General features: G+C 36.8%; 1 pseudogene; it reads right to left on the bottom strand.

Annotated features, from left to right (window-relative positions):
• Window positions 1–48,444: 48,444 nt before the first annotated feature.
• On the bottom strand, window positions 48,445–48,803 carry LOC109679484 (small ribosomal subunit protein uS10-like; annotated as a pseudogene).
• Between the last annotated feature and the right edge of the window lie 23,286 nt (window positions 48,804–72,089).

Below are 72,089 nucleotides of genomic sequence, written 5' to 3'. Positions count from 1 at the left end.
GTTTCAAGAACACTAATGTTAATTTTCTTACTTGGCTCCTATAAACAACTGTGCTGTTATTGTACATGTGTGTGCAGACATGACTTTGACAAGATTGCTTTCTATCCCTTGGACATGTGCTCATTAGTGGATGTGTGGGAGCTATAGTGATGGTATTTTTTTCTTTTGTAAACATTTTATTAGCATATGTAAATTCTATATGGTATTTTATTGTGGTAAAATGTATCATGGTTAGGTTCATCCACATAATCATTCTCTCCTCTCCTCCCTCTACTTAAAATGATTACCACATGTTCACTGCTCTCTTATCATGCAACAATATAAACTGTCTCAATTATATTAGCCTTACTTTTACCTCTACATTCACCCTTGCCTTTTCCTAGTACTCAGCCCCCATAAAGACCTGTTTTACATTCCTGTTATATTTCTACTTGCATAGTCATTGTTAAAAGGTGTATTTCATCTGTGACTATCTTGTGTTTTAATGAGATTAACCCCTCTATTACTCTTTCTTACCCCATCCACCCTACCTAGCCTCAGTGAGTTTCATTCTAACTTCACAAACATGGATGTAATGTATTTTTAAATATCGCTGTGATTTTAATTTGCAATTCCCTCATGGTTAGAGAATTTGAAAATTGTTCATGTGTGAATTACTCAGGTGAATGTGAAGTATCCATTTAAATCTGTTAAATAGATGTTTAATTTATTTAATTTTGTTTTCTTGCTCTTAAATAGTTAGGGGTTCTTGATATATTTAGCCAGAAAGTCCCAATTGGGAGAATGTTTTTCAATAATTTCCTCCCAATATGCGGGTGGTCTTCACTTTGTAATCCCTCCCTGTATGGTGAAGAACATCAGTAACATGATGAAATCTCATTTGTCTGTTTTCTCTTTGGTTCCTATGCATTTGGGGGTCTGACATTTCTTGCCAGTGCTGAAGGCTAGAAAATCTCAGGGAGAGAGAGAGCAGAGAGACTTTCACAGAAAGTTCCCAGATTCCTGTCACTAGCAAAGAAATCAGAGATTACACAAAATGAGAAAATATGGGGCAGTAACTTCACAGAGGACAGTACACCCTTGCAAGAGAATGAGGGCTTCTAAAGGGAGAGCCACATGTTATGACTTTGCTTCATAGAATTTTATATTAAGATGGGGGATATGGTACAATATTATATAGATTATTTTATGACTAACACAATAGGAAAAGAATTATTATTTCGTTGACATTTCAGAGTTTGTGTTAGAAAGACAAACAAGAGGTTTACCGATGAAACTAGTTTCAAATTGAATAAGTTCTACAAATCTAGGAATTCAGAATGGTCTGTATACGTATGTGTGTGAGTGTCTCTGTGTGACTGATTATAGGTGTGGTGAGTCCATATATCTATCCAGAATCAGCATCTTCAGCACATTTATTTCCTGGCCAATCAAGACCCTGGGGATGATGAAGCTGACAGGAAAGGGCTAGCCTCCCTGAGAGATCAGCCAGCAGCCTCTTCCCATGGGAGACAGATGACAGGGATTTGGCCATCCCTCTTATGTATTAACATGCAGGATACATCCGACATGCAAATACCCAATTACGTCATCAGATTAAGCTGCAAATTTACTTAAATTCAGGCTCTTCTAAATGTGCGTATATTCTCTTGGAGTCACAGACGTTATTCATAAGAACACAGAACACATGTGGATCTGTTTTTTTTTTCCTGCTGGTGGCTCCCAGATGTGAGTGTCTCAGGTATTGTGAAGGATGACATAGCGATGCTGCATTTGAGGTCATGACTTACTGTTTTATTCTGTCCCCAAATGTCCTCTCCCAGGTGCAGCTGCAGGACTCAGGACCGAGCCTGATAAACCCTTCAAAGACCCTGCCCTCACCTGTGCTGTATCAGGCTACTCCATTAACAGTGGTTACTACTGGACTTGGTTACACCAGCCCCCAAGGAAGGGCCTGGAATTGTTGGGGCAAATAGAATATGATGATAACATTTACTACAGCCTATCCCTCAAGAGCCGCATCTCCATCTCCAGAGACACTTCCAAGAAACAGTTCTCCCTGCACCTGAGCTCTGTGATTGCAGAGAACACAGCCATGTATTACTGTGCTGAACACAGTGAGGGGATTTCAGTGTGTGCCCAGACACAAACCTGCCTTTAGGGGTGCTCAGGACCAGCAGGGTATCTTCATGACATGCAGAGAGTAATAGGCACATCAGTGCACAGATTTAGCCCCAAGAGCAGGAGCAATTTCTTTATCATGATTATGAATGTATATCAGTATTATCATCTAGTTTTTTGGAGAACATTGATGCTGTCAAACATTCCACAGAGAACAGCAACAAGAAACTGTATGATCCCATACATGAATAGGGCTAGGCTAAGAAACTCTGTAATAAAACCAAAAATTGATGAAAAAGCATAGAAATGTGTATTTCAGAATTGTGATCTATGTGAGCTGTGTTACACAAACACTGAAACACACTCCTTCATACACATACTCACAAACACATACTCTTACACACATACACTCCTACATGCACCATTAGACACACAACCATTCAGGCAAACACACTTCTTACAGACAGACAGATAGACACATACACACTCACACATTCACTCACACATGTATACTTTCACACATTCTTACTCACACTCCCTCATTCATACAACATCACACACAAGCACATATTCTCCTTCTCTCTCTCACAAATACATTCACACACACATACACAATGCTATCACACACAAACACACTCATATACACTCACTCACACACATATTCAAACACACCATTTTGCATGCATTCACACACAAATACGTTCATTCTCACTCACACGTTCTTCTAAATACATTCACACGCCATCACACACAAGCACATTCTTTCTCACATACACACACAGATACCACGTACACACACTCATACACACATTTATACACACACCTTCTAATGCAAACCTTATACACTCACACAAACACTGTCACACATTCTTACACATTCTTCTACATATGTTTATACAACATCACGTAAAAACACATTCTCTCTTTCTCTTTCTCTTTCACACACAAATACTGGAGGACATTAGGGTAAAGTTGTCCACTCCTTGTGCAGTTGTTTTTCAGTGTGGGGAGAGTGGGAACTTGAGCATAGACAGAAAGTGGCACCTTTGCCAAAAAAAAGAACGAAGCAACTTTATATTGCCTCTACATATTTTAAATATTAGAAACTTATGCAAATGATGTTGACTTTCATTTCAATTTATCTTTTCTCTCCATTATAATAAATGAAATTCTCTCCTTAGTTGTGTCTGTCTGATGAGCTTTCAAATACCATATTAATACTGAGACATTTTACAATTTATTGTTTTTAGTGATCACAATTATGTCACTTCTGTGAAACTGAGATTCTTCCCCAATACTTCAGTTTACACTTCTACATGTAATTATATAAATTTTATTTATTTTTTACTGGTTCCTCTTTTTTATCTCTATAATTATTGTTGTTCTGGGGTAAATTGTGACATTTACTGAAGTTAATATATCATAGTTTAATTCACTCCCTCCATCCTCCTCCTTTATCCTCTTACCCCCATTCCTGGAATAGTTTCAACAGATCTTATTTTTCCATTCTCATACATGAGTACATAATATTTCTACCATATTCACCCTCCAACACACCTTCCCTAAATCTTCCCCTCTTTGACTGTTTCAAGTCCCAAAACAGGACCTGGCTTACCTGCCTATTTTCCAATTTTTAAAAAAAATTTGTTTTAAATAAGATGTTATTATATGTTATAACTGGAATTGGATCATCCCCTCAAATTTTCCTCTTTCTCTCTTGGTCCCATTATTTTTTAATATTTCTTTTACTCATGTGTGCATAAAATGTTTGGGTCATTTCTCCTCCCTTCCCCCTGCCCCACCCTTCCCCCCCACCCCCTCCCTAGCCACTCCATCCCCTCACTACCAGATAGAAACTATTTTGTCTTTATCTCTAATTTTGGTACCATTCTTATGGTGACAATTTCATAAGATAAAGTATGGATGCATTTTTGTTACCTGCATAAAATGCTTTGTATTTATTGTGTTGAGCCTTCATATGAATGACAATTATTATTACATTTCTTGGAATGGTGACACCTATATCAGACACTTAGGTAGGTCTGCCATTGTCTTTTCAAGATTTTTAATTCACATATAATGACTATGAGAAAGACCATAATAATTAGATGCATGTATGTGATGTGTGGTAGTAAAACCCAGGTAGGTGTCACATCTGTATATGCAAACATTTTCATATGTCTTTGGTAGGAAACCTACAAATTATTCCACTCTTGTTATTTTGAGTTATATAATATCTTTCTACATGCTACAGTTACTTTATGATTCTTCAAAAAACTAGAGCACATTCCTGCTTACTCTTTTATTACACAATTATCTCCTCCCTCCCTGCTCTCTCTCCCCCTTTCCCAGTTCTAATGAGCACTGCTCCACTTTCTCATTCTATGTGATTCATATTTTACTGTCTGCATTATAAGTGAGGTTATGTTGTATTTGTCTTTCCCTGCAGTAGCCCTAACTTGAACCCTACCCCTAACTCCACCCTAAAACTAAACCTAGTCTGAGCCCAAGACTTGGTCCTAACCCTAACACAAACTTTAACTCTAACCCACACCCTAACCCTACATTAACTCTAGACATATCTCTAACCTTAATACTACCAATAGCCATAGCCAAAGCACAAAGCCTATCCCATCCCTAGTCCTAGCCTTAACTTTAGCTCTAGACATAGCCCTCACTCTAACCCTAATGGAAGCCATAGTCTTAGCCCAAGCCATAGCCCTAGGCCAATCCCTAACTCTAAGCTTAACCCTAACTTAATCTTAACCAAAATCCAATCTGTAATCATTACCCTAACCCTAAAGATAACACTAACCTAATCTAAACCTAAATATAACTCTAACCCTAACCATAGCAGTAACTCTAGCTTACCTCTACCCCTAGCTCTAATCCTAACTCTGGCCTCAGGTCTACCCTAAGCCTAACTAAACCTAGCCCTAGCCCTAGACCATCCACAATCCTAACCATAACCTTAACTCAAACCCTAACTTTAACCCTTATCTTAACCCTCCCATTCAGTAAATATAACCAATACCCTAACCCTAACTCTACTGTAAACATATGCCCAGCCCTAGACCTAGACTGAGTGATAACTTAATCACAACACAAACCCTACCCCTTACCTTAAACTTACCCAACCCTAAACATATCCCTAACCCCAACCCTTACCTTAACCCTACCTTAGTCCTAAACATAACCCTAACCCTGACCCCATACCTAACCCTAGCCATAGCCCTAGCCCTAACCCTAACTCAAACAGAGACCCTAACCATAACTCTTACCCTAATCCTTCCCAAATCCTCAATGTAATCCTAATCCTAACCATAACCCTAAACATAGCCTTAGCCCTAAAACTAACCCTAACGCTAATCCTAGTCCTAGCCCTAGTCTTATCCCTCACCCTAACACTAATAATAACTGTAGCCATAGCCCTAGCCCTAACACCAACTCTAAAACAGAACAAAAATAATAATAATAAAAATCTAACATCCTTTCATGATAAAAGCTCTGAAGAATCTAGGAGGAGAAGGAAGGTTCCTCAACATAATAAAAATTATGTACGACAAAACTAGAGCCAACATCATACTAAATGGAGAAAACTGAAACTATTCCCCTTAAAGTGAGGAACAAGTCAAGGCTGTCTTCTTTCACCACTCCTATTCAACATAGTTTTGAAATTCCTATCCCGTTCAATAAGACATGAGGAGGAAATAAAATGGATCCAAATAAGGAAGGAAGAAGAGAAACTATACCTATTTGCAGAAGATGGGATCCTCTTCCTAAGAAACCCCAAAAACTACCAAAAAATATCTAGTAGAAATCATAAACTCTTTTGGCAAAGTAGCAGGATACAAAATTAACATACAGGAGCTTCTCAACATACCAAAAATGCACAGACCGAGAAAGAAATCAGAGAAAAAAATCACATTTACCATAGCTTCAAAAACAATATAGTACCTAGGAATAAGTGTAACAAAATAAATCAAAGACCTATTTAATTAAAACAATAGACCACCGAAGAAAGAAATTGAAGAGGACATCAAAAGATAGAAAGACCTTCCACGTTTGTGGATTGGTAGAATTGACACTGTGAAAAAGGCCATACACCAAAAGCAATCTACATGTTCAGTGAAATCACTATCAACATTTCAATGATATTTTGCAGAGAAATAGAAAATTCAATCATGAAATCCATATGGAAACAGAAAAGACCTCAAATAGCCAAAGCAATTCTGAGAAAAAAGTTCAATGCTGCAGTCATCACAATACCTGACTTCAAACTATGCTACAGACCCATAAAAATAAAAACAGCATGGTATTGGGCACAGAAACTGATAGGAATACCAATGGATGCCAATTGACATTCCAGACATGAACCTACCCATCTATAGAAAAGGAGTACAAGACACATGATGGAGTTAAGACAGCTCTTCAACAAATGTTGCTGGGAAAACTGTATATCCACATGCCGAAATTTGAGACTATATCCCTTTCTCTCACCCTGTACCAAAATGAACTCAAAGCAGATCAAACACCTTAATATAATGCTCAAAACTTTGCAACAACTCCAAGAAGCAGTAGAATATACACTGGAACAGATATGTGTAGGGAACAACTTCCTCAAAAGAACTCAATAGGCTCAGCATCTAAGAGAAATAATGAACAAATGTTACTGCATCAAACTGAAGAATTTCTGCACATCAAAGAAAACAGTCACCAGACTCAAGTGACAGCCTATAGAATGGGAGAAAAATTTTTTCCAGATACTCATACAACAAGGGATTAATATCCAAAATCTACAGGGCACTCAAAAAACACAACCCCCAAAGAATCAACACCCCAATGAAGAAATAAGCACATGACTTACATAAGGAATTCTCAAAGGAAGAGGTACAAATGACCAGCAAATACATGAAGAAGTGTTCAAGTTCCCTGGTTATAAAAGATAAAAATCAAAACATCACTTATATTTCCTCTCACCCAAGTTAGAATTGCCATGAACTAGCAACAAAAAATGCTGGCAAGGATGTGGAGAAACAAGAATGTTTTTACACTGCAGTGGCAATGCAAACTAGCGCAACCTGTACGGAAAACTGTATGTAGATTCCTCAAAAAATTAGAGGTAGAACTGCCATACAATGCTGTGATATAGCTCCTGGGCACATAACCAAAAAAACATAAAACATGATATAGCAGAGACACCTGTACACTCGTGTTCATTGCAGCACTATTTACAATAGCCAAGCTCTGGAAACAAACTTGATGCCCTAAAACTGATGACTAGATCATGCAATATTTTGTATATATAAACATTGGAGTATTACTCAGCCACAAAGTATGATGACATGGGATATTAAGGTAAATGGATGCAATTGGAGCTCATCATGTTAGGTGGAGTTAGCCAGGATAAGAATCACAAAAGATGAATGTTTCCTCTCATACATAGAAGATTGGTCCAAAGATCAATATGATACAAAACAAACATGATCATATAGAAACTCAGTTGTAGAACATTTTGTAACAGTGGAACTTGGGGAAAGAAAGAAAGGAAAAGAAAATAATAGAACATTAGTAATATTGTAAAGCATAAGATGTGAAGGTAGAGGAACAAGGATGTGTATTGAAAGCTGCTGAAAAATGAGGGTGGGTGTAAGGGTGTAAGGGAGAGTATTCGAAGGGATTGAACAGGCCAATGTAAAGTGCACCTACAGTGTTCATTCATTTTTACATCCTTTTGAACTTTAACTAAAATATTAAGTATGAAAACCAGGACTGTAAAATAGGCCAGCTTGTGTGGCTGGAATGGTGGAGTAGGTGCTAGTGGTAGGGTGGTGGATGGAGGAAGGAGATTAAGTTGATGACATATGGTTGATAAACTTCATATAACGATATGAAAGAAAACTAAAAAAACCTCTTGCAATTGCTTCAATTGGGGTGTGGGGTGGGATGAGAGGGAGAGATGATGGGTGCAATGTAAATAATGTACAATATAAGGCTAATCAGAATGGTCAATATGAATCCCCCCTGTATAATGAATATATCTGAATAAAGAAAAAAATGAGAATTGAAAAAATCCATACTATGGATTTCTAAGTCATATATGGGTTAAATTCAAGTTACAACTCATCTTGAGGCAAGTTTCCTCAAGCCATTGACACAGAAAATTATGTAAAATAACTACTTACAAATTACAATGTTGGCAGTTACATCAAGTATGAATTCCCTCTCCTAACACTGGAAATGAAAGAGAGAGAAATTGGGTACCCGGTTCAAGAAAGTGCAAGATTAGACAGTATAAGCAACATGAAAACATAGACTTAAGTATGATACCCACTGTCTCCAGGTCTCAAGTACACTGGGCAGGGGTGTGACTCAAGGGCTCAGACATCCCAGTTCTTTGGCTTTTCTCAAGCAAGCCCATGCTGAGCTCAAACAGGTTGGAGTACCACACCTGCTTCTCTTCCAGTCAGGCTATGCAAACTGACAGACTTAGATTTTTCTGGGGTCTTGGGAAAGGCCTTGCTCCCTTGGCTGCACAAGATGCTGAGTCTTAGTGTTGGCTCCTCACTATGACAACCCTCTGTCTAAACACCAGGGCTATTCATGGCAACCATTGTAGTCTTGGTGAAGGAAAACATTCCTCTATAGTTCTTCCACATGTTGTCCTTGCAGAATTAGAACCATGTGGATTCTGCAAATGTTGGACACTTCCCTCTCACAGAGCAGTGGGTGAAGCTTCACATGCACTGGCTTTCATATTATCTTGAGAGCAGACAAGTGCTGATCCATACACAGAGAGCAGAGGCAGGCATCAGAGCTGGACAATGAAGGCTAAGGATCCATGGGCCTTCTGGGCTTCTCACTCAAGGTTTTTTGCCTAGAAGAGCCTAACACCCTAAGCCTGTGTTGGGAGGGACAACTTTGCCCATCACCAAAATTTATTTGGCTTCATTCTTCCATTGACCAATAGTACCTGGCTTTCTTTTTTAGATGCAGGTCTCTCCCTCAAGTCATTGCTTGGAGACACTCTTAGTTCTTCTTGGCTTCATTCCCAAGAATGAGAGACCAATAGAAAAGAAGTTGATGAACAAATATTCTGCCAATTGTCTAGAGAAGGCTTGCACTTCAGTGTTTTACAGTACATTGTTCTAGGAAGAAATATAATCAGTAAATCAAAACTAAAATATGTTGTGAGGATGCTGTGGCATCTATGATACTGTTTGTGCCTCCTATCAATGGCTATTTAAAGACTCTTTTCCTTGCTCTCATGAGAACTTTAGTCTACAACATCTGATAAAAGGAATTTTATTCCTTTCTCCACCATCATATAGGCTTTGATGACTGACAGTATTGGGTTCTCATGGTTCCAGATTCCACAATTGTTTCATGGTGGTGATGTTTGCACAGGTGGACATGTATTTCATTATGTATGCAGTGTAATGTTAAAATAGGTAAATTTATTATTAAGACTATTGCAAATAAAGACAGTTGCAGAGGTTGAAAGAACACCCATAGATGTAAACAGTGGTGTGGACAGGACAGACTGTAGTGATGCAACTTCATCATAGGACCTTACACCTTCCAGAGTCAAGTCCTGGAATGAAACAATAAAGGCTATGTCCTCATTCTAAAAATGGGTTGTGCCAGCCAAAGTAGGCTGGTGAGGCTCTGTCCTAGGGCTGGATCACAGGAGAACTAGGTCCCAGTGATAAGAATCACAGGTCATCACTCTGGGCTCAATCATACCAAAGTGAAATCTTGGACACAGTGCATACTACTCCATGCTTTTGAGACTATGGATGCATCTCTAAGTGCTACAGACTCTCCAGGACATTCACATCTACTCTGGACACTAATCTGTCTGTGACTTCTAACTAGAGCTTACTATGTAGCAGGGGGATATGCAAATAAGACTTCTTTCTGATCATGAAAACCACACAAACCCTGACCCTGCAGCTGTGGGACAGGAGCCCAAGCCTGGTTTCGCAGCTGATCCCATTCTGTGATCAGCACTGAACACAGACCACTCACCACGGAGTTGGGACTGAACTGGATTTTCCTTGTGCTACTTTTAAAGGTGATTTATGCAGAACATGAGATACTGAGTGTGTGAGTGGACATGAATGAGAGGACCAGTGGATATATGTGCCTGTTCCTGATCAGAACTATCTGTATTTCCAGGTGTCTAGTATGAGGTGCAGTTGGTGGAGTCTGGGGGATGCTTTGTGAAGCCTGGTGGGACCCTGAGACTCCTCTGCAGGCTCTGATTCACATTCAGTGGTCACAGGATGCACTGGTTGTGCCAGATTTCAGGGGAGTGGCTGGAGTAGCTTGGAATTATTAACCCTGATGGTGAGAATACAAACTATGCAGACTCTGTCAAGGCAGATTCACCATTTCCTGAAAATATTCCAAGGATCAACTGTGACTGCACATGAACAGCCTGAGAGATGAGGACACAGCCATGTATTACTCTGTAAAGGACACAGCAGTGGGACCTCAGTAAGAGCCCAGACATAAATCTCACTGCAGGGGTGACCAGGACTTGCAGGGGGCACAGAGGTCCAGCTGGAGTGTTCAGTAGCACAGATCTCAGGGTCAGCCTGTGAGCAGGTGCAAAGGGAGTTTGAGAGCTGCTTTTCTGTCAGGCTCAGACAGTTAACCTAGGGATATTATGATTCAATAATCTGTGTTTTGCTACAAAGCCTCTTTTAAATTTTTTTATTGTACTTTGTGGCATTTACAAAAGATCTGCTAGATGTGAGGATAAAACTGAATTCAACAATATTCACATATAAAGCCAAAATTTTTATCAATATGAAAAGAATATTGGGCCATCTGTTTAAAATCCAACATGACCAACAAGAGCAAGGTACATCTGGATGGGTGTGCAGCTGAGAAGAAAAATATTCTGATTCCAAGTAAGTCAGGGAAAAATATTTGCGTGATCCAAAGTCAACAGAAAATGGCTGTTCATGTTGACAGTGCCTGTCATCCAAGCAACAATAAGAAGTTTAAAATTGGAGGATCAAGGTCCAGGACAGATGGAGCAAAAAGTTAAACCTTCTCTCCAAAAATACCTCAACAAAAGGAGTAAAATGCCCAACTTGCAAGTGTGAAGCCCTAAGATAAAACTTTAGTATGTCATAAAAACAAAAGAAAAAAAGGGTACACATGCACAATGCCCCTCTACCATCCTGAATCCCCATGGAAACTTAGAGAAATGAGAAAATGCATGAGTGATGTTACATCCTGATTTCTCTTTCTGTATTAATGTGGATGCCTTAGCACATTCCCAGAAGAGCTGTGCCTTTTAGCGCATTACACTCTGCACCACTCAAATTCTTGTTTGTCTGGAAGGAAGAAAAGAGGACGGGAGGTAAAGCCCCTGAGTTGTGTGTTCCCAGTTGCTGTAAATAGTGGAAGGTGAGGCACTGTCTGGGGAAAAGAGAGGGAGGCCTTGCCCTAAATTTCCAACTTGTACACTCAAGGAACTTCCCCAGGCAAAGCATGCACCCAAGACCAGGCCTGAGGCATGGCCCCATCTCTTCTCACAGGAGCATTCACAGAGCATGGAGATCCTGGGGCTGCTCCTCTGCCTGGTGGTAGCTCCATACTGTGAATAACTCAGGGGTCTCAGGGGCAGGCACTGGCTTGGGGGTTGTGGTGTGTTTGAGCAGTGGTGATACAAGTTGTCCCCAGGTGTTCTATCCAGGAACACCAACAGGAATCACAACCTGGCCTGGTGAAGTCCTTACAGACCCCGTACCTCACCTGCACTGACTGTGGATTCTTTTAACCAGCTTTGGTTGCCCCCTCTGTCCTGGATCTTCCAGTAAATGTCTAGGTGTAGGTTGTTGCCATATGGAGTGATGCAAGAACATGTTGTAACCCAGATTTTAAATCTCAACTTAGCATCCTCAGAGATACACTCAAGAGCCAGTTTAACAATTTAACAATCATCAGTCACATGTTTTACTGTGCAAGAGACAAAGTGAGGGTGAGCACATATAACAGGTGGAGGACACTCAGGAACTACAGAGGGTGCCCAGGATGTACTGATAACAGGTCCAGCCCCCAAAGCAGTTTCAGTGTGATGTATGCTTTCTCTTTCTGAAGCTGTGTTTTCTCACTCCCATCTCCTCCCTGTCATCACCACGCACAGAGTTTCTGGAGACCTCCCCTGTCTAAAAGCATTAGAAATGTTCTTTCCTTGAGACCAGGCTCAGTTCTTCCATGATATTTCTTGGTAAAGCCTTTGTTTCAATGGTGTTTACTCCATAGTGTCAACGGTAAGTCAGGTTTATAAACACATAATTTCCCATTTGATTCCCCTCCACTTTAGATGGATCTCCATGCACTCTCTTCCCATTGGCTGCCTACCAATCAGTGAATTCTGAATCTTTTCCTTGGATTGACCTGATTAATATTGTATATAGTGTTACTCTTGCACACATGTTACCAGCTTTTTCCACCCTGGAGGACCTTTGTCAATTTCCATCATTCCTTCTTGTCACAACTAAGAGAGAATTTGTCCAGTGGCTACAGTGGCAGGTGTATTTCAGAGGATACGGGTTCCAATCACTAAGCAAGCAAGCAAGGCTGCATGCTGTCCTAGCTATGGGGAAACAAAGCTAGGAGATTTTCAGTCCAGGAGAGCCCAGGCATAAAAACAAGGACCTATCACAAAACTAACTAAAAACAGTGGGATGTGGGGGTGGTTCAAGAGGTGCTCTGTCTGGCTACCAAGCATAACAGTCAGAGTTCAACCCAAAGTCACAAAAAAACCAAGTGAAGTAGAGATACTCAGTAATACATAAAATGTCTGAGTCCATCGACTCTGTTGTGGCAAAAGAAAGGATGAGGTTTTGTGAGGCATTATCAAGGCAGAATTTTTAATGAGATATTAATTCAATACAATCTTTGTGAAAAAAGTGATCCAGGGACTTCACATTTGTCTGGATGCTACCCTCGCTGACTTTCACAGAGAAATTGTTATTTAGCAGGAAGATATGCAGGTAGAGTCTCCCTATGTTTATAAAAACCAGGCCAGTACTGACCCTACAGCTCTGAGAGAGGAGCCCATCCTTGGATTCCCAGCTGATCCCATTTAGTGACCAGCAGTGAATACAAACCGCTCACCATGGAGTTGGAACTAAACTAGATTTTCCTTGTTGCTATTTTAAAAGGTGAACTATGGAGAACGTGAGATACTGAGGGTGGGAGTGGACCTTAGTGTGAGGAACAGTGAATATGTGTGACATTTTTCTGATCAAGATTCTCTGTGTTTGCAGATGCTCCTCGTGAGGTGCAGCTAGTGGAGTCTGTGGTGGCTTGGTGAAGTTTGGAGGGGAGACCCTGACACTATCGTGTGCAGCCTGTGGATATACCAGAGTAACTACTGGATGCCCTTTGTTTGCCAGGCTCCATGGAAATGGCTTGAATGGGTCTCGTGCACTAATAGTACTGTTAATATGTTAAACTATGCAGAATCAGTGAAGGGCAGGTTCACCATATCTAGAGACAACAAAAAGAACATGGTGTATCTGTAAATGAGTAGCTTGCAACCCAAGGACACAGCTATGTATTACTGTTCAAGACACATAGTGAGCGTACTTCAGTGTGAACCCAGACATAAAACTTCCCTGTGCTGGTGGATAAGATCAGAAGAGGGTGCTCCAGAACAGAACATGCTCTAAAAAGCAGCAAACGGTTACCATGACTAGCAAGAGCTCTGGAAATCCACTGATAACGCAGGGAAGGAGGAGGAAGTTTTGCAGAGAAAGAGGCTCTGTTCTTTCATATTTTAATTTAACTTCAGTTATCCTCAAAGACCCTGCAGCTCTTCTAATGTATGTAACATGTGAAGTACCAAATTCTAAACAGAAAAGACATTTTGCTAAATAGTGTTACATTTATTTGTCTATATCTGTGAATGGAATTTCATTAAACATACACCTGAGTGCAGACTGAATATTTTTCTGAATTCAGTGTCTTTGAAATGTGCAGTCATCAATACTATCAGCCCTGTGATCATCTATGAATGAATTTGTCAGTTTTGGCACTAGGAACAGAGATAGTCTCGGGGAAATGCAATTCTTGTTGGTGACTTGATAATCAATTCTTTTCTAGTCTTTCTATAACGTCTGTAGATCTCTCTTGCTGGGGTACTCCTGGAGACCTGGTCATGAGGCTGATCCCAGTACCATGTAAATCACAGTGTTCAGGAAAGGAAGGACAGAGGGGAAGTAGAGCTTTCCTAAGGGTAGCAGCCAAGTGCCTTGATGTATTCTCTTCTTCCAACGTGGTTATGAAGGACTGGGACATGAATTTACATTCTGGAACTCATAAATGAGGACTCAGTTAAATAGAATGTACCATTATCTCTCTGAGTCTTTTTCTCTCAGTCTCTATCTCTCAGCACCACCAACATGGATTTCAATGTAGATAGTGTAATTTCATAGAATATATAACTATGAAAAAACACAGCAGTTTCACAATATCCATTGTTTATTTCCCAATAAGATTTCTCATTTTATTGAATTTAATTAATTTATTGTAATTAATCCTGTTTCCTTTATTGGTATAGAATTTTCCTTCAAATTATAATTTATTTTCTATACTTAGAAAAGTCATACAGTGGTTATGGTTTTCTATGAATTAAGTGTGATAAAAGCAGAAGGAAATATGTCCACACATTTCACTCATTGCACAGTTTGCTGAATGCAGACCTGTGGCAATGTTCACACACACACACACACACACAGGCGACCTTGGACATGACATTCCAGCACATCATGGGAAGCCAAGGGTACCTCCTTCTCCATCCTTCTCTGCACCTACACTGGGAGCTACTCCCTCACTGACTTGTCATGTGCTTAAGGAATGAGAGTTCCTCTTCCTGGAGTGACATCAGAAGTGAATCTAGTGCACCCATCCAGAGTGAATCTAGTGCATCCATCCAATCTAGAACATCCCATAGCCTGAAAGGTAGCCAGCTCCTCAACTGCTGCATTTTGTGATTTCCAGTTGCCTGGGTAGATTCCTGTATTCTCAGACTTTCAAACATGTGACCAGCTGTTTCCTTCCTTACACTTCCAGGTTTAGCCATGAGTGCTCATAAGATACTTGTTCTTAGAGGAGAAACCTGCTACTACTAAGAGACCACATGACCACTGAGTGAACTATAGTCCTCCATTCCAACCAAAAATACTATCTTGAAAATCATTGCCTACAACTCCCAGACAACAGTCTGTTAAATCTGTATTTCTATGTTTTCTAATTCCGGAGGTCAGGTGTGGACTAGACAAGCAGAGAGCTCCTGCAAGCCCCACACCTATATTTTCTTCCAGATTCTTCCAGCATCCCAAGGGGAGGACCCAAGTGAATCCCCACAAGGCTCTTTCTCAGGCCCCATCCCCATTCATCATATCGGGTTTTTGCAAGTTTTCAGTAGCATACATTATTGGTACAAAGGGATATCACCTTGATAAGTTCATAGATGCAACAGTGTATTCTGAAAAAGCTCATGCCCTCTATTATAATCCCCCAAGTATTCATTCCTTTCATAGCAGCTTTCACTGATTCAACCCTTAGACAAGTTTTGCTTTTTCACACTAATATCCAATTATTATTGCTGTTATTATCATAATGATTTTTCTTATTTTAGGTTTAGTCTGTGTATGTGTGAAACCATGTGATTATATGCTTGGCTTATTTCTCTCAATTTGATAATCTCCAGTCCAACCCATTTACCTGCAAACAACATAATTTAATTCTCTTTTGGTGAATTATGCCCATTGCAGGTATAAATCACATATTTCTTTACCCATTCATTGATTGTTGGGTGACAGGCTGATTTCCACACCTGGGCGCTTGTGGAGAGTGCAACTAAAAATATGAGTGTGCTGGACTGTCCTTCTTATACGTTGGTTTACAGTCTTTCAGATAATTGACCAATAGTGGTATTTTAGGGTCATCAGGTAGCTCTATTTGTGATGAACCTTCATATTGATTTACTCAATGAATGCAGTAATTTCACTGCCACCAACAGTGCATGTGTTTCCTTTTGACCCAATCCTCACAGGAATGTATTTGGTGTTTATTTCTGATGATTGTCATTCTGACTGGTATCAGGTAGAAATTAAGTACAGTTTTGATTTGCATTTAATTTTTGCTAAGGACGTTAAATTTTCTTCATGTATGTATTGGCCATTTGTACTTCTGAGAACTGTCCAATTCTTTTCTCATTTACATTTATCTGTGCCATTGATATTAAGTTTTTGAGTTCTTTATGTATTCTATGCATTATTCCTTCATGCAATCAATAAATGCAAAATAATCCTCTACTACTCTGGGGGTTCTGTCTCCATGGTGAATATTGTTTCCTTTAATCTAGACCAATTATAAAATATTACCCTTATTTCTGGGGCAATAAATTTGTATTTAATAAATATTTTCATTTGCCAATATCATAAGGTGATTTCACTACATATTCCTATATCAGTATCAAAGTTTCAGATCTTACATTGATGTTTGATTGATGTAAGATCTTTGATCTATTTTGAGTTGTTTTTTGTAAGGCATGACAGATAAATGTCTAGGTTCAGTCTTCTACATGCAACTGGACAGCTTTCCCAGCACCATTTTTTATTTAGGTGTCTTTTCTCCAATGCACATATTTAGCATCTTTGACAAAAATAATGTGGCTGTAGCTTATAGTTAATTGATGAGTCTTCTGTTCAATTTTTCTTCAAGTTTGTTTTTATGTTAGTACCTTAATATACTTGTTACTAGGACTCTGTAATATAATTTTAATTCTGGTATGGTGATGTCTCCAAAATTAGTCTTTTTCCTCAGGATTATTTTTATATTTGGTGTCTTTTATGTTGCCATGTGAATATTAGGATTGATTTATCTGTATCCCTGAAGAATGACATTGGTATGTTGATGGGGATTGCATTGAATATGTAGTTTGCTTTTAGTAGAATAGACATTTTCACAATATTAAAATTCTGCCAATCCATGTACATGAGAGGTCTTTCTATCTTCTGTTGCCTTCTTCAATTTCATTCTCTAAGGCTTTACTTTTTAAGTTGGAGAGGTCCGACACCACCTTGGTGAGTTTATTTCAAGTCCTTTTTTGTTAGTATATGAAATGATACTAAATTTTTTATGCTTATCATATCCTGATACATTGGTGAAAATGTTTATCTGATCTAGGACTTTTCAGGGTCTTTTTAGTATAGCATTATAATACCTTCAACTAGAGACATTTTGAATTCTTCTTTCCCTATTTGAATCCCTTGCCAATTTCAATCCATTCTTTTTCTTCCATTATTGATCTAGCCAGGAATTAAGACACAAAATTGAATAACTATGGGGAGAAGAACACTCTTATCTTGTTCCTGCCATTAGAGGAAATGATTTAAATTTTCAAATTTTGTATGATTTTGGTTATAAGTTTGTCAAATGTAGACTTTATTTATTGATATATATTCTTTCTGTTGCGAATTCTCCAAGAACTCTTATCATGAGAGTATTTTGAATTTTGTCAAAGAGTTTTTGGCATATATTTGAATAACCATGTAATTTTCTTCTTGTTTCTGTTTTAGTGATGTGTTACATTAGTTGATTTCTCCTGATTGAATCATCCTTGAATCCTTACAATGAAATACCTTGATAATGATATATGATATTTTTACTATTTTTGGTAGCTTTCATTCTGTTTCTATCTTATGAAGTAGTTTGAAGATCATTGTGTTAGTTCTTCTTTAAATATCTGATGGAATTTAGCAGGAAATTTATTACAGCCTGTGTTCTTTTTTGGAGACTTTTTATTATTTGTTCATAGTTACTGCTTTTTATCAACCACTTAATGGATTTATGTCCTCCAGGTTCCATGGTGGTACATTAAATGCAACCTATAATTAATCCAGTTCTTCTTGACTTTTAATCTTAGTACAATGTAAGTATTTAAAGCATTACATAATTATCCCCTCTATTTCACTTGCATTTACTTTGATATCTCTTTTATTTCTAATCTTATAAACTTGAGTTTTCTCCCTCCTCTTGGTTATTCTAGTTTTTTATCATTTTGTTCTTTTTTCAACGAACCAAGTTTTTGTTGCAATAATTCTCTTTCTTTTCTTTTTTTATTTTCCACTTCATCATTTTCTATCCTACTTGTTACTCCATCTTTCTACCTACTAATTTGGTGAATGGCTAACTCTTGTTTATGTAAGAGCTTTTTTTCTACCATTACATTACTTATTTTAGATCTCCCTGATTTTTTTTTCATGTTGATGCTCATAGGTACACTTTCCTCTTAGAACTGCCTTTGTTGTATGAAAAAGGTTATTGTAAGTTGTGTTTCTTTTCATTATATTCTAAAAAATTAATGATTTCCCCTTCCACTTTCTTTGATGATGCACTGGCCATTCAACAATATATTGTTAGACCTCCAATTGTGTGAGTGCTTACTGTATTTTCATTTGCAATTGCTTTCTACTTTTGCAATTATTTTCTGATAGAGTACAGGGGACATTTAATTTTCCCTATTTTAATGTTTAAGACTTGCTTCATGTACTAAAATATTCCTTTTGGATAATGTTCTATGCAATGATGTTGATACTATGCATTGTGGAACTGGTGAATACAATATTCTGTAGAAGTCCCTAGAAAGTGTTTTTTTAACTTATTCTCAAGTTTGTTTGCTGTTTTTGTTTTCATTTTGGGTTTGGATTTTCTATTGGTGAGAGTCAGGTCTTAAATTCTCCCCCCATCATTGTTTGAAGCTCCATCTATGCATATAATCCTTAGTATTTGGTTAATAAAATTCAGTACGCTCTGTTTGTTGTTTTATGCTAGCAATTATTATCTCATCTTGATGACCTTTGCCTTTCATCAGTTTGAAGTGGACTTCTTTATCTCATTTGACCCTGTTTTGAAGTCTGTTTTAATTAGGGATGAGTATAATTTCTCCTGCCTGATTACAGGATCCATATGCTTGTAGTTACTTTCTCATCCTTTCAAACTAAACAAGTGTTTGTCTTTGCCAGTGCTGTGCATTTGTTGTAAGCAATAGATAATTGGTTGAACATTTTAATCCAAACTTCTGTTCACAGTCTTTCTTTGGAGTAAAATTGATTGTTATTCTAAAGTGGTATATTGTATCTCCTGTCTATTTCTTGTTTTATGATATTTACTTCTTTGCTTGTCCTCATTTGTTGCTCTACTCTGGTAAGGGGACTAATTTTTGTTGCATTTTCCTTGCTTGTCTATATTGATCTTCCATTTTTTACCATTCCATTAAGCATCTTCTGTTCTGTTCATTTACTTTTCATTAATTTCTTTAGTTTTTTAAAAATCTTCGTAAGTTTTTCTTTCATGTTTCTGAAGGATAGCTCTGCTGGACACATTAATCTAGGTGATCATTCCTTGCCCTCATTGACATTAGAGTTTCTTTTGAGAAATCTGTTCTAATTCAAGTGAGTTTGCCTTTATAATTGACTTATGTCTTCTTTCTTACAATTTATGAAATCCTTTTCATTCTGTATACTTTGTGTTTTAAATATAATATGTCTTGGACTGTTTCTTTTTCTGAACTTGCCTGTTTGGTGGTCTCAAAGCTTCCTTGTCTGGATGTCCCTCTCTATCACAAGATTGGAAATGTTTCTTGTTGTTCTTTTATTGAATGTATTATCCCTGCCTTTAGATGCTATCTCTTCTACTTTTATGCCCACAGTTTCTCAGGTAGGACTTTGATGGTGTACCACATTTTCTGCATGTTCTGTTGTTATTTCTTAGTATATTTTTCTTTGCGGTAATACCTCTACTTGATCTTCACTTGCTAGCCCTCGATTTTCAACTAATTTCCTTCTGTTTGGGAGACTTGTAGCTGAACATCATATTTGGATTATTGACCTTTTCATTCTCTTTATTCCAATTTGATATTTAAAAGTGTTCATCTTTCAAATGGGATTCATTTTAACTTTTTGTCTAAGCCTACCATGGTCTCCATTCTTACACTCCCCACATCACCATTTCTTTCATGCTCTTATTTCCAGTTTCCTCCAGTAGTCCTTCATGTTTGTGTCCATTTTTTCACTATATCTAGTGTTTACACATGTCATTGAACTTGAGGCACACTTCTTTGTAACACTGGCTTATTTTGCTAAGCCTTATATCTCCAGCTCCAGTCATTTTCCTACAAATGAAATGATCATTATTCATTATGACTGAATGATACTGTGGTGTACATATATCATACCTTTATCCATTCATCTGCAACTGTCACATTAGGAAAGTTCCATAATTGGTTATCATGAACATTGCAAAAATAAACATGGATGTACATCAGTCTCTCTTATGGCTGAATTACATTCCTTCAGGAACATGCGAGCATGTGATATTACACAGTTGTGAGATAGGTTTTCTCTTTGTTGTTGTCTTGTATTTGTTTGTTTGTTTCTTTCTTTCTGGGATGCTTCACACTGTGTTCCTTAGTGGATGCACTAAATTATATCCCTGCCAAGAGTTTCTAAGGGATCCCTTTGCTAGGCAAAATTAACACCATTTGTACTTCTTTTTAAATTTTTTTTAAGATAGATATTGTGATTGAGATGAAATGGGATCACAATATTGTTTTCATTTGCATTTTCTTTACAGGTAAGGACACGGACCACTTCTTCATGTATTTATTGGCCAGTTGTACTTCTCCTTTGAGAACTGTCCATCTCTTTAGGAATTAATTAACACATTGGCTACAACCCCAGATTCAGCAGATTCAGAGATGCAGAATTACCTGCATCTCTGACTCAAGGTCCGTTTTTGCTTTTTATTATCCAACAGCTTAGCATCCATCTCAACCATTACACCATCTTCTGGTTTCTCCTGAACCCTATCAACCCCTGCTTCCCACTTACAAACTAGTCTTTGTGATATTCAAGGAAAACTATATGGTCATTTGCTGTTCCCAGTGCCACATGCAGTTTCTTCTCAGTGAGAATTACAAAGTAGTACAAATACCTAGGAGTAAACTTTAAAAAGGATGTGAATAACCTCTACAAGGAGAACTACAAACCCCGGAAGAAAGAGATCAAGGAAGACTACAAAAGATAGAGAGATCTCCCATGCTCATGGATTGGTAAAATCAACATAGTAAAAGTGCCTATATTACCAAAAGCAATCTACATGTTTAATGCAATTCCCATCATAATCTCAATGACATTCACAAAAGAGATTGAAAAATATACCCTAAAATTCATTTGGAAACACAAGTGACTGCGAATAGCTAATGCAATACTCAGCAAAAAGAACAATACTGATGGTATCACAATACCCGACTTCAAACTATATTACAAAGCAATAGCAATAGAAATAGCATGGTACTGGCACAAAAACAGACATGAAGACCAGTGGAACAGAACAGAGGACCCGGATATGAATACACAACAACTATACTCATCTTATTTTTGATAAAGGCACTAAAAATATACAATGGAGCAAAGACAGCCTCTTCAAAAAGTGTTGCTGGGAAAAGTGGTTGTTAGTCTGCAAAAAACTGAAACTAGATCCATGTTTATCACCCTGTAGTAGTGTCAACTCAAAATGGATCAAGGACCTTAATGTCAGACCAGAAACACTGAAGTAGGTACAGGAAGGACCAGGAAACACTTTGGAAGTAATAGATATAGGAAAGGACATCCTCAGTAGAACCCCAGCATCTCAGCAACTAAGGGAAAGGATGGACAAATGGGACTTCATAAAACTAAAAAGCTTCTGCACAAAAAAATAAATGGTCTCTAAACTGAAGAGACCACCAACAGAGAGGGAGAAAATATTTGCCAGCTATACATCAGACAAAGGACTGATAACCAGAATATACAGGAGACTTAAAAAACTAAACTCTCCCAAAATCAATGAACCAATTAAGAAATGGACAACTGAACTAAACAGAACTTTCTCAAAAGAAGAGATTCAACTGGCCAAAAAACACATTAAAAAATGCTCACCATCTGTAGCCATAAAGGAAATGCAAATCAAAACCACACTGAAATTCCACTTCACCTCTGTTAGAATAGCCATTGTCAAAAACACCACTAACAACAGGTATTTGTGAGGATGTGGGGAAAAACGGACCTTCTTATACTGCTGGTGGGAATGCAAGCTACTGCAACCTGTTTGGAAAAATATTTGGAAGTTTCTTAAAAATCTAAACATAGATCTGCCATATGACCCAGCAATCCCATTCTGGGTATATACCCTAAGGAATGCAACACAGGTTACTCCAGAGGCACCTGCACACCCATGTTTATTGCAGTGCTATTCACAATAGCCAAGATATGGAAACAACCAAGATGGCCCACTACTGACGAATGTGATATTTATACACAATGGAATTTTATTTAGGCATGAAGAAGAATGAAATGTTATAATTTACAGGTAAAAGGATGGAACTGGAAAACATTATTCTGAGTGATGTTAGCTAGGCCCAAAAGACCAAAAATCGTATGTTCTTCCTCATATGCGGTCATTAGATCAAGGGCAAATACAGCAATGTTGTTGAACTTTGGTCACATGACAAGGGGAGAGCACATAAGGGACCTATGGGGATAGGTAGAAAACACAAAACTTGAAAGTATTTGTTGTCCTCACCCCAGAGGAACTAATACAGAAACCTTAAATCGACAGAGGTCAATATGAGAAGGGGATCAGGGACTGTGAAAATGTCAGTGAGAGATGAATCAACATGGGTTGTAACACATTTTTACATGGAAGCAATACTAGGAATTTCTCTGTGTAGCTATCCTTATTTCAACTTGCAAAAAAGCTTTGTCTTTCTTATTATTGCTTATGTTTTCTCTTCAATGAAATTAGAGATAGAGGCAGAACAGGTTCTGCCTGGAAGGAGGGAGGGTGAGAGGGGCAGGGAGAGGGTGGAGACAGGGGGGAGAAATGTCCCAAACAATGTATGCACATGTGAATGAATTAATTTAAAAAAATAAATAAAACAAAAAAATCATGATAAACAGAGAAAAAAGAAGAAAAAAGCCACCATGTTAGTGAGGTTAGATCACTTATCTAATAAAAAGGAGGTCTGGAGTGCCACCTGAGCACCTAAACAAAAGAAAACATTATTTCAATTTCCATCCAGAATTCTAGTGAAAAGATAAGTGAGCAAAGCTGTCTCCCTGTGGTCATTTTTAGGCCCCAGGACAGTCACATGATTGCACATGTTACTTCATCCAATCATTTTAATCCAACAACATTGTATCTCATACTCTCTCAAATGGAAAAACGTGACACTGATTACTTACCATTTCTAACCACTTGAAGAGATTTAAATTTACTTCTAATCTTTATTAGTATGTATTTAGTAAGAAGAAAGAACAATAGAAAAATATAAACAAGTTAAAAGTGGATCAATGATAAACACAAAAAGGGTCTTCTCGTCTTATTGGTTTATTCCTGCCTCTTCACTGGAAGGTCAATTTCACTGTTCAAAAGTAAGAGACAGATAAATCCTCGTCAAGCCGTTCATACAAGTCCCTATTTAGGGAACAAATGATTATGCTACCTTTGCACAGTCAGGATACCACGGCAGTTTAACAATTGTCACTGGGCAGGCGGTGCCTCTAATAGTTGTAATGCTAGAGGTGATATTTTTGGTAAACAGGCGGGGTTTTTGTTTGCCGAGTTCCTTTTCCTTTTTTTAATCTTTCCTTACAGCACTCCTGTGTTGGCTTAACATTACGTTTTATAGGTTAGGCTTGTTTTTGTTTTTTTCCTATATATATGTTAACTATCAGTGATTCATTCGGTCTGATATAAGTTTGTGCTTGGAGAATTTTTTCTTGTTACTAATATTAACATTAGTTCATCTATTGGTGAATAGATTAACTCAGTTTGTATTATAGGAGGTCATGTTGGTTTTTGTGATTTAGGAGTTGATGTGGTTGAGCTTGAACGCTTTCTTAATTGGTGGCTGCTTTTAGGCCAACTATGGCTGTGTGGGTTATTTTACTCTCTATATAAGGTTGTATCCGTATCTAAAGGGCTGTCCCTGTTTAGACTAACATTAAAATTTACATGTTGGAGTATTATTTCTTGTGGTAAATTTTAAGTGGAACTGAAATTTGGTTCTGAGTAACCAGCTATCATCAGGCTCGGTAGGCTTTTCACATCTACCTAGAGATTTTCTCACTATTTTGCTACATAGATTAGTGTGTTCATAAATAACTGTCTTTAGGTAGCTCGTCTGATTTCGGGGTGCTTAGCGAAGTTCTCTGTTAAGTTTTTTCTAGTTAAATCATTATGCAAAAGGTACAAGGTGTAATCTTTGCTTTTTAGTGCTTTGAATTAATCTTTCATCTTTCCCTTGCAGTACTGACTCTATAGGTCCTGGTACATATTTCTATCACGTATACTTTACGAACTGGTGAATGTTTTATTTTACGGGTTTTATGTAGTTGTGGTTGTTGGTTTTTGGGCTAGAATTAGCTCAAAATGTTCCTTGTGTGAAGTCTTCTGGGTGTAAGCCAGATGCTTTATGGTTAAGCTACATTTTGATGTTCCAAGCACACTTTCCAGTATGCTTACCTTGTTACGACTTATCTCCTCTTAATTTTTGTGGTAGTAGTTTATGTAAGCTTTGTAATAAAAAATGTTGAGGAGGGTGATGGGCGGTGTGTGCGTGCCTCATTGCTCGGTTCAATTGAGCTTTCTAAATTCAATTTACTGCTAAATCCTCCTTATCCTCTTCAGTTTCATAAGAATTTCCGTTAATTTTCTTAGGGTAAGAAAATGTAGCCCATTTCTTCCCATCTCATTGGCTACACCTTGACCTAACGTTTTTATGTTGTATGTTTTGGCTTACTTTAAGTGCCTTAATTAGGGTTTGCTGAAGATGGCGGTATATAGGCTGATTTAGCAAGAGATGGTGAGGTGAATCGGGGTTTATCGATTATAGAACAGGCTCCTCTAGATGGATATAAAGCACCGCCAAGTCCCTTGAGTTTTAAGCTGTTGCTACTAGTTCTCTGGCGAATATGATTGTTAGGTTTACATATTTAGGTTTACGGCTAAACATAGTGGGGTATCTAATCCCAGTTTGGGTCTTAGCTGTCGTGTTATCAGATTTGTTAAGATTACTTTCGTAAGTTATTTTTTCTTTAGCTGTAGCTTTTTATGGCCTAGATAAATTTTGTTCTTATTGAAGGTAGGAATTCTTAAACACGCTTTATGCTGGGGTTTATTAGTTTGGGTCTATCGTATGACCGTGGTGGCTGGCATGAGATTTACCAACCCTTATAGTCAGTGTAATTTAGTCAAACTTTCGTTTATTGCTTAATTTTTATCACTGCTGTGTCCCGTGGGGGTGTGGCAAAGCAAAGCGTCTTTAGCTACAAGTTTTGTGTGCTTGATACTTGCTCCTTTTGGTCTGTTAGACTTAGAGGGCATATTCACTGGGGCACAGATATTTGCATGTGTAATTTCACTGAAAACTAATAAAAAGGCCAGGACCAAACCTCTATTTGTTTATGGGATTATGCAATCCATCTAGGCATTTTCAGTGCCTTGCTTTGATATATAAGCTACATTAACTTTTGTATTTGAGGTTAGTTCTTTTCTTTTATATGGTTGGTTATTTCAGGTATCTTATTAGTATGTGGGAGGGAGTGAGGAGTTGGATTGTGTGTTGCGTGATTTAATTTACAAGATACTCAGAGGGCACATTAATAAATTGAACGTATATAATAAAGGATTAAAATGCGAGATTCAAGGGTGGGTAGATATGTAAAAGTTTGTTGGTAGAACATGTTTCTTGTTTTTGGGGTATGGCAAGAGTCAGTCATGTGGGGGGGTGGGGGGGTTGCCCATATATACGTGTATATGTGTATATGTGTATACGTGTATGCGTGTATGCGTATGTGTGTGTTGTTTTTCCTTTATGTCCATCAAGCATGGAGTTTTAGCATACCTTGATTTTTATTATGTGGGTTAAGAATATTGACTTAAAAGTCCAGCTACAATTGAATTGACTGAGACCATGCCTTGATGGCTATGCTGAGTCACAGCATCCTAAAATTTAAAAAATACCAAATGTATGACAGAACAGTTATGTTGATCATGGGCCAGTCTAGTCATTAGTCCATCGAGATGTCTTATTTAAGGGGAACGTGTGGGCGATCTTAATTGTCATGGCCCTGAAGTAAGAACCAGATGCCAGGTATAGTTTCATTATAGAAACCCCCAAGTTTAATGGGCCCGGAGCGAGAAGAGGGACACTTCCTGAACAGGTTGTTGGTTTCACAGAGGATGGTAGACTAAGAGACCATATTGTGGTAGGTGATATCCATTTTGAGGAGAATTTTTTTGACTTAATGCACTAATGTACGACCAATAAATCAATGTTTTATGTCCATCTATAGGTGGCTTTTGGTTGTGAATATTCGTGTTGATGGTGAATTTCGTGTTGGTTTGACATTGTATGTGCCATGGTCTGACTATTATGAATGTACTTGCTTATACGCTTGTCCTGAGGGGTCATTATGTATAATTATGCAGTTATGTACTATGTACGATTAGCATTTAGTGTACTCAAGCATTATTAATGTGGTATGTAACCTAATGCACGATATACATAGGTTATTGTAATACATACATGTTAATGTACCGTTGGGGGTTTAAGTGGTGTAAAATTGAGTGCAGGGGGTAGTTTAATTGTGAAAATATCAGCTTTGGGTGCTGATGGTGGGACTTTGTCTCCTTCCTGATGTCCTAAGGGGATATTTCCCCATTGTTGGTTTACAAGACCAAAGTAATAATTTATACTATGAGGACTCTTCATTTAAGTATTTTGTTTTCAATTAGGCTAGCAGTGGGTATGAGGACAAGAATGATGAAAAAGTATAGGATTGATGCTATTTGACTGATGATGATGAATCGGGGTTCAACAGGTTGTCCACCGATTCATGTTAGGGCGAGGAGGTCTGCGGTTAGTGCTCAGAATAGGCATTGGCTGATTGGGTGGAATATTAGGCTTCATTGTTTTGATGTGTGGAGGAGCAGGAAGGCCGCTAGGATTAGGATTGACAGTACTAGGGCTACAACTCTGCCGAGTTTGTTGGGGATGGATCGTAGGATTGTGTATGTGAATAGAAGTATCATTCTGGTTTAATATGTGGTGGCGTGTTTAGGGGGTTGGCTGGTGTGTAGTTATCTGGGTCTCCTAACAGGTCTGGTGAGAATAGTACTAGTACGAGGAGAAGGGCAAATAGAAGTAGGAATCCAAAGGAGTCTTTGACAGTAAAGTATGGGTGGAACAGGATTTTGTCAGAGTCTGAATTGATTCCTGATGGATTGTTTGATCCTGTTTCGTGTTGGAATAGGAGGTGGACTATTGCTAGTGCTGCAATAATAAAGGGTAGGATAAAGTGGAATGTGAAGAATCAGGTTAGGGTGGCTTTATCTACAGAGAAGCCACCTCAAATTCATTCTACTAGATTGGATCCGATATACGGGATTGCTGAGAGTAGGTTGGTGATTACTGTGGCACCTCAGAATGATATTTGTCCTCATGGGAGAACATATCTTATAAAGGCGGTGGCTATAACTGTGAATAGTAAGATGATGCCGACATCTCATGTTTCTATGAAGGCGTATGATCCATAGTAAATTCCTCGTCCTACGTGTATGAATAGGCAAATAAAGAATATGGAAGCTCCGTTGGCACAGAGTTATCAGATGATTCAACCATAGTTTACATCTTGGCAGATATGTGTGACTGAAGAGAATGCTGTTGTGGTGTCCAATGTGAAGTGTATTGCTAGAAATAGTCCTGTTGCGATTTGTAGGATTAAGCAAATTCCTAGTAGGGATCCGAAGTTTCATCATGCTGAGATATTGGATGGAGTTGGAAAGTCAATGAATGAGTGGTTAATAATTTTTATTAATGGGTGTGTTTTTCAGATGTTTGTCATTAAGAGTTTCTGTAGTTGAATTACAATGATGATTTTTCATGTCATTAGTCTTGGTTTGAGTCCATGTGGAAATTATGACTTATTCTATGTATTTGTTGAGTGTTATGTTTATGTTGGGTTTTGTGGGGTTTTCTTCTAAGCCTTCTCCTATTTATGGCGGTTTTGGGTTAGTTGTTAGTGGTGGGGTTGGTTGTTGGTTAATTTTAAGTTTTGGTGGTTCTTTTTTGGGGTTGATGGTATTTTGGTTTATTTAGGTGGGATGATAGTGGTGTTTGGTTATACTATGGCTATGGCTATTGAAGATTATCCTGAGACGTGGGGTTCTAATGTGGTTATTTGAGGTGCTTTGGTGTTTGGTTTATTTATTGAGTTGATTTTTTTGGCCTTATTGGTGAAGAATGATGAGGTGGATGTATTGGGGGGTGTTTATAATACAAGTGATTGGGTTATTTATAGTGGTGAGGGGGTCGAGTATGTCAATGAAGATGTTATGGGTGTTGCAGCTGTTTATAGCTATGGAAGTTGATTAATGGTGTTGGCTGGTTGGTCTTTGTAAGTATTTTTATTGTTCTTGAGATTACTCATGGTCTTTAGATGATAATTGTTAGTGCTAAGGCTATTGATAGTAGGAAGGATAGAAAGTATAGCTTGATTATTCCTTTTTGGTTGGATACAGTGATAGAGACTTTAATCTGCATGTTAGCTATCAATTTGGGTGTGGTTTTTTCTATTCAGATTATGTCTAGAAGGGTTGGTGCTGCTTTTTGACTGAGTGCTAGTGTATTTTTGGGTGAAGTACGGTGTACGATGGTTGGGAAAAATCCAAGTATTGTAGAAAATGATTTGGTGTTGGAGTTTAGGTTTAGTATTAGGTTGTAGGTTATGTTGTTTAGTTCTATTGCGGTAGTGAATCCTAGGATAGTGACTCCTAAGGCTATTAATTTTAGGTATAGGGGTATAGTTAATGTGGGGTTGTTTATGGGAGTGATGTTATTTGAGATAATAAGCCCAGCGAAAATGCTTCCTACGAGTAGTCGTTTAATCGAATTTGTAAGTTGTGGGTTGTTTTCATTGATGTTGATGAGTGGGTAGAATCGGGGTTGTCCTAGAAGGGCAAAGAAAATGATTCATGTGCTGTATACAGCTGTAAGGGAGGTTGCAATGAGTGTAATTAGTAGGGCTCAGGCGTTGGTGTATGACGTGTTGGCAGATTCAATGATAAGGTCTTTTGAGTAAAATCCTGTTAGGAAGGGTATGCCTGTAAGTGCTAGACTTCCTACTGTTAGAGAGGAAGTTGTGAATGGTATTGCTTTGGCTAATCCACCTATTTTGTGGATGTCTTGTTCATCGTTGAGGCTGTGGATGATGGATCCTGAGCATATGAATAATATTGCTTTGAAGAATGCATGGTTGCAGATGTGGAGGAATGATAAGTAAGGTTGGTTGATTCCTAGGGTAACTATCATTAGACCTAGCTGGGTGGAAGTTGAGAATGCGATGATGATTTTTTTGATGTCGTTTTGTGTTAAAGCACAAATTGCTGTGAAGAGGGTTGTGATAGCCCCCCATAGTATAGTTGATATGATTAGTTGGTTGGATTCTAGGAGGGGATGGAATCGGATTAGGAGGAAGATTCCTGCTACTACTATTGTGCTTGAGTGGAGTAGGGCTGATACTGGTGTGGGGCCTTCTATGGCTGAGGGAAGTCATGGGTGGAGTCTGAATTGGGCTGATTTTCCAGTAGTGGCTAGTAGTAGGCCTAGTAGGGGGATTGTTGTTATTTTAGGGTCTATGAATAGTTGTTGAAGGTCTCATGAGTTGGAGTAAATTAAGAATTATGCTATTGATAGGATGAATCCAATGTCTCTGATTCGGTTGTATAGGATTGCTGTAGTGCAGAGGTGTTAGCGTCAGTACATCTGTATCATCATCCAATGAGGAGGAATGATATGATTCCTACTCCCTCTCATCTGATGAATAGTTGGAATAGGTTATTTGCTGTAACTAGGATTAGTATGGTGATAAGGAAGAATAGTAGGTATTTAAGGAATTGATTGATGTTGGGGTCGGAGTGTTTGTATCATAGGGAGAATTCTATGATTGATCATGTTACAAATAGGGCTACTGGTACGAATAGTAATGAAAAATAGTCTAGTTTGAGACTGAGTGAGAGTTTTGTAGTGTGGATGGTGAGTCAGTGTCAGTTGGATACAATGGTTTTGTTGCCTAGGTGAATGAATATGATCATGGGGATTGTGCTAGTGATGAATGCTAGTTTTACTGAGGTTTTGGTGTATTCAGGATAGTTTTTGTTTTTGTAAAAGTCTGTTAGTGACATTAGGATGGGGTATATGAGGATGATAAATATTATGAATATGGATGAGGTTAATATGTTTATTACTTTTATTTGGAGTTGCACCAATTTTTTGGTTCCTAAGACCAACGGATAACTACTATCCTTTAAAAGTAAGAAAGCCATATTTTTAGGTATGGTGGCATGAGTTAGCAGTTCTTGCATACTTTCTTGGTAAATAAGAAAATTTTATTTTCTGATTCTAGATTCACAATCTAGTGTTTTTGTACAGAATATTGTGCAGAGAATGATCTTTGGATTTAAAGATAGTAGGAGTAAGGGGAGTAGGTGGAGGAAAACTAGGGAGTTTTCTCGTGTGAATGATGGATGAATGTTATTTATGTGATAGGTAGGTTTGCCTCATTGAGTTGTGGTTAGTATATATAGGGTATATAAGGCTGTGATTAGTGTGTTAGCTCCTATAAGGAGGATGGTGAAGTTGGATCATGAAAATGAGGAGGTGATAATTATTAGTTCTCCGATCAGGTTGATTGTTGGGGGTAATGCGAGGTTGGTTAAGCTTGCTGTAAGTCATCACAGGGCTATTAGTGGGAGTATTGTTTGCAGGCCTCGAGTTAGGAGTATGGTTTGGCTATGTACTCGTTCATAGTTTGTGTTTGCTAGGCAGAATAGGACTGATGAGGTTAGACCATGGGCTACTATTAGTGCTGTAGCTCCTATAAAGCTTCATGGAGATTGGATCAAGATGGCGATGATTACTAACGCTATGTGGCTGACTGATGAGCATGTGATTAGAGATTTTAGGTCCGTTTGTCATAAACAAATTGAGCTGGTCATTACTATTCCTCATAGTGAGAGTAGTATGAATGGGTATATTATGTGGTTTGTGATGGGTGATAAGAGGATGGTAATTCGTATTATACCATATCCTCCTAGTTTTAGTAAACAGCTGCTAATACTATGGAGCCAGCAATGGGTGCTTCAACATGGGCTTTAGGTAGTCATAGGTATAGTCCATATAATGGTATTTTAACTATAAATGCTATTATACATGCTAGTCATAGCAGGTCATTTGATCATGATAGGTTTAGTTGTTCTGAATAGTTGTTTAGGATGTGAAGGTTTAGGGATCCTAGCAAGTTTTGTAAGTAGATTAATGCAACTAAAAGGGGTAGGGATCCAATTAGTGTGTAAAATAAGAAGTACAGGCCTGTGTTAAGTCGTTCTGTTTGGTTTCCCCATCATGTAATGATAATTAGTGTGGGAATTAGTGTGGCGTCAAATAGGATGTAGAATAAGATTAGTTCTGTGGATGTAAATGTTATGATTAATAGGATTTGTAGTAGTACTAATATAGTGATATACATTTTTTTTCGTTCTACTGGTTCTTTGTTCATGTGTTGTTGACTGGCTATAATTATTAGTGATAGTAATCAGGCTGTTAGGATTAAGAGAGGGATGGAGAGGGAGTCCAAGGAGAATAATAATGAGAAGTTAAGGCTGTTTTCATTTGATTGATTTAGGGTGAATAGGCATAGTATACTGATTATACATAGTATAATACATATTATACATATTATAATATAAATATTATATTATATTATATATTATATATTATATATAATATAATATAATTATATAATTATAATATAATATAATATATATATTATGTTATAATATACATATATATTATAATACATATTATACATAGTATACATGGCTGTAGGCAGTGGAGTTAATTCAGATTATATTGTTTTTTGAGAATCATGTTATGGGGATGAGTATGATTGTTGGTATAATGATTTTTAGCATTGTAAGAGGTTTAGGTTTTGTACATAGTCAATTCCATATGTGTTTGATATTGTAACTAGCAGGGCTAGTCCTACTGCGGCTTTGCAGGCTGCGAAAACTAAGATGATGATGGGGAATATAAATGATAGGGTGATGTTGAAGTTCAGGTTGATTAGGGTTGTGGTGATAAAAATTGATAGTATTATACCCTCTAGGCATAGGAGTGAGGATATTAAGTGTGATCGATAAATTAGTGCTCCTAATAGGGATGCTAGGAAGACTAGCAATAGGTTAATTAGGATAGGGGACATTTTGGTGCTTATGAGTGATTCATAATCTAATGAGTCGAAATCATTTGCTTTGTGTTAAACTAAGCACCATATTCATTTCATTCTAACCTCTTTTGAGATCATTCGTATGCTAGTCCCAGTGATAGGATGATGATTAGAGCTAGTGCTATGAGGATAACTGGATAGAGGTTGTTTGTTTGCAGTGCTCAAGGGAGGGGAAGGAGTAGGGCGATTTCAAGGTCAAATAAGAGGAAGGTGATTGTGATTAAGAAAAATTTTATTGAGAATGGGAGTCGTGCTGAGCCTATGGGGTCAAATCCACATTCCTAGGGGTTTGATTTTTCATTGTAGATATTGATTTGTGGGATTCAGAACGTGATGGTGATTAAGAGGGTTGCTAGGAGGGAGTTTAGGGTTAATGGGATGATTAGGTTGATTACTCTCTTTTGGGTTTATACCAAATCTAGTTGATTGGAAGTCAGCTGTACTAATTAATACTAAGAGAGTATGAGCCTCATCAATAGATGGAGACGTATAGGAATAGTCACACTACATCGAAAAAATGTCAGTATCAGGCTGCGGCCTCGAAGCCAAAATGATGTTTTGATGTAAAATGGAATTTTAGTTGTTGAGTTAGGCATACTAGTAGGAATGTGGAGCCGATAATTACATGTAGGCCGTGAAATCCTGTTGCTATGAAGAAGGTTGAACTGTAGACGCCATCGGAGATTGTGAATGAGGTTTCAAAATATTCTGAGGCTTGTAGGAGGGTAAAGTAGATGCCTAGTAGGATAGTGATTGATAGTGCTTGGATTATGTTTTTTCTGTTTCCTTCCATTAGACTGTGGTGAGCTTGGGTAATGGATATGCCTGATGAGAGAAGAACTGATGTGTTGAGAAGAGGAACATCTAGGGGGTCTAGTGGGTTAATGCCGGTGGGTGGTCAGCAGCCTCCTAATTCTGGGGTTGGGGCAAGGCTTGAGTGGTAAAAGGCTCAGAAAAATCCAGCGAAGAAGAATACTTCTGAAATGATAAATAGTACTATTCCATACCGCAGTCCTTTTTGAACAACTGGGGTGTGGTGACCCTGGAATGTGCCTTCTCATACTACGTCCTGTCACCATTGGTATATGGTTAGTGAGTTGGTGAGTAGTTCTAGTATTAAGAGGAATGTAGAGTTAAAGTGGAATCATATTGCTAGGCCTGATGTTATTAGGAGGGCAGACAATGCTCCTGTTAGTGGCCATGGACTTGGGTTGACTATGTGGTAAGCGTGAACTTGGTGGGTCATTATGTGTTGTCATGGAGATATAGGCTAACTAGGAGTGTAAATACATAAGCTTGGATTTGGGCTACCGCGAATTAGAGAATTGTGAGGAGGACTAGAATAATAAATGTTACGAAAGCTGTGGTTGGGTTAATGGTTAGTAGTGCTAGTGTAGCTCCTCTGATTATGTGGATTAATAGGTGGCCTGCTGTGATGTTGGCCATTAGTTGAATGGCTAGCGCCATTGGTTAGATAAACAGGCTAATAGTTTCAATAATGACTAGTATTGGGATTAAGGGGATTGGGGTTCCTTGTGGTAAGAAGTGAGCTAGGGATGATTTTATTTTATGGCGGAATCCTAGAATTACAGCCCCTGCTCAGAGTGGGATAACTATTCCTAGATTTATTGATAGTTGAGTTGTTGGGGTGAAGGAGTATGGAAAAAGTCCGAGTAGGTTGGTTGATCCAATGAAGATAATAAGTGATATTAATATTAAAGATCAGGTACGTCCTTTAGAGTTATGCATTGTTATTATTTTTTTAGTGATTAGTTTGACTGCTCATTGTTGAATTGAGGTTAGTTGGTTATTAATTAATCAGTTTGGAGCTGGGAGTATGATACTTGGGAAGAGGATTACTAGGGTAACAATAGGGAGTCCTATTATAGTAGGGGTAATGAAAGAGGTAAATAGATTTTTATTCAATTTTTTTCTCAAGGGTTTTCTTATTTTATAGATTCGACATTTTTGGGTGCAGGGTTGGGTGAGAAGTTAAATGTTTTTACTTTTAATTGGAAGATAATAAACAGGGTGAGAATTATAGAGGTGATTGTTGTAAATCATGTGGATGTGTCGAGTTGTGGCATATCATTATGGAGAGCTAGCTCTCTGTCTTTAACTTAAAAGGTTAATGCTGCAGTAGCTTCATAATGTACTTATAGTATAGATAAGGATCAGTTTTCAAAGTATTTGAGTGGGACTATTTCTAATACGATGGGTATGAAACTGTGGTTTGAGCCACAAATTTCGCAGCATTGGCCATAGTAAAGTCCTGGTTGTGTGGGGTGAGGGTTGCTTGGTTGAGGTACCCCGGGATGGCGTCTGTTTTTAGGCCTAGTGATGGGACAGCTCATGAGTGTAGTACATCTTCAGACGAGATTAGTATTCGGATTGGTACTTCTATTGGTAAAATAGAAGATTGGTACTTCTATTGGTACCTTTTAAATTTAGGATGTATTTGTTGTATGTGGGGGATTCATCGTGACAGTTCCAAATGTGCTTACATTTTACATTGCATAGATTTCCCCCATGTTCTCTCCACCTGGACCCCTTCCTGCTCCACTTCAAGCAATTGTAAGTGGTTTCCTTGTTCTCTTTCTTAAAAGTGTATGAAGTCCACCAACCATATTCCCTCACTTTAATCTCCTCCTTCATCATTCCCTCTTCCACAAATACTTCTTCCAGGATTCTGTATCTATTTTACACCTTATAATTTATTATTAATTTATAAATCTAGTTTCAAAGGGGTTCTCAGTGCTTCCTGCTTTGTTTATACTTTGGTCAGTTCAACACTATCTATTACTCTCCCTAACTCCTTAATCAAACACCATTGTTCTACAGCTTTAATGCAAATGACAGAAATTTAATACATACATTTTTAAGGAAATATTAAAATAATTTGCAATCCAAACCATAACTTCTAGAGCTGAAAAATGAAAAGTTAAAAGAAAATAAGTAAGGCTTAGAATGCCTTTTTCAGGCTCTGTAGATAGATTATTTACAATTAAATCATCCACTTTCTTTATTAAATATAGGGGTGGAACCAAGGACTTTGTTTATATTAGGCAATGACTCCAAATCTGAGCTATATATTCTAACTTGGGTCTTTAGTATTGCTGCTTTTTTCTTATAATAGGGTGTAAGTATGTACTCCAAGGTTTTATTTTCTCTATGTAGCCCACTAAGAGTTAAACTTCACATACACCTGCTACATCCTCCTGAGAGCTGGGATTTCAGCCTTGTACCCCCATGCTTGTGTAAAATAAAATAATCTTCCTTCCAGCACCTAAACCTGCATATCACCATACTCCTCCTACTGTATTTCTGTCTGAACAGGGTTCTGAACAACAAATTGGAAAAAGTGTTCAAACTTAAATTCACTTGTCTTCTTTCTGTTAGCAAGTTTTGAGCAGATGAATTCTAGATTTGATTTGATACAGTTCCTAGATTTGATGCAGCTTCCATGATGCTGGTGGAAAGGGAAATGAGCAAAGTCGTCACCTAAACCTTTTTATGCAGTCCTATCAGAGTAACATGATTACACACATTGCCTAATCCAATCATTTACATTCAGTCATGTTGGATCTCATAATCTCTCAGATGGAATGTTGTGTGACTGCTTGTTTACTACTTTTACTTGAACAAATTTAAATCTACATCCAGTCTATATTAATATGTGTTTAGTAAGAAAAAAAGAACTGTAGAATAAATATAAACCAAGCAATTAAATGTAAATCAAAGAAAAACATAAAATAATGTCAAGTTACTTTCTTCTTTTTTGATGATACTGGGGTTTGAACTTAGGATCTTGTGCTAAGGAGGCAGTCACTTGACTACTTGAGCCATATCCCCAGCTTGAAATTTTCTCAAAGAAAAATTAACATATGAATTATTAACTTTTCACTCTGTCTCTACTTTTTAAAATATAAGTAAAATCAAATTTTTCCAATCATTTCATTTCAGGCATCCCAAATCAGCAAAAATTAGTACACAAAATTGATCATGCAAATGTGAAGTAAAAGGACCACGTTGCATCTAGAAACACATAAACTGTAATAATCCTATTAGCCACATGGAGATATCAACAATCTGTGCACACAGAATGGGGTACTTGTGAGAGTGGTATGGAACACAAAGGATATTAAGTGAAGGAATATGGTTGATTGACTAGAAATATGGTAGCAAGCACAAGGCCATGAGTTCAAACTCCAGTACCATCAAAATCAAATACCAAGGAAACCTACATTGCTTTGGTGTTTTTGCATTTTTTTATTGACCCTTTATTAAATGTTACTTTTGTTTTCAGTTTTCTGTTTCCTGTTTTTCCTACTAACTTCATTTTCATAAAGCTTGGAAGCACACTTAAATCTTCAAGTGGTTAAAAATGATAGGCAACCAGTTACATAGTTTTCCCTCTGAGAGATTATGAGATCCAATCTGATTGGAATAAGATTATTGGATGTGTTCATTTCATTTGAACATGTATTTTTTCTTGTGTTTCAGGAAATCCCAAGTCACGAATTAGGAAGACTGAGGTGACTACCAGTAGACAAAGCAGGTAGCATGTTTTTAACATAAGACTGAGCCCCACAGATTCTCTACAGCTATGAATGTGAAAAAGCAGAAGAGGAAACCTGTCAGGCCTAGGGTTCCCCCAACAGAAGAGGAAGATCTGAGTGAGTGGAGGCTTGAGTATAGTTGGAACTAAAGTGCCATGAAATTGAGTTTGGGTTAGGTCATAGATGATTACCTCTGTAATCAACTCTTCCTTCCCATCTCTGAAGTCCCTTCTTGGAAACTCCTCACAAGGAGACAGAAACATATAGACACTCTGAGGAGCAAACTCTCCTGCTATGAAGGATCTTATTTAAGAATCATTTTGTCTTATTTGTGAACTCTAGCTTAATATTGCATTTTTATCCTGCAAATCTCCTTTCTATATCGTTTCCAACAAGGTTATTAGAAGATCATATTATCATTTAAAAATCTAACAGTAAATTGGCCAAACATGATTGGATCTTGCCTAAATAGAATATGAGAGTAATATTTGAAAATCTCTTTTTTATTTACATTTGAGAGTTTTCTAGATTTTTTGTGGTTCGTTAATATCTCTTCTTTTTCACCTATGGGTACAGGGCTGCAGAGCCTTTGCACACACTACAAAAAGTAAGAGGTGTCCTATCAAATGCTGGGCTAGGGCCATGGTCTCAATGCCTCTGAACACAAAGAAACAGAAAGGCAACCAGGAATGAGAGTACACTTCCCCACCCCCCAGATTATCAGAACCCAAGGACCATTCACCAGACTGATAGAGAAAAGAACAGGAACAGAGGCTAGAAATGGAGAAGGTGAAAAATCAAACTTCAGGCACTAAAGCTAAGGAGATGGTGTCTGTCCATGTCTCTACCATTTGTAAAGACCTATCCAGGCCTTTAGATCATAGAGTATGTTAAAAAATAGACCAGGTTTTCCTATCCTTTAGTACCACAGAGACAAGACTACATTCAACCTGTAAATTGCAGGGGTCCAGAAACATCTAGGAACTTAACAATTTATGGCACAAAGAACAGAGACGATGTGAACCTAAATTTGGGAAATTATGAACTGTCAGATATTATGGAGAGACTGTGCCATGAGGGAAGGAGAAGTTTCAGTGCAGGTTATCAGAATGCACTGCATGAATTAGAAGAAATGCTCAAAATACTGGGACCCAGACACTTTTCTCTCCATGTAGTGAGTAATCTGTGTATAGCCACTTAAAAATTGTTTCTTCTTCTGGCTGAGGAGCAGTTGAGGAAAGCTCTAGTCCAGAAGTTTTACAGAATTAACAAAGGAAGGTAGAGGCACAATTGGATTAAAGCGACAGAGTCCTTTAACTATTTGAGGGTGAGTTTCCCACTGTTGTCCCTCACATTTTGTCTTCTGTCTTTCATTTCCCCTGTGAATGAAGGATTTGTTCAAGGTCCCCCTTCGGCTAAGAGAAGGCCAGTTTGAATACTTAGCATGTGCCACACTTCCCTTTTCTTTATTTTCCTTTTTTGAAATAATTACTTCTGTCTTCAATAATGTGCAAGTAAGGAAATATTATGTGATTTCTTCTTATGTGTATAAATCCTAGAAACATACATATAAGAATATTAAATTTTAGAGTGAGAAAATATCATTAGCCATCTTCCTATCCTTAAATTACCATTATTCAATTAGCTCCCCAGAAGTGTGTAAGAAAATGCCCTTCATTAAACAGAATAATAGTGAAGTTACAATTATTACTTTCTTCATTATGGAATAAAGTATATTGTAATTTGACAGGGTGATTGTAACTCCTTATCATCACTCCTCAGTGTCCTAAGTACAGGTGCCAATGTGTGGCCCCACAGTCTGCTAATTCCACATTTAGTATGACAACTTAAAGTTGTTTCACTATTAACATTAATGTTATGACCACCCTGTCTTATTTGCTGGATTTTCATGAAATATTTTGTGGAGCAAATACCAATGAATCACTGTGGTGCTTAGCTTTCCTATAGCAAACAAATAAGCAAATACTGTACTATAAAAAGTGGAACAGATCTGTCCTAGACATTGTTGAAACAAGTCAACCAACAGTCAACATATCTGATATGGGACCCATTTACCCTAAGGTGTCTCCCATCAAAGGAACAGAATTTACCTTCTTTTACCTATGCAAAATACAGGTCAGCCCTTCAAAACAGAAATACCTGTGGGTCACTGCTCCCATGTCCCACTGAGAGTCCTCCATAAGGATTTCCAAGTCTCCTTCTCCTCTGAGGAGAGATATTTGGAGGGAGATACCTCTGTGTCAGGGGACTTGGAGGGGATGGCTGGACTGAGCATGTTGGTCAGAGGATACAGGTTGTTTCTGCTTACTTATATCACCTTTTGTGTAACCTATATAATGATTGTTCTGAAGAGACTTCTATGAACAGACACACAGACACTGAGTGTTTAGATAATTTACACATATGTTATACTTGAAATGGAGCTTAATATAGTGCCATAGGAATGGTTTTGCATCAAGATAATTTCACAGGCCCAAAAGACCAAAAATTGTATGTTCGCCCTCATATGTGGACATTAGATCAAGGGCAAACACAACAATAGGATTGGACTATGAGCACATGATAAAAGCGAGAGCACACAAGGGAGGGGTGAGGATAGGTAAGACACCTAAAAAATTAGCTAGCATTTGTTGCCCTTAACGCAGAGAAACTAAAGCAGATACCTTAAAAGCAACTGAGGCCAATAGGATAAGGGGACCAGGAACTAGAGAAAAGATTAGATAAAAGAGAATTAACATAGAAGGTAACACACATGCACAGGAAATCAATGTGAGTCAATGCCCTGTATAGCTATCCTTATCTCAACCAGCAAAAACCATTGTTCCTTCCTATTATTGCTTATACTCTCTCTACAACAAAATTAGAAATAAGGGCAAAATAGTTGCTGCTGGGTATTGAGGGGTGGGGGGAGAGGGAGGGGGCAGAGTGGGTGGTAAGGGAGGGGGTGGGGGCAGGGGGGAAAAATGACGCAAGCCTTGTATGCACGTATGAATAATAAAAGAAAAAAAAAGATAATTTCACAGGAAATAGAAGTGACACAGCTGTGTGCCAATTAATCTATATATTTTTTCTTTTTCTAGCAGCCTGTAAACATTATTTAATTTTCTTTTAATAGCAATAAAATTTATAATTTATAAATATTACATAAACTTTATACTTTGTAAAATTTGTCCTTGACAAAATATAAGAGGGCTAACTACTCTAAAATCTTACTTACAAATGTGAAGTTTATCTTCCACAGTATGGAATACTGACATGTTAAATATGACACACAACTTGCTTCTAAGGAAGTGACTATGGAGAGTCAGGTCCACTGGGCATAAAGGCAGAAAGGATTGCTAGTCCGTTTGGTGTTTGAACCGCACAAAATTTGAGGAACACAAAGTTCTCATAAGGAGACTGGGTCACATATTTTGTTACAATCATGAAGAGCAGACTGATATATTTTCTCTAACTAATTTGTTGAGAGCTATAGTCATAAAACAGTGCTAAATCTCATTGAATGACTGTCATATATCTATGGAAATGGCCATATGAGTTTTTCTCTTCCTTCTGTTGTGATGTGTTTTAATTATTGACTTGTATATGATGAGCTAATCATGCATCAATGGGATAAATCCCACATCAGCATAACAGGTAATACTTTAGTGTGGTTATGCAATCATTGTATTAGTGTTTTATTATAATATTACTGTCCTGTAGTTGTCATCTGTGTTCTTTCTTGGTTTTCCTGTCAGGACAATATTGCCTTATCTAATGAGTTTGCTGTTTCCTTTGTTTTCAATTTTTGAAACAGTTTTGGTGTTGGAGTTTTTTCTTCTTTAAATGTTTTGTAGATTTCACTTTTTCAGTCATAAATCTGCTTCTTCAATACTGTGTTTATTATCCATCCCTTTACATTTTCCACCTGTTTTCCAAACATCCATCCTCACATTTCCTTTCATGGTAACTTATTATTACATGAAGATGTGACAAGGTACTTTCACACTTTGATTTGTATATTTCTGTTTACTAAACTCCAGACTTTATCACAAGCTCATCAGTTCTCAATTAACACCCCATTCTGGCTCCAAGGTGTTCTCAGGACACGATGTTACATTAGGTCTTGGCCTTGCTGCACCTCTGTGAGTGGTGAATCCTGTGTATCCTACTGTCTTGAGGTGAATAGTATGCAGATAGTGAGGACTGAGCCTGATGGTTGACTTCAGGTCAATATATTTTTACTTATATTTCTCTACTATTCATCACCTGTGAACTTTGGCGAGGTAACATATCCTACTCAAGCAGATTCTTGATTGCTAACAGTCTCCATTTTTATATCTTCTTTGTCTGAAATCAGTATGGCCAAAGTAGCCTCTCTCATCTTGGAATATATTTTCCTTCTTTTTTTAACTTTTCAGTTTATATTTAAAGGAAATTTTATGCATAAATGTAAAGAACAATAGTGGGGTTAATATGAGCAATGTAAAATTCATGCCTTTTGAAATCCTATGGTGTAAGCTTTTGGATAATTAATGCACACTAATAAAATGCATATGAAATATATACTTGACATCTATATTTTAATCCAGCTTGATCAATCATTATTACCCACAATATTAAGCTTATCATTAGTGTATGTAAGAACTAAAGATGTGATAATTGATTACATATTTACTATATTTCAATTTCTTGAAAATTTCAGAATTATTTTTCCCCTCTCATTTTATCATCAGACATTAGTCATTTCATCCATTAAGAGAGCATGCACCTGAGTCCAGGCTAATGGAGAGTCCAAGGAAGGAGAATCAAAAGATTGATGCCTGACTGGGCAATGAACTAAAAACTTGTCTCAGAAAAATAAGGAAGTATTCACACACTCTCAGAGTTAATGGAGTGTTCCATCTTACTGAAGGAGGGTTCAAGGTTCCCATGTCTAACTCAGTATTTATGGCAACATTGCTGAATAAGGAAAGCAGTCTTGAGGCTCCATTCACCACATCATGTTCATTTCATGGCATCTGTATCTTACATCCTCCTGCTCTGCTGCTCTTGGTTTGACTCTGCCTGTCACAGCCTCCGTGCTGTTTTTGCTCCCAGGACTCTCACTCTGGTTCCAAGAGCTGTATGGTTATGGCAGCCTCCACCCAGCTTTCAAAGGATGTCCACAGAGTATCAGAGATGGGCAGAGAACGAAAGAAGAGGAGACACAGAACAGAGCACACACTGAAGCAATGCATAATTGACCCTTAGGGGTGGTTCTGTTCCTTCTACTTCAGGTATTTAGCGCCAGTAGCATGCTAATCCACTTGAGATTGCTGGAATTACCCAGCTCATATGCATGAGTTCTCTTGTGTAGACAGTATCCAGGAAAGCAATAAGATGGGGCTTCTGGGGCCTTGTAGGCCCAACCATCACTGCAGACTGTGTAGAGGCAGTATGTCAAGTCACAGAGGATTATTCATCAACATTAAGAGTGCATAACTGAGCACTGTGGTTTGGGGATTTTCTTGTGATTTTTTAACCCATTTCTTCTTTTTGATATTCTCTTCTTCAGTGTGAATGTCTTCTCTTTTTCAGTCATACTACCATATTTTGGAAGTACCTAATTATTTTGCTTTCACATGTTCCTCATACCTGGAGTCTCACACAGGTATCTGATTCAGATTATGTTTGCAGTAGACATTGGACTTGCACTTTAAAACTGATGCTGGAATAGTTAAAATCCTGGAGGCTTTTATGATGGAGTACACTTTTAGTATTAAAAGTGGACATGATTTGCATGGAGAGATTTATGACTCGAATACATGGCCCCCTCACCATTCATGTGCTGGAACTTGACTGCTGAAATGATAATATTAAGATATGGGGCCTCATGCAGGAAATTAGTGCAAGAGACATGTGGTCATGTAGATATAATTAGTGTCCCTATATCTAGGCTTCACAAAGTGATTAGATCTCTGGTCACCATCCTTTAATTAACGAACCCAGTTAGCATCTCTTGTGCAATGGCAGTATGCAGAAATCAGACACTGTTGGAAACAGGGACCCCACCCTGATCATACAACACATTGACCATTGCCTTGTTCTTGGACACCTAGGTTCTTGGACACCTCTGCCTCTAGATATAGGAAAAGCAAACGTGCATTATTTGTAAGTTGCCCACTCTGGAGTATTTTATAATACCAGCAATGTTGGAGTGAGAAATGGACTAAGACAACCCTGAGTTTGTTCCCTGCACTAGTCACACTCTCATCATGGGAGGGTGTTCAGCAAACATCATCAACCAAGTTCCTCCAGCGCCACTTCAGAGATCTACTGGATCCAGTCTTGAGGAGAGCAGGCCAGGTACAGGGGATGGATTTTTAAGATCTTAATTCTTGTAATGTACACAAAATTATCATGTACTTCCACATGAGTACAAAGAATGTGACATAACACTGCAGTGGATGCTTGTGAACATTCACAAATTTAAATACAATGAAGGATTGATAAACTATTGAGAGATACAAAATACCCTACAAGGCAGAAAAACATAATGAGAAATTATATTTTTTGAAAGTGTATCCCAAGATGGCCTCAAAATTGAGCCAAATACCTTACTATGCTATTAACTAGGATTAGAGTTGAACATCAGCACAGGTGGCAGGTATATCATATATTTTCTATGCTATCATTAATGTCAAATTGCCCCAGCACTCTCACATCTGCTCTGGTTCTTGACCTTTTTGAGATTTCTACCCTGAGACTGATATATAGCAGGAGGACCTTCAAATAGATTCTCCCTCTCCTCATAAAACCAGCCCAGCACTGACCCTGCACTTGAGGGAAAGAAGCCCAGCTCTAGATTCCCAGCTGATCCCATTCAGTGATCAGCACTGGATACAGACCACTCTTCCTGGACTTGGGGCTGAGCTGGGTTTTCCTTGTGACTATTTTTAAAACTGATTTGTGTAGAAAAGGGATACTAAGTGTATGTATGTAGACATGAGTGAGAGGAACAGTTCGTATGTGTGACTGTTTCCTGACCAGGATTCTCTGTCATTGCAAGTGTCCAATGTGAAGAACAGCTGGTAGAGCCTGGGGAAGGCTTGGTGCAGCCTGTGGGATCCCTGAGTCTCTCCTTGGCAGCCTCTGGATTCATCTTCAGCAATTAGCTCATGAAGTGGGCTCAACGGGCTCCAGGGTAGGGGCTGGAATGGGTTGCATGCATTAGAAACAAAACTAAGAGTCACATCACAGAATACAATGAGTCTTTTCACCATTTCCAGAGATGACAAGAACATGCTGAATCTGCAAATAATCAGCTAGAGAGCTAAGTATACAGCCATGTATTACTGTTGAAGACACATTGTGAGGACATCAGTGTGAGTGAGCCCTAACCCAAATCTCCCTGGAGGGATGCTCAGGACCAGCACGTGGTGCTCAGGAACATGGAGCTTTGATTCAGTCTCAGGAGCAGGTGCAGACCCTCTACTGAAAAGAAAGGAGGGAATGAAGCAAGCTGTCCAGTGCAGTTCTAGCCTTAGGTGTTAGTGATGGATGTATGTGTTTATTTCCGTATTCATTTATTCAGCCATTTATTTATTCATTTATGTACTTATGTATTCACTTATGTATTTATTGATTCATCCATGTATTTATATTTTTTGATGGCCCAGAATCCTTCAAAAAATTAGGAATTGCACTGGCCAGCTTCCTTCATTCCTGGTTTCTTCTCCCTGACAGGCCTTGGGGATAAAAGGAATATAGAGGGGCAAAACCTCCAGTAGGAAGCAGCTAGTGAGGTAGCTAATGCCAAACTTCACTGGCCTGGGAGTGGAAGGTACTGAGTTTGAGTTCTGAGTACACCTGGAAGCAGGTTTTCTTATTTTCCTTTTCTTTCTTCCAGCTGGACTCTACAAGCTCATATCTGCTTACCTAGATAATCAGTACAGAGATCAGGGGCATTGTGCTGCCTATAATACATGGGTAAAAACTGGAAAGTGCACAATTCACATTCACACTCACACACACACTCTCTCATACAGACACCCCCCCACACTCACACACATGCACACACACATACACCTCACATGCAGACATACACAAACTCACACACATACATACATACACGAATACAAACACACTCACACACACAGATACACACACATATATACTCACACACACATATGTACTCACACATATACTCTCACAAACATACACCAACTCACACACATACACACCCACTTTCAGACTGACACAATCACCCCCACACATATATACTCACACACATATATACTCCCAAACATATACTCCCACACCCTCACACAAACATACACCAACTCACACACATACACACCCACTTTCACTGTTACACAATCACCCCCACACATATATACTCAAACTCATACACCATCAAACGTACACAAAATTCACACACTCACACACATATATACTCACACACACACACTCACACACACATAAACCCACATACTCTAACACTCATACACTCATACACATGCACACACTCACACATATACACATTCTCTCACACAGAGACATACACACTCACAAACTCACTCACAAACACTCACACACACATAACCAAACAATAATACATACACACATCAATAAATACACAAATATGCAAATGAGAAAATACATAAATGAATGGATTTATAAATACTTGAATATCTAAATAAACACATAACATAAATGAATGAAAGAATGCATAAATTAATACATAAATGAAGGAAAACATAAATACATACATAGGACTATCAATAAAAACATATATATGTGAATAAATCCATTTATGTGTATATTTATGCATCCATATGTGTATGTATTCCTCTGTTTATTTTGGTATTATAGACATTTTTGCTACGTTGATTGCCAGTTCATGAGTATGGGAGATCTTTCCATATTTTGTAGAATTCCTAGATGTCATTCTTCTCTTTCTTCAGTAGTTTGTAATTCTCCTTGCAGAGGTCATTTTTATCTTTAAGTTTATTCCTAGGTATTTAATTTTTTTGGAGGCAATCTAAATGAAATTGCTTTTCTCAATTTTTTCATCATTGGTGTATAGAAAGGCTACTGAATTTTGTAACTTGATTTCTGTATCCTGCTACATTGCTGAAGCTGTTTATTCGATATTTGTACCATATTCACCCTCTTACAACCTTTCCGTATATCCTCCCCCTTCCCATGATTACCAACCCCCCAGATTAGAATGGAAATGGGAACACTAGCTGTAGGGGACCTATGCATACTTGTGGAAATGGCATTGCTTTCTTTGTTCTATATTTGAATAAAATCATTCTTACATCTAACCCTTGGCTATGATGTTTTTCTTTGAAACTCTAATAGGTGCATCAGGTGGAAGTAAATGAACTTCTGATTTTGGTGGTTGATGCCTTGATGATCTTTGCTAGCTTCCCTTTAATTGGAGCTCTACTGTGGTATTGGTAATCAGTAAGTGATGCTCTGTTTGCTAAAACTCCTCTTCTCGTTTATGTTCTGTTTATTCAAGATATATTTTCTCCATAGAATTTAATGGAGTGATGACTTTGAAAATCTAACATGTCCCTAAGAAAACCTTTGCAGCCACATCAAATAAGTGAACTCAAGATGCACCTGCAGACACAGTAGACTATTTATGCAATTATTGGAAAATAATTGGAATTATTTTTGATTTTTGTATGATTATCTAAATTGGATTGAACATAGAAAAAGTATGAGGGGTATCAAAAAAGATATTGTCAAAGTAAGGTATGAAATAAAAGTTACTACAAAAATCTTCACAAGAGACTTGTTAATTCTTTGCATTAGTTTGAAACAGTGTACTCCAAAACCCGAATGATGTAAGTAAAACATCTAGGTCACTTGCAATGTTACCATTTACCAAAGCAATAAAGGAAAGGACAAGTTTAAGTTAATTAAATGGACAACACAAGCAGCTACCTGGAAAACAGCTAGCATTAATCACTGGTACTGCTATACAGAAAACTCTCCTTTCACTTTTGTTTCTCTGAAAGATACAACAAACACACAAGGATTCACATCTTGTATGTTGCAAATCTAGACATAAAATCTATTGAAAATGATTTCTGGTACGCTGTCCAAACCCTACTTTATGAGCCAGAAATTCATGGAAAATGGTGCTTATTTTGGTGGATTGGCACCATCCTCCTATGTCACTTGAAAACACAAAAATAACGAGGTTTGAGGGGAAAAAAATCTGTGATTGAAAAGAGCTGTATTGAACAGGGCTTTTTAAGAAATTCATGAGTTGCATAAGGGATCACCTTTAAATTTAACTAAGTGTCACCATCCCTATCAGCATATGCATGTGAAGCAGTATTTCAGGAAAAGAACATTAAACTATTGTTAAGATTCATCATCCCCTTGTTAACTGGATGTTTTAAAAATATCACTAAGGTAAGTTTACAAACTGACAATATTTTTAATGCTAATTTTCATCTCCATATTACCCGGTATTGGAAGGTGCCATTGTTTGAAATCATGAAGTCAAAGGAACGTAATGGATTTCCCTTTCACACTATAACAAATACTTCTCTGACTTAACTAAAGTTATTTTGAGATAATATTTTGGGTTAAATTATCCTTTTTATGTTGAGTTGACTATTCTAATATACTCTCTGCAACTTTGGGTCCTTCTTATCCTAATGTACTGCTTTGTATTCAGTAACAGTTACTTAAAATACTTGTCACACTATGTTACCTGGTGTCCATCGGTGAGGGTATCATCAGTCTTTTCTATGGGGAGATTTCTGACTCTAGGACATGCTGAGAGGGTTGTGGAAACCTCCAAGACTGCACTCCTTGTTCACAGACAGTAGGGAAATACTTACAGCATATTGAGGGTTGTAGTAAATATTATTGAAAATATATTAGTACATACTTGTTACTATTTATGTCAGTGCTATTTAATAAACCATATATGCTAGAGTAGTGCTATCTGTAGGTTTTGAATATTGAGGATATTTTTTCTTAAAACCGTGTGCATATTAGTGATGCTCATTCAAGTTCTTGTTTGCATTAATTATCAGATACTATAACAACTACAGAGGAGCCTCAGATATTATTAAATTCAGAGAGTTCATTTTATAAAGAGTCTGAAGTTCAGAGAGATTTGTTAGGTAGTCATACAACCCAGGCCATATACCCAATATTCTGAATCTTGTGTATTTCTGTTTTAATATGTGAACACATTTCTATATTTAAGAAACATTAAATTATATTCAAACAAAAACCCATTAGGAGAATAACTTTTACTAACTCTTTTTCAAAAACAATTTATAAGTCAGTTCATTAAATTTAGTAAAATACTTGACTTAGGCATCTGCAGTGGTGACTTCAACCTCCACTCCTGGCTCAGTCATGATGAAAATAAACTGTTTAACAATCTCAGAAGGGCTGTGCAGGTCAATGTGTTGCTGTGGATTCTCATCTGGAACCTATCCCATGTCTTAGAACCTTCACCACAAGGTGTTTTTCTTGTAGTGATTCTCAAAGTCTTGGTCAGCATGCAGACCGGTCCTGTCACTTTGAGGTTGTTTTCCTTGGTGCCTCTGATCTAGTCAGCACCCACCTTCTCCAAAGTCTTCACATTGTAGCTGGTGAAGGTGATTTAAATTCGGTGAATTGCCACCTCCATCTCCATGGGGGTTTTTGAAGTATCTTTAAAAGCCATGGCTAAAGTGTAGCTTCCTGACCTACTTGTCCCTCGACAGGAGTGAACAGTGGTGAGTCAGGAGGAGGGGTGTCCAGAACAAAGCTCCACTGCACCCACAACTACATCTCCCTCAAAAAGTTCTACAAATTCTTGAGGGATTTCCTCAAATCTGTTTTGTTTTACCAGCCTAGAACCTCCTTCTACACAATCAGTTCCTTGAACAGTTATTAATTTATTGTCTGTCAAAATGAAATCTATACTTCACTGACCATGTCAGGATTGGAGGTAGGCACTATTTTTCCTTAGCCATCTGGCATACTTGTAAGTTTTATCAGTAGAGGATACTAAAAAGACTTTGCAAAAAGAAAGACCTTTTCTTTGTGATCTGACACACTCGTCCTGGCAAGGTGCTGTAGGGAGGACTTCCCAGGGACCAGCCTCTGCAGCATGGATGTCTTCTCTAGTGCTAAGCACTGCAGTACATATGGCTTTCCTCGTACAACGTTCTTGCAGTTTGTAGAATTGAGCAGCTCAGGGCCAACAGATTAGCTCTGATGCTGGTTTTGTAGAGAAATTCTTCCTAAGAAACACATTCTAGGAATCAACTTTCCTTGAGACTCTGGGAAAAAGAATTTTAGCACGTTCCCACTGGAGCATGTCAGCTACTTTTCTGCCCTCCAACAAAAGCAGTGTCTTTTCTGACAAATCCTCTCTCTTGCACTTGGAGAGAAGTGGGACATTACATGGGTGCCCACCTCTGCTACCAGGATAGTGTCTGCCAATTTTAACTTCCATTCACGACTTGTTGAAGTTTTATTTACTTCTTACTAACCAGTCACTCAGTAGTCCAATATTTATTATAGTCAAGAATTCCTTATATTAACTTTTGTTCAGTATTCTGTTTTATCTCTGTCTTCCCATTAGACAGATATGCTTGTCTTTATCAGGAGTTTTATTCTCTATCTGCATTTTCTTATCTAATTCATACTCATCTACCTGCTGAATATGGCACCAAATGTCACATTCTCAACAAAGCATTCCAACAGCCATCCTGCTGAGTTTGGATTTTCCTAATATTGGACTTCAATGTATGATATACACTTACTTTACAATAAATCTGCGGTTACAAGTTCATACATTTCTGCTATTATTTGATTAGTAAATATCTCTGCTATTCATTTCAAACTTCTGTGGCAGAATAGATAGTATCTATTGTCTCTTCATGCACACACACACACACACGCACACACATACACACACACACATGCACACACTCCTTGCTAAAGGTCTTGACACAGAAGCGCACTTCAAATATTATTGGAAGAATTAAACAATATTTTACTGAGGCTTTAGGCTGAATGATAACTTACAGAGGGACATTTAAAGATACGGGGAAGTTTCTAACCCTCTTTTGGAAAATCATTGAAGATTTAATGACTAAGAATTCCAAAAAAGAATAAAACCAAATTATCAGAGTAAGTAAAATAAAGTTATCTATACAGAGTGTCCAATGAGGCATTATTCTTTTCCTATGACTCATTCTTCTCTTGCTACATCTTACATGGCAAACCCCATTCCCAAATTCTAAGGAAATTCTCCTGATCTATTCCCATTTCACATGATTTTTCATTATCTTACTGCCAATTCCTGAAATAATGTGCATGCTCTTTAATATTCCAAAACACATTTTAGCCTGCAAGCACATTTAATGATAGTTTTTATTTGATTATTGAGAGAATAATGAATAACGATATAGTCCTTGTCTGATTACTGTCAATTTAGCTGTGACCTAATTTTCCCTTATTTTCATTTCTCTCTTGTTTCAATGCTAGTTTTATTTTACTCTACAAATTCTTAAGATTCTGTTTGTGTTCCAGCTACTCTCATTTGTTCTCCCAAGATTTATCAAAAAAAAACTTATAAAACTTTTAGGTCTTGGTTTCCACAAACATTCAACAAACATGTATTTAATGGCTGTTTCTTCTGATATTAGGATTTTTATTCTGATGAATTTTATGCTGATTATTTTCAAAGCTTTGTAACATGGTAATATAACATGTATTTCAATATCTCTTGTAGAAGCCAAGAATGAGTTAAACATTTTTAAATCAATGCACTCACATTTTATACTACAGATTCCAATTATTTTAAGTCAGTGAGGATTCCCAGAATCATATTATGTATAACTCCACATAACTTGTTAGTGCTTAAAGCTCTTATTTTAAAGACCTTCTCGTAATATGCAAACATCTGTAGTAGGGAGAAAATCATTTATTGTTCTCCCTCCCTTAATGAATCCATTGCATCATTCTCATTTCAAGTTAAGGCAAATACTTGCCAAAGCAAATGTTTATTTTCCTGCATCATGAAGGGAGCATTCTTTAAATCTCTGTTGCTACAAATTGAAAAAATTTTGCCCATATTTTACCATGTTAGTAAAAGTTTCCCAGTAACCACGAAGAGATGCTCTTGAATTTCTCCCATTTATATGGTGATAGTTTTATATCTTCGAATCATTTTTCTTTTATCATCGTGTGGGGAAAGTGGTAGGAAGTAAGGCACAAAATGTAAGTGTGCAGATTTATTAAAAAAAAGAGACATGCAGAATAAATCTGAGTCTGGCAGACCCCAAGAGAGTGGAAAATCGTGGAGTCTGGCTGTGTAGTTGATCCAGTTTCTCTTAAGACAAAAATAAATGCCTTATTATTTTTCATGGAAAACATGCTCTGGATCACATTATGGAAAATGCATAAGAGCTGCCTCTCCCTTATTTATATTAAGCAATTTTACAAAATCATTAGTGACATTTACTTGCAAGCTTGAAACATATATATTTTAAAGATAGTATATTCACAACTAATAATATGATCACTAAGCGAAAGGAAAGAAATAAATGATAGAGTAATTCTTGACATGAGGGAGAAACATGGACACTATAGAAAGGTTATTCAAGGCAAAAAAAGCAGCTTATGAGAATTTATATAACGGTCAGTAACAGGGAATTAAAATTATTATAATGGCTGAAGCGTGACATTCTAGATAAAAAGGTGTGGGAGATGTGAATAGAAATAAAGCTAGGAGTAACACTGTGCAAGGGATTTTAGTCCAGTTGACAGAGGTTGTTTTGCGATTACTCACATTTTATAAAGGCTTGTTGTCTGCCTAAATCTGTACTGGAGGAAGACCCTTTTGAAGACCTCATAATGTAAGAAGAGCGATCAGTTTGCCATCTATCAAACCGTTCCAGGTTTTGGATGAATTAGGCACGGAGAGCAGAAAAAAATAGCTGAAGAAGTTGCCTCTCTTTTGGAGGCATATTATCTTCTTTTCCTAATCCATGTGCTCTTATCTTGAAATTTGCTCATATGGTGGATGAGTAATCTCTGCTACTTTTATGGGATGACTTTCTTAGTGAACAGGCTTTTCCTGAAGATGTATCTTAGTGTAGCTTTGTTATGCAATGTTGACTTTGCTTTTGCTGGGCACCTTTCTGTTTTCTCCCTCTGTCAGGAGTGGATAGATAATTGGAGTGAGAGTCTGGAGGAAGTACATGACCTAGAAATGATATCTATGCTTCTCATTTGACAGAATCAAGAAGGGTGGTAGTCTCAAAGATTGCAAGTAAAGGGAATCGAATTGAGAAGAGATTCAGTCAACTAGTTTAGTTTAACTTTAACTGTATTCCAACTTAGTGATAATGGACTAGGAAAATAGGATTAGGTTCATTTATATCAAGTCATCTGTGTCCCCTTTTCACTTAGATGCCTGATAAAGACCTCCACTGCACCTTGTTCAAAGTTGAAATCGAGAATCTTCACGTTTATTTTGTCATTTACCCAAATGAATATAGTATGTATAGAAACAGGAGATTCCTATGCCTTGTTTACCACCATATTATCTCGTCAGTATTTTACAAAAACCAATGTGTAATGCATGTAATAAATATTTAAACTAATGAAAGAGATAACATCTAAAGTAAATAAGTTTTTCACTTTCAGAATAGTGATGGCCACTTAAACCACACATGTCAGTGATTGTTCTATATGTGAGGCCAAACAAACATTATCATGCTAACATATTTTTGTTCTAGGAATATACAAAATCTAATCAGAAAGTTAAGGATTGATGTTAGGAGATTGAAAAGACAAATAATGAACATCATTTACTGTCCTGGGAAGTTTATATTCATGTGAAAATCTCATGTAGGTGTCCGAGGACACTGGCATGTTTTCTACAATTAACGTAGACAAGTTTTAGAAGAAAACATATTACAGCATGAATGTTTGCATATTTACTTATAGCAACCATATAATATGCAAATATGCAACATGTAGGAGATTCAGTAAAACAGCTGTTGTGTATTTCAGCAAAAACAAATAAGATAGTTTATTCTTGTAACAGTGTATTGGAATGCATTAGTCACTAAATTCTGCATCATAGATGCTATAAATGTATATGGATTACATAAGACCTGTGTTTGACTAGCAATAAAAATAAAATATACTGTTACAATGCCTGAAGTATAATTCTTAAGAAAATGTACATGGCACTCATGTTCCAGTTGGCATGACAGCAATAACAGATTACAAAGTTAATGGAACAGCTGTATCTTGGGCTCAGTACTATTGCTTGTTATGTTAATGGAAGCCCATCAATTTTTTCAACCTGACTTTCTTGCACCTTATATATAATATCTTCTTCTCCAGATTTACTAAGACTTTTTGACAAACAAATCTGTATACGTTTAAAGTATACAATTTGATGACTTCATATACATCTACACTGTAAAATGATTATCCCAATCAAGCTAATGTACCGATCAAGTTGGAAGCATTCCCTTACAACTTACTTTGCTTGTTCTTGTGTGTGTGTGTGTGTGATGAAAATAGAATGAAATCTACTCTCTTAGCAAATTTTAAGTACAGAAGAGTGTTGCTAACAGTAACTACCACATTGTCCATTATAGCTCTATAACTTAGTGCATATTAAACTGAAATTTTGTACCCATTTGCAAACATCTCCCCACTCTCCAAAGCCGAAGACCTTGGTAACACCATTCTGTCTCCGTTTGAAAAAAAGTTTAGAAAGGTTGACACTGATAATCTCCTGCCCACTAATTGAGATATAGCTCTGACCATGCCTTCCTCCTGCAGGCACTCATTTTTTAAGAACATTCTGGTTCTGTTTCTAACCAGTCACTTTCCACCCCCCTTCTGGAGACATGAAGTGATCTTTCTTTGCAATTCACAATGAGAATATGGTGGAATTCCAGAAAGTAATGTCCATTAATGTGTAAAACCCTATCCCCACCAGATCATAGTTCCCAGGATTTTCTCACTCTCTCACTAGTCCTCATCATCCTCCACAAATTCATCAAAATCATCAGTAAAGTTCTCAAAACATTGAAGGCTCAGTGGCTTCTGCTCTAGGTAAGCAGATACCAGCTGTGACTCTGTACTTATGAGATTTTAGATTATTAGTATGCTGTAAAGCCTCAATTCCCTGATAGGCTAAGAAATGCCATTGATGTTCATTTTTTTCTTCCTCTTTTCATTATGTCAATGGAAGCAGTACTTTTCAAGGAAAAGAAGTCAGGTATTTGCAGCATTTTCTGCTGTTTTTCTTCTTGCAGTGATGAGGATATTATTTCCCAAGCTTTTTGTATGTCAAGAGGTGAAACAAAATCCATCTATTTTTAAATAACATGAAAATATAAAATAAAATTTCCTCATTAGTTAAAAAAGCTACTGAATTCTTACTAATTAATTCTCTTTCTATTTTTATAATATTTCATTGTTCTAGTTTTATGTGACAACATGCAATTCAAATGTGTTCTCCACCCAGTGATAGTGATGCATCCTTCTCATGTCAAGAATGGTAGACCATCTCTAAAACTTCATTTCAGTGTTGTTTCTGATCTCATTGTTCTGTTTCTTGGAGATAATATTTTACCATTGTATTTCCAATCATGCATTCTCACTTACTACCTAGTATCATAATAAAATTGGTAAGCTAACAGTCATTCAGTGAAACTGACACTCTCCCCCAACCTCAAATATTGCTCACCTTCTATCTCCACCTTAGACAAGAGGACGATTGCATAAACACATATCATTTTATGTGAAGGCATTCTTAGATGCCACCTTCCTGGAAATGGCTCCTCAGAGCCCTTCTCTATGCCCTTGGAATCCAAAATAAGAACTTCAATGAGGAGCTTGACTCATGCACACACCATGAGTCAAAGTTTTTTTTTAAACTTTTTTTTTAAACTTTCTGTTTGTACATATTCTGAATGTTTTATAATTTCAAAATGCACCACATGCACAAGTATTTTTCCCACAAAGATGATGAAAGTTACCAGAAAAAATACCCTTTTATTCTAAAGGTCATTGAAACTTAAGTAAGCTAGCAGCTGGTTTTATTGGTATGACAATGTTCTTGGAAGGAGCAGCTGACAAGATAACTTGAATTTGAAACACTTCAAAATCTATGCTTTTTTGAGAATTTCATTGTGGGGACATGAACCTGTATTCTATGCCTTCCATCATGATTTCCAAATGAAAGCACTTTAAGTCACTGGATTTTAAGATAATGCTTTTGGAAAACTCAATGCATATGGGTTTCTGAAATATTTCATGGACCTATTTTTGCCCCTAGGGAATTATTCTTACGTAAAGAATTGCTTTTGTATGTAGAACAAGAACTTTTTGTACTACAGTGATGCTAGAGATATGTCTACCTTAACTTTCTCTTCCTGTGAAAGCTCAGTGTCTATGTGTGACTTGTTCTCATCACAATATTGTTGAATTCCACATTGCAAGGACATTAAACTCTGACAGACTCTTCATTCTTTTTTTTTTAAACATACCTCCAGGCCCTTTTTTATTGCTTTATTTTTTAATGTTTTATGAAAATGTTTAACCCCAAAACCCTCTAGATTATCTATACTGTATAGCAATTGCCCTTAAAACTGTACTCTGGCCTACTTTTCTATTTTACAATTAAATATCTTTTCCACATAAAAAAAAGAACTTCAATGATATATATTGTATTTATTTGTACACAAAAACTTTCAACAAAGCCTTGCATACACTTATTTTCCACTTTATTACTTGGATATATAAGAAGTCATCAGTATTAATATATTAAAAGTGAATTTCTTATTGAAGATATCATCATACAACAGAAGCACATGTAATTGTTTAATATTCCCTATGTTCAAATGACATTGCATCTAATATAATTTCATGCTTTGTTTAGTTATATATATTATACTTCCTATCATATACCTAATGATACTGATTTAAAATTTGTTAAATACCCCATATTTTGAAGTAAGTGTAATAGGAAGCAGCAGTTATGATAAGGAGATTTGTGTTTCCTTGACATAATTGTTTAGTTGTAGATATCAAAACGTAAGTGATCACAACATTTGTTATATAATATAATCCCATAGGTGAAAATTTAATGGGTTAGATAAGGGGATAGAGCTTCATTATATCAGGATAGATGGTGCTGAATTTCAAATGTAGATTTTGTTACTGACTTTCCAGATGAATAATGACAGTAATGATGACGACTTACTTTGAAGGAACATATTTTGATGGTATCTAGGGCTGGTGTGACAATATATATTCAAAGGATTGGTAGAGTGGTCTATATTTCTCATAATAGGTCATAGATGTATTCACCTCCTCCATCAGTATTTTTGGTCTGTAATAAAAGTGGATTCCATATTGCTTGAAAGCATTGTTGAATAAAAATATTTTGTTAGCTTAGTTTTTGTGTGGTTTTATAACATATGGTACAATGTAAAAAGTTAAGTTTTCTTTAAATGGACATTTCTAATATTGACCTTAAACCCTATAAATTCAAACTCACTATATGCTAGGAAATAAAAAGAGTTTTATCTCTATTTAGTCCATGTCAAGAAGAAAGTTTGACACAAGAACTTCACTACATTAAAACTGCAAAATGAGGGGCACCCATTCTTGGGATTCCTCCTCAATTCTGGGGGCTCTACCCTCTCACTTTACACTTATCTATCTCAAAAAACTATCCATCTTTATATTAAAGAAACTGCAAAATTATTTGTTATGAACCAGGCATGTTAAGGGATTAAATGAAGTTGGATTTTTTTATTTATCTTAGAGAAACAAACATCATTTGTGCTTGTTTGCTTTAAGATTAAAAAAATATATAACTGATTACTTAAGGCCAATTTCATCATATATGTGAGTCATGAAAGAACATGAAAGAAAACAGTAAAGAGGAATAAAACAAAAAATGATGCATTCATATAGATCTTAGCATCCTAACACTTTTGTGTACTTTCCACAATTTCTCTGTAAATTACATAAATCATACGTTCACAAATAAAAGAATGTAAACTATAGCTTACATTGCTGTCTTAAGGAAATATTTAATTGGATATTGAAATTTAACATTCCCTGTATTCAACTTGTCACAGTACAGTAGAGATGTGATAAACTGTTTTATGAGGAAGGTGTTTGTCAAACAATACTCTATTTACAGACAGAAATGTAATTCTATTTCCTCTCATTTCCACCAATTGCAAAATCACTTCATTTATTTAAACCTTCTTCCCCTTGTCTATGAAATTGAGAAGGTGTTGCTTACTTGACAGTTGTGCTGAGTGGCTATGTTGAACTTATCTCAGAGAATGATGTCAAATTACAAACAAATGGCTATATAACCAACTTGCACTCTTAGATATCATTTGAAATGAGTTAAATTCTCATCCCCAATAAACAATAAAAATGGATAACTTTACAATGATTAGGATCTTACCCATATTTACTATCTTTTATTTCATGAGAATTGCTGGTTGTTTTAATTTTTATGTCAAAAGCATTTTTTGGTCAGAATTTTGACCTTGCCATTTTCAATAACTTCAGGTTTTTCATGATTTCAATTTTATTGATAGGACGTTCTATCAGATCAATATAAGTGCACAAGTATAGAATCTATTCTATATCTCTAATTTCTTGGTTACAACTATTCTGGCCCAGAAAAAAACATTTCACTTAATACATAGTTTACATCACTCTTGAATGTTCCTTAACTCCTTGATGTTCTTTTGATTGATACAATTGTTCTGTTGCTTCTTACTGCAAATTATTTTATACTCTTTTGGGAGGTAGCAGTGGTATTTGAACTCAGGTCTTGACAGTTGTTAGACACTCTGAATATAGGATCTCGATTTTTAACCACGCCAGCCTGGACTGCAATCCTTCTATTTATGCTTCTCACCATATCTGGGATTACAGGCACATCCCATCATGCTCAACTTTTCTCCCTTGAGATGGGGTGTCATGACCATCCCTATCCCCAGGTTGGCAAGGAAGTGTAAGCCTCCTAATTTGAGACACTTGTGGAGCTTGGGGTGACAGGCATGTGCCACTGTGCTCAGTTGTTGATTGAGATGGAGTATTGCTAAATTTTGCTGGTGATAACCTCAATTTTGATCCTCCTGATCTCAGCTTCCCAAGTAGCTAGGATTATATACATGAGTACACTGACACCTGGATTATTTTACACTTTTAATTCTACAAACTCACTTTGGACAGTGAGGTGATTCAAATTTATTCCTCGTCCATCTAAACAGTACAAGAGGCCAAATGGGAATGGAGAATGTGTCACAGATGTTGGCATTACTAATTCTCCTTAGCTTGTCTTTCCCTTTGAAAATAATTTTCCTATAATATGTGCTGCTCACTTTCCAATTTTTCACTTTCTATTTTATTCTTTATAATGTTTTTAATAACTTCATCATGTTTATTTGAAGAATAAAATATCTCATGAGGAATGACTTTTGTTATTATTCATTGACATATCACAGTACATGGTGCCCAATACTATTAGATTATTTAATATCTAATTTTGAAAATTAAATTATGTGTACAACCATATTCATTTTGCTTTTCACATTTCTTTGGGAATCCTAGCATATTGTTTTACTTTGGTCCTATGGCCAAAAATGACAAATAGCTCTTCTAAATTTGCCCCAGATTTCAAACATATTTAATACTGAGTTACTTTTCATCCGGAAAAGCATGTTTATTTCTGGGAAAAGCTCTTGCAGCATTGCTATATCTGGGCTGGCAAAGTATTCTCTCTTTCTACCTACTGTTAATTTTGGATCACATTGACTTCCTGCAGTGAATAATTATGAAGTACATAAAAATTGTCTTTCCATGTTTAGCAGAAAGAACTATGAGTTCATTTAACCACCCAATTTATTTTCTTCTTAAATAAATATACTTAAAAAATTTGAAAGTAAAATTTTACATAGTAATTATTATATAAAAGCATTGTTAATTTCTTTTTGGTGAGGGAAGGGAGTGAGACAGTGTATCTCTATTGCCCAGGTTGGCCTTGGACTCCTGCATTCATGCTAGGATTACAGTATGCATCCCCGTGTATGGCTCCTTAATTTACTCTGCTTAAATTCTTGTTTTGTTTTAATTAAAACAATATATTAAGCTAGTAAATTAGTGAACAATCTTAGGTTATTTTTGTTATCTCACACTGTTTACACACAGACACTTCTCTAAAGATGGATTTTTGCTAGCCATAAGTTAGGAGTCAATCAGTAGTTTTATGTTCATTATTGCAAAAGAATTTATACTGTTCAAGCCAGGTATTGGTGACTCACACCTGTAATCTTAGCTACTCAGGTAGCAGAGATCAGGAGGATCATAGTATGATGCCAGGCCAGGATAAGTAGCTCATGAGACCCTATCTCAAAAATCCCAACCAACATTAAAAAGGGTTGGTGGAGTGGCTCAAGTTATAGACCCTGAGTTCAAGTCCCAGTATTCCAAAAAAATTATATTTTTTTGCAAGTTTCTTTTTTTGAATTTTTTCTAGATGTCTCAATGCATGTAAAACACTTCAGAAAAAGGAACATTTAACGCAATTTGTCTATGAACATTTTGAGTATACAGAATTTCTAATTCATGTGAGTTAATTAGCAACCTGTCTCATATTCTTTGTAAAAGTTGGTGAATAAAATAGGAAAGCTCTCTATTCTTAGAGTACTTTTACAGGAGTAAGTCAGACCATAAACACAGATAAAACAAGCAAATACATAGCCATTCTCCATAGTCATAAAGATTTGAAGATAATTATCAGAAGCAATTCTAATAATAATAATAAAGTTCCATGTGTACTGAATTGAATATAAATTAAATGAAGTGAAAATTGTTTCTGAGGAGAGTATGCAAACATATTATATATGTTGTCCATAAACCATATAAACTGTTTTTTAAAATATTTATCATTTAGCAATGAAAAGAACAATTAGTCTAACTGATTTAAGAAAGTGACTACAGTGACACAGATCCACTATAAGAGAATAGACGGATGTACCGGTCAGTTAGTGTTTCAACAGTAAACTAATAGATCAAAAGAAGAATGCTGGTATTGTTTATACTCACTATTTTGGATTTAATCTGTATCTGAGAATTTTATGAATTCCTTATAAAAATTGCAAAACAATATCACTTGCAAATATCTATAGTCAATTCTTTAAGCATCCACTCCATGGTTTACATACCAGGTCAGTATTTGCACTCATGATATTCATTGAGATAGAAATAGAGATTTCCAGGAGGTATTGGAATGAATACACTATGAATAGAGAATTGAATAGTAAAAGAAAATAGTGTACCTTTCCGTTGCCTTGCATAAAATTGCCCACAACTTAAAGACAACATGGAAACTTAAAGGGAGAGAGAAAATGATAATTAGTTCTACTCTATATTGAAATGAGAATTCAAAAGATAGAATTTAAATTTAGTTCTATCGTAATTCTTAAATAGTTTTTTCTGAACATATGAATTGTACTCTAAACCCATAATTTTACAAAAACATTAGTTATTTTTCCTGAAGAAATTTATGACATAGAGAAAGAGTAGAAATAACATTGATAGTTCAACTACAAAGGGAAATACACTTCTATTCATTTGTTTCTTTATTCATTAATTCATTCAACACAAATGTACAGGAAAGCTGAAATGCACCAAGATTCCCTTTATACTCCAGATATAAAAGAATAATGGAAAAGATCTATTCTTCTACAAAGCACTGGTTGTCTAGTACTTCTACGGTAATAAGGTGGATCACAAACAGAAAGAAAATGAGTAACACATCAAACCAGACTGTTGTAAAACTATGCAAATATCATCATACGAATATACAGAAGTATGTAACTTAAGTTCCTACTCTATTTGCAGGTGGGGAGAAAAAGCCATAATGAGATGATAGCATTTAAGCAAAACCCTAGAAAAAATAAAGAGGTACACATTCAAAGAGAAAGGGAACATGTCAACCAGTTAGACAGAATAAACTACAAAATCCTTAAAGTGTGACTGAGCATGACATTTTCAAAAGAACGATTAAAAATTAGGGCATGAACTCATACCTATAGTTGAGGAGAACAACAGAAGAGGGTGAAGAAACAGTTTGCATCATTAGCAGATAGTGAAATCTGGTGCTTCCAAGTTTTAGGAAACAACAAGGAGAGATGGAATTCACAGTCATTAAAGTAGAGAAGCTAGGGAGAACAAAATGAAATCAAAAGATGAAGTATCATGATGAGGTATTCCAAGAAAAATAAAAATTGTTTACACCTTGTGATGCCACTGAGCGTTCAAATGACATGAAAGAATAGAAATAGGAACTGGAATACAGCTACATATATATTTTCCTCACAGAGCTTTCTCACAAATGAAAGACATAAAAAGTAATAAATTCAAGTATGATATATTTGATAAATTGTAAGAACCTTTGTAAATGCTACAATGTACCCTCATCCAGCACAATAAAGGAAAAAATAAGTATAATGAAAAAAGTAATAAAGATCAATCTGGATTTGCAAGTTTATTATCAGAAAAAAAAGATTAAAAACCTATGTGCTGAGAAAAGAGCTCAAGTGACAGACGGCAAGGTTTAGGAAGAACACAAATTAGTCTGAACAAATACAACTAATTTTCAAAAAGGTATCAAGAAAACACACTTGAGAACGATCCTTCTCTTCAATAAACTCTGATGGAAAAGCTGGATCTACATATGTGAAAGAACAAAACCAGATTCCTACTTTTCCCTAAATACAAAAAATCAACACAAAATGGATCAAACACTTAAATGTGAGACCTGAAGCTATAAAACTACTTGAAGTAAACATAGGGGAAACATTTCAATACATTGATGTAGGTAATGATTTTACATAAAACCCCAAAGCACAGGCAACAAAAGCATAAAGGGGCAAATAAGATTATGCCTAATAAGCATCTGCACAGTAAGGAACCCAACACATAAGACACACAATACAAAATGGGACAAGTTATTTGCAATTGATTCATCCATCAAAGGGCTGATATTCAGAATATATAATCAACCAAATAGACAGCCAAAAAAGGTAGGAAAAATTTCATTAGAAATAGGCAAATCATGTACATAGACATATCTCAGAAGAAAGCATACAAATGACCAATAAGTATTTGAAAATATGTTGAATATCCCTTAATCATCAGGGAGAAACAACCTAAACTGCAAAGAGATATTGTCTTACCACATTAGAATATCTATTATCAAAAGTAAAACTAGAAAGTGCTATTGAGGGTGTAGAGGAAGGGAAATTAATATGCACTATTTACTAGAGTATAAATTAATACAACCACTATAGAAATAGGTATATGGTTTTCTCAAAAATCTATCACTAGAACTACCATAAAATTCAGCAATCCCAATGAAATTCACTATGTTAAAGTGGTATGTGCACTAGCATGGTTATTGGAGCCCTGTTCAAAAAAGCCAATATAAGGAATCAACCAATGTGTCCATCAATGGATAAGAACACTAGGAAAATGTGATATATATATATATATATATATATATATATATATATATATATATATATAATATTTTCAACCATAAGAAAAATGAAATCTTATTACCATTGGCAATGTGGATAGAACTGTAGGAAATCATATTAAATGACCCACACCAGGCACAGAAAAGTGAATAGTGAATATTCTCACTAATATAGAAGCTTAAAGTGTTAAACTCATATTTGGTAGGGGAGTGCTCTAGTGGTAAAGTGTTTGCTTACCAAGTGTGAGACCCTATGTTAAATTACCAGTACTATAAAAAAGTCAAACTCATGGAAAAAAGAGTAGAACAGTGTCTACTACACACTAGGAAATGCAGGATGAGGTGATTGTGAGAGGTTAGATAATGAGTACAAAAATATGGTCAGGTAGGAAGAATTAGTTCTAATGTTTCAAACCAGTAAAATTAATATAGTCTATAACAATTTATAATATATTTCAAAATCATTGGAAGAAAATGTACAAGTTTTCAAACAAATAGTAATGATAAATGTTTGAAGAGTAGTAAATGCTAATGACCCTGATTTGATCATAACATATTGTGTACATGTATCAAATCATCTTACTGCACCAACTAACAATGTTACAACTAATATGTGTCAATTAAAAATAATTTTTCTAAGTGGCAGAAAATTTGCTGTCAATAAGCAAGTAGATGGTACAAGACTGGTGATAGCAGAGTCAAGAGAGTAACCCAATCAGTTTGCAATTCAACAGAAATAATTAGACTAAAGTTGCACCCCTATGGTGTGATACAAGTAGAGTAGCAAGACTGTTAGTGATAGTGATGAATATGTTAGCTGTACTGGGTATCACAATACCTAGAATGACTTACTGTCAGCTCAGTGAATGGAACCAGAAATTATTCAATGTAATTGGTGACATTAGTCATAGCAGAGCTCCATAAAACAGAAACTGACAATGACTAGCAGCACTTGCCCCACAACCGTGAATCACTAGACCAATATGGCAAATGATCATAAAAGAAGCTGCAGAGATTAGGGAATCACATGAGCATGAGTTAGAGACACCCCTAGTTGTCATGACTTAAAATCAGGAGGAAAATTTTGAAGAAGAAAGTAAAAATGGAAGTACACCATGAAACCAGAAAATGAATTTAGCTAAATATATTAATCTTAAATATATAATAGTTTATAGTAAACAATATATAAATGTTTAACATGTTAATGTGTTGTTACTATATTAAACCAATATGGCATACATTGTTATATTAACAGTTAATTATATATATGTCATATATTTAAATAACATACAACATGAAATATGTATCATTTATAGAAAAAAATCTGCATTTTCCACATAAATTATGAGTTAAATGTCCTCAATCATTACGATGCTATCTAAGCTCCTATAATTAATGCAAATAACATTTCTAAATTATATTTAAGAAATACCTCTCCTTTATTCCAAAAAAGAAGCTTAAGTCTTTCAGATTGTATTCAATTGTTCAAAATTATTTTTATTTTCTTGATATCACAAAATAGCAAATTCATTGCCGATGATATGTTGAAGATCTAATCAATGTGCTACAAACTTGCACATGTTTGCATATATATATATATATGTGTGTATTGTGTATAAACATACGTATATGTACATGTGTTTCTGTAGCCTTAAATTTATTAATAGGAGAGTTGCTAAAGGTTATTAAATCATATGGTAGATTAATGTTTAGCTTTTTAAGTAACCTCCAAATTTTTTTCCAGAGTGGTTGTACTAGTTTACATTCCCACCAACAGTGTAAGAGGGTTCCTTTTTCCCCGCATCCTCACCAACACCTGTTGTTCGTGGTGTTACTAATGATGTCTATTCTAACAGGGGTGAGGTGGAATCTTAGTGTGGTTTTAATTTGTATTTCCTTTATTGCAAGAGATGGTGAGCATTTTTTCATGTGTTTTTTGGCCATTTGAATTTCTTCTTTGGAGAAAGTTCTGTTTAGTTCACTTGCCCATTTCTTTATTGGTTCATTAGTTTTGGGAGAACTTAGTGTTTTAAGTTCCCTATATATTCTGGTTATCAGTCCTTGGCCTGATGTGTAGCTGTCAAATATTTTCTCCTACTCTTTGGGTGTTCTCTTCAGTTTAGAGACCATTTCTTTTGATGAGCAGAAGCTTTTAAGTTTTATGAAGTCCCATTTGTCTATGCTATCTCTTTGTTGTGCTGCTGGGGTTCCATTGAGAAAGTTCTTACCTATACATACTAAGTCCAGAGTATTTCCTACTCTTTCCTGTATCAACTTTAGAGTTTGTGGTCTGATATTAAGATCCTTGATCCATTTTGAGTTAATGTTATTAGAGGGTGATATACGTGGATCTAGTTTCAGTTTTTTGCAGACTGCTAAACAGTTTTCCCAGCAGTTTTTGTTGAGGAGGCTGTTTTTTCTCCATTATATATTTTCAGTGCCTTTGTCAAAGACAAGTTGATTATAGTTGTGTGGCTTCATATCTGGGTCCTCTACTATTTTCCACTGGTCTTCATATCTGTTTTTGTGCCAGTGCCATGCTGTATTTATTGTTATTGCTTTGTAATATAGTTTGAAATGAGGTTAGCATGGCCCAAAAGACCAAAAATTGTATGTTCTTCCTCATATGTGGACATTAGATCAAGGGCAAACACAACGAGGGGATTGAACTTTGATCACAAGATAAAAGCGAGTCCACGCAAGGGAGATATGAGGATAGGTAAGACACCTAAAAAATTAGCTAGCATTTGTTGCCTTCAACTTAGAGAAACTAAAGTAGATACCTTAAAAGCAACTGAGGCCAATAGGAGAAGGGAACCAGGAACTAGAGAAAAGGTTAGATCAAAAAGAATTAACCTAGAAGGTAACACACATGCACAGGAAATTAATGTGAGTCAACTCCCTGTATAGCTATCCTTATCTCAACTAGCAAAATCCCTTGTTCCTTCCTATTATTGCTTATACTCTCTCTTCAACAAAATTAGAGATAAGGGCAAAATAGTTTCTGCTGGGTATCAAGTGGGTGGGGGGGCGAGGGATGGGATGGAGTGGGTGGTAAGTGAGGGGGTGGGGGCAGGGGGGAGAAATTACCCAAGCATTGTATGCACATATGAATAATAAAATATCAAAATTAAAAAATTTTAAAAATAAATCATATGTACAACTTATAAACAGTTTTATTAGAAGGTGATGTATGAGTTATATATGAATATAATCATTAGCAAACAAAATCACACTGGCCTTGTTTTAAAAGATCTCACAGTTTAAAGGCACCATCATTAAGTGTATGTTAAACACTTTCTGTTAACATTATCTTGATTCTGTCACTAACATTTTTTAAATTGATTGGCTTACACATGAGGAATGTGCTGAATGACCTACTGGTAGGTTATGTTTAAGCAACATGAAATAGATGAGCAAACTCCAAATATCATGAAAACCAAAATCACAGCTTCCATGTTGTGGTGATTGCATTAACATGCAGTAATGTGTCAGAGTGGAGAACTGAACAGCAACAAATTTTCCAAATTTTGTGTTACTAAAGGCCTCTAAGAATCAGTATAAATATTTGTTTAATATAACATCTTAAATTTAAATTACATTTATGTGATAAAAGAAAATGAAACAAAAGTGACATATACAAAGTGAGGTCAAGTGCTGTTTTTCCAGGAATAGTTAATGATCCTGGTAACTTCGAAGCTTGGTGAATTCTTACAGACTTTTAAAAGTACGTTTTATTAAGGAATCACAAGCTACATAGTATAAAATTCAGTGGATATTTAGTCCCTTATCCCTTTTTGAAACAGCCAGCCTTACACAAATATTAAGATCGTTATGAGTAAAATTTTGAACACAAAGGAAAATAATATCTTCAACAGTATTCAGTCAGAAGCATAAATCCTTGTTGTGTATGTAAAGAATATTCTTTCAGTTTAGTACTGCTTATTTGTTGTTTTTTTGTATTTTTTTTCATTTTGTTTTTTGGCTTTCTCCAATCAAGGAAGGCTCTTATTTACAAAATCATTTTCAAGTAGCCCATCTAAAACATCAAGCTTTTTGCCCAGATAGTTAGGTGAAGCAGTAGGAGAGGATGTATGTCCTGAGATATTCTGATGTATATTAAAAAAACAAAACATAACTCTGAGATTGTGAATTTGAAGCTGATTACATGTAACTAAATGTATCTTGGGGGAAGTTTTGCTGAGGGCACTAGACAGAAGATACTGGGGATTAACACTGTTCCATCAGATTATCTTTCAATATTAAGTGGAAGGTCTATTTAAACTACTCAAGTCATTTTTGCTAATTTTAAATTTTGTATTAAATTCTGAGATTACCCAAAGAATGATAGTTCTTCAATGCAACTATATAGTAAAACAAAATATTCATAAACTAATTTGAGTATGTCTAACAAATTATTCAGTTGAACCAAACCATAGAGAAGTCCCTGAATGCACACTCTTAAAGTACATGCATAGTATTTCAGAACTCACTTAAGGTCTTTGAGGACTCCATTTTCTGTGGCAAATAAAAATTGCAGAAATAATAATACTTCATTTGTAAATAGTACCTCAAAGTTAACATAGGCCGGAACTAGTAAGTAGTTTAAATCAGAATGTAGAAAAAAAAAAGACAAGAGAGAGCAAGTGAATATTAATTGAGTAATGATATGTTAGTCTGATGACATTAGTAAATTTTCCTCTTCCAGATTGATTTCCACAATTTAACTTCCTCCATGCTACATTGTTACTAGGATTCTGAAGGATTTTGCTGTGGTGTTGCTTAGTTTTTTAATGAATATAAAACCCATATATGGACTCAGATCACACTATCATTTGTGATTAGATAAAATTTTAGTCTACCTGCCATCCTACATGCATTGCATATTTTCAGCAAATCTTCTAATCATATAGATGTGTAAGATATTCTTTTTTGATACTTTTTTTGTTATTACTGCACTGGGCACCCATTGTGACATTAACAAAATTTCTTGCAAAATTTCACAGTTTAATTAACCCATGCCATCTTTCTCCTTTATCACCCCCCATTCCCATTCTTGGAAGAGTTTCAGCAGGTATCATTTTTCTATTTACATACATGTGTACAGAATATTCCCAGCATATTCACCCTCTGACCCCCTTTCCTTATATCCTCCTCCTTACCACTGGTACCCACTTCCCAGACATATTCTTATATTCCCCTTCTTATCTTTGACATTGGATCAGAATAAGATTATTTGGATCTTAGCAGAAGTCAGCTTAGCTATGCACAGTCCACATACTCCAGCACCCACGTCCCACCAGTAACACAAGCAAATTCTTAGTGCTGTGATGTTCTGATATTTGGGGCTATTTGTTGCAACAGTAAAGTTAAGTGTAAATGAAACCCTAAAAACAGTGTAGTCACAGAAGTGCTTCTACAGGGATGTTTGTCCAGAATTAAATTTGATATATGTATAAAAATCCAAAAATCCAGAGAGGAAAAATAGTCTGGGCCTCGAATTTAAAATATGTACCTCAGTGTTAGGGAATAAGTGAACTTTGAAATTTACAAGTGAAGGCAGACATCTTGTTGGTACACAAAACAAACAGTGATCTAGCTTGTCACCAAGCACAATATGTCATTTATATAAAATGTTTCTCTTTTCCATTTGGTGAGATTGGGGAAATATTAGCCATTCATTTTTACAAGGATCAAATGGCCAATTTCCTTTAAAAAGGGCAGGGCGAGATAGGTGGGTGGGCATGGAGCAGATCACACGAGATTGGTGCTACACTGAGGAGGCGGGTTGGGGGGCACCTTAAGGTATGCAGAGGCTGAAGTCAAGTAAGTCCTTATTTCAAGTCCTCTGCTTGCACTGTAGCACTGTCAGTGTGGGATGCTGGCGGGTTTTGAGACTCAGCTTCTCAGTGTAAGGAGAGGGAGACCATCCTAAGGCTTGTTGAAGAAGTCAATGCCATCCTCCACAGCTGCTTGCACCAACATTAGTCTTACTCCTAAAACCCAGGCACAGAGCACATAAAAACAGATTTCCTACTCAGGACAACCTTACCTATGATCCTATAGGATGCTTTTCCTTTCAGTACTTTTTTACCCACCCCCTAACTAGGTCCAAGTTTTCTCTCTGCCTTGCTGTCTCTTAGATATCATTAACACAGCACAATGCAGATCTAACATACAGAGTTCAATTAAAATTCCAATATTTTATCATGAAAAATTTAAACATGCATAAAAAGTTGAAGAGAAATTACAGTGAGTGGAAACTCCTTTATTCATCATCTAGTTCCTCCATTGTTTTTCACATTAGGAAAATGCAAAATATTTTTGAAAAGTGTCAGGTTTCTTTTGAGGGGATATTGGTTTTGTGGATTTTCCTGTTGGTGGTGAATATGGAACTCAGTGCCTTGCACATGTTAGGGGTTTGAAATCAGGGCTTGCCACTTGAGCCACACCTCCAATCCATTTTGCTCTGGTTATTTTGGAGATGAGGTCTCTCAAACTGTTTGTTGGGGCTGATCTCAAATCCCTGGCTTCTCCATCTTAGTCTCTCAAGAATCTAGGTGTATAGGTGTGGGCCACCTGCTCCTGGTTGCACCTAACTTCTCAATGTCTTTTGGCTTATGTGTGCTGAGACAGTAGAGACACCACAAACCAGGAAAGTTTGGGAACCTCTCTTATTTTTTCAGACAGTAAACTACTTGCATTCTGAAGCCTTATAATATCAGAATCCTAGAATTCATCATGTCCCAGTCTCTCAAAGCTCAGAAAAATGCCCAGGACAGATGGAGTCTCAGATGTTCACTTTTCACCTGCTTGCCAGCTGAGGGAATCTGGAAAGCAGGAGTAGGGTTGGTTTTATACCCGACCCCATTCCTCTGGGAGTGACACACTGAGCCAAAGCATCCAAGGACATCTCCTCTAGAGAGACTAGATCAGAGCCTGGGTTTTAGGTCAGTCCCTCCCAATCTCAGTATATTACATTCCCAGAAGATTTCACGGCTATATTTTGACAACTACAATTGAGAAGTGGGAGAGAACTAGGTTGGTCCAAAGCCCCCAGAAAACCATATGGCACAACCTAACATTCATCCAGCTCTATTTCTATTTGATTGTTCTAGAGGTGAATCTCACCCAACTGTGACTGCTCAGATTTGTTTGGCTTTTTTGCTAGCTATTGTCTCTAACCAAAGTCTTACACTGACCTCCCAACAAGTGGTCAAAGCTCTCCAAAGCTCCTCGTTGAGGCTGGAGGCAACCATGTTATGCACATGACTTACATGCTCCTCTCAAGGTCTGGACAGACTTGGGAACACAGATGGGTCTTCTTATACAGCACTCAAGTTCACCAGCAAGAGCAGAAGCCTCACAGTCCTTGCATAGACAGAGCATATCTGTTATTAGTTCATCAAATGTCCCAGCCCCATTTGAAAGCCCTGACCTCTTGACTTTGGATATCAATATGCTGTATACTTCATTTTTTAGAGTGCTTGTTATTATAAAAACAAAATTAGTTGTCTTTTCTGATTGTTTGTTTTTGGCATTACTGGGATTTTAATTTAGGGCTTTGCACTTGCAAAGCAGGTGCTTTACTACTTGAGCCACACCTCTAGTCTATTTGTTCTGGTTATTTTGTAGATGGAAGGGGTCTCAAGAACTATTTGCCTAGGATGGGCTCAAGTCATGATCCTCCTAATCTCTGCCTCCCAAGGAGTTATGTCTGAATTTGTTTGTTTTCTGATGGCCTCATGCTTGCTAAGCAGGTATTCTTAGGCTTGAGCCACTTCACTAGCCCCCAAGTAGCTAGGATTGCTGGTATGAGACAGGTATGCAATGCAATGGTCATTGTCCACCTTGTTCTTCATATCTTCAGAATGTACCAGAGCCTGTTATATAGTGCTGACAAACGTTCATGAATAAATGAAATCCTGTTTGATTTTAAGCGTTCCTCTTGTACTTCTCCTTCAGTCTTTCTCTCCCCTTTCCCCCGCCTTTCATTTTTTCTTTCTTTCCCAGCCACTATGTCTCTGGCATGCCAGCATCACCCACAGACCTCATAGGGATCTGCAGCCTGCCATACTTCATACTTCCATACTTCATAACGTTCTAAAACCACATTATCCTCTCTGCTACTGTCATGATTGAGCCATGGTCTTCCTAAAAGAAGTAGTGTAGCTCCCAAGACATTAATTCACTAAGACCCCATTTCAACCAATGGCTGGGCACAGTGGCATGCATCTATCCTCTCCACCTACATAGGCAAACACAAATAGGAGGATAGAGGTCCAGGCTGACCTGGGCAAAAAGGAAAAAGTGGGATCCTATCTCAAATACTAACTAAAGAAGGCTGGAGCCTGGCACCAGTGGCTCACACCTGTAATCCTAGCTACTCAGAATGACAGTTCCAAGCCAGCCCAGACAAATAGTTCTTTAGATGCTATTGTGAAAAAAACCATCACAAAAAAGGGTTGGTGGATTGGCTCAAGGTGTAGTCCATAAGTTTAAGCTGGAAGCTTGGCTCAAGTCTTAGAACACCTGCCTAGAAAGTGCCACAGCACCAATCAGGTTCAAATTCTGGTACCACAAATCAAAAATAAAAACAAACAAACAAACTAATACCTTACTAAATGAATAGAACTGGTGTGTCTCACATAGTAGAACACCTGCCAAGCAATTGCAAGACCTGAATTCAACCTCCAGTAGCACCAAAACCCATAAAGTAAGACATTTAGGGGCAGCTTCAGGAGGTGGAAATAGGATTGTTATTTGAGGTCAGCCTGGGCAATAGTTATTGAGAATTTGTCTCAATAACAAGCTGGAAGCCAGGTGCTAGTGACCTACACCTGTAATCCTAGCTACTTGAGAGGTTGAGATTAGTAGAATTGCAGTTCCAGTCCAGCCTGGACAAAAAGTTTGAGTGTCTTTACCTCAATGAATGGTAGCATGTGCCTGTCACCCAGGGATGGCAGGAACCTTCAAAGAGAATTGTGTTAGTTCTGGCTGGCCTGAGGAAAAATGTATGACCATATCTTAAAAATAACCAGAACAAAAAGGGCTGGAGGTAGAGGACCTGCCTAGCAAGCAAGAAGCCCAAACTCCAGTTCAAAAACAATAAGCTGCATGTGGGTGGCACAGTGTGGTTCCAGCTATTCAGGAGGAAAAGCAGCACAGCTGGCCTGATCAAAAACATAAGATCTTTTCTGAGAAACAAATGAAAGCAAAAAGGAAACCAGAACCTGGCTCAAGTTGTAGAGATCTGAAGTTTAATCTCAAATATGGCCAAAAAAGCAAAACAGAAAAAACAAACAAACAAAAAATTCTAAGACATCTAGACAAGCACAGCACAATGCTAAGGGAATAAGAAGCATACATTTTGCCAATGTATCACCAAGGGTAATAGCAAGTGGT

The sequence above is a fragment of the Castor canadensis genome, chromosome 18 (genome assembly GCF_047511655.1).
Source record: "Castor canadensis chromosome 18, mCasCan1.hap1v2, whole genome shotgun sequence".
NCBI lineage: Eukaryota > Metazoa > Chordata > Mammalia > Rodentia > Castoridae > Castor > Castor canadensis.
The sequence above is the reverse complement of the archived record's forward strand: the minus strand, read 5'-3'. Positions and strand labels throughout refer to the sequence as shown.